The following is a 72,089-nucleotide window of genomic DNA, read 5'->3' as shown; positions in this document are numbered from 1 at the left end:
AAAAAATGAAGAAACAAGAATTCAAAAAATGAGGAGAGGCTTAGGAACCTCAGGACATCTTTAAACATTGCAACATCCAGATCACAGGGGTACCAGAAGGAGAAGAGGAAGAGTAACAAGTGGAAAAGTTATTTGAACAAATACTAAAGGAGAACTTCCCCAATCTGGCAAAGGAAACAGACTTCTAGAAAGTCCAGGAAGCTCAGAGAGTCCCAAAGAAGTTGGACCCAAGGAGGAACCCACCAAGGCACATCATAATTAAATTACCCAAGATAAAAATTAAGTAGAGAATCCTAGAATCAGCAAGAGAAAAGAAGGCAGTTACTTACAAAGGAGTTCCCATCAGACTGTCGGCTGATTTCTCAAAAGAAACCTTAAAGGCAAGAAGGGTCTGGACAGAAGTATTTCAAGTCATGAAAAGCAAGGACCTACATCGAGATTGCTCTATCCAGCAAAGCTATCATTTAGAATGGGAGGGTAGATAAAGTGCTTCTCAGATAAGGTCAAATTAAAGGAGCTCATTATCACTAAGCCCTTATTATAGGAAATGTTAAAGGCAGTTATCTAAAAGAAGATAGAAAATATGAACAGTAAAAGGACAGCAAATTCACAGTTATTAACAGCCACACCTAAAACAAAAGCAAAAACAAACTAAGCAAACAACTAGAACAGGAACAGAACTACAGGAATGGAGATAACATGGAGGGATATCAACAGGGAAGTGGGAGGGGAAGAGAGGGGGGAAAGGTACAGAGAATAAGTAGCATAGATGGTAGGTATAAAATAGACAGGAAGAGGGTAAGAATAGTATGGGAAATATAAAAGTCAAAGAATTTATATGTATGACAAAAAGACATAAACTAAAGTGGGGGAATGTGGGTGGGAGAGGATGTACAGGGTAGAGGGGAATGAAGGGGGGGAAATGGGACAACTGTAATATCATAATCAATAAAATATATTTAAAAAACAAAGGCAGTTATTAACTGTCCATCAGCCAGCATGCTTAACTCTGAAACCAGGCAGCCCATACCTTCCCAGCCAGCAGGAGCTGCAGGAGGAGACTTTGATCCTTGCTCAGGCAGAGGTGGGGCAAAGCCAAATGTGGCCAGCAATAGCCCTCATTGGTTGGAAAGCTGGATACTCCCACTGGTTTCTAGAGTACATGGAATTCTGGGAGAGATGACATTTAAACAGGAGACAAGCAGAAGCTTGCTCTCTAGCTTTGCCACTTGGTACAGGCTCTCAGCTCTTGGCTCTCCCTCATGGCTCTTAGCTTGTGGTGCTCTAGCTTGGAACTTTGGGCCCAGGCACACTTGGATGCTTTGTGTATTTTGCTCTTGCTCCCTACATGGATAGCAGTGCTCACAGGACCGGCACATGCCAGGCCTATCAGGGCCTTAGGTCCTGCATGGTTGAAAGCCTGCTCCTGGAGTCAGGGTACCACACTGGGACAAGTGCCTCACTTGGCTTCAGCCTCTGGGACACTAAGATCCAGTGCAGCAGGGCACATGGGTCCTAGATGACTACACAGAGACTGAGAGCTGTGCACCCCAGATCCTGAAAGAGCTACTGCAAGAGGGTAATGACTGCAGCATGTGAGTGCATATTCCAGAGAGGATGCAAATCTGGTTGCATGGCTGGCTTAAGCTCTAAAAGGGCAAATAAGGAAATGGGGGACTTATAGGTGTGGTTTGGGCTTTTAAACGTTTGGGCAGCAAGAGAGGCTCCGGGACTTGTGGCAGAGAAGGGCTCAAAACAGGAGTATTTTCACCCCAACTTGGAACACTGTTAATAAAAACCTGTTTCTGTCAACACAGAACTTAGGGTCATGTACCAAGAAAGATGTCAAATGGCTAAAACCCCATACAGCATGGTTACATATATAGGCCTCAAATAAAGCAATGAAGTGGTGAAAATTAATTTAAGCACCATAAAAAGCATTGGGTGGGGTGTATTTAATGCCTGGACTCCAGTGGTTGGTGATCATCTTCCACTATAACCTTGGGTGAGTTTTGAAACTTGCCCATGCTTCAGTTTCCTCACCAATGTCGAGGACATTATAATGTCATTCCTCAACTGGCTATTAAATCATACAAAAAGAACTGATTACTGGTTCATTTTAAAAAAACTTTTAGACTTTGCGCTTTCTAGAATATAGTGGGGATGAGACCATGTGTGTCCTGTTCATTGCTCTATACCAGGTACCTGGTGGTCATAGACACTCAAATATTTGCTGAATGAATAAACAGATGAATAAAATGTCAGCAGCCGTGGTTAGAAAAATACAAGAATGAGTGAGGAAGACACAGTCACTGAGTCCATGGAAATTACAGCTCAGAATGTGTTAATAAAATGAGACAATAAATTTAAGAAACCGAGAGACAAACTGGAAATAACATAATGCACCTGCCCTTATGGAGCTCCTAGCACAGTATGTAATTTCTGATAAATTGTTTTCCTCTAAAATAAAACATACTTCTATCAGCTATCTCAGCAGCAGTTGAAACAAGACTTTCTAACTCTGTGTGAACAAAACCATGCTGCTAGTGTTCCGTGAAATTCAAAAGCGGAAATGTTATTAACAAAAGGCTGGATGTAGATGATGCAAAAACAGTGTGAAGATTTATATGATTCAATCTGAAAATCAGCCAAATTAGGGGTTTCACATACATATGTTATGTGTGTATAACTATATAACTATATAACTATATATATATATATGATTATGTGAAAATTGGAGTTCATTCTTACACTATTATTTATTAATTAATTTGTAGTTTTCTGTATGAAAAACTGTATACTTATTTTTGTGTACTCTTGGGTGTGTGTATATATTTCTTTTGCTTTTAAAAGTAGAAAAAGATTATGTATATATAATCTGAATTAACTTTTTAAACTACACTCTTTTACAATGGTCTTTTTAAACTACACTTTTACAACCTTTTACAAAGGGTATGACCAACAAAATTAAAAGTAATGTTTTTTTTCTGTGAATTATGTGTGTATGTGTATCTGTAAAGAATTATTTTGAGTTTTCTATTTTATTTTCTGATGTTATGAAAGAAAATATGTCTTCTACACTCCTTTGTTGAATTATATTACCTATATCTAAATATTATTAATTCATGATATTAAAGGCAAACAATAATACTTAGTGAGTATGAGAAAATAAAGTATGTCCTCTACATAAAAATGTATTTTTAAAGCAAAAAAATTAAAACATAAAATCCCCATTAACTAATGGAAATGTTACTTTTATTTCGTGGAAATCTAGAATATAATTAATGCTGATCTTTTTTATTGTCAAAGCTGATTATCTAAACAATTATAGCTTTTCTGATTTAAATACTTTTTCATCAGAAAATACTTTATACACTGTCATTTGCAGAATATTATGATTTGACATCCTAAAATATCCATGTTCCCAGTGCAAAGATTTATTATAGTGACAATAAAAGGTCTGTAATGGATCACACTCACACTGGATGGTAAAAACTAATGCTTTGTGCTAGGAAGCACTGCACATGAGTAGGAATTCTGCTCCTTTCTCTGGGAAAGTCTGGGCAAATTTGCCTTCTATATTGTTTCTGTTTGTGTTTGACTGTTCTTCCAATAGTGGGCAAGAAATATTATAATTGCCTATTTCAGACTTCAGTGAATCCAATACAGGAGTAAAAAAAGAGATCACATATTCAGACTTTATTTTGTTCTGTTTAGTTATTCAAATATACAATAATATATGCAAATATAAATTGTCCCATTTTATCATCAATTTGAATGAACCGAGAAATGGCAGCTGGAAAATATGTTTAGGATCTTAACAATTCCACTTTCTATTTAAACTTATGTCACAGAATTATACAGAGTACTCACTATACTTTTGTTTTTTAAACAATTCTTCTCCCCCATCCTCTTTTGGGCAGAATATCTAATTTAAAAATGTTTACATAGTAAAATTTTATAAATAGAATGTAAAATAAAATGGAATTTCATATTCTCATATAAGGACAAAATGGATTAGGGTCCACTATTACCTTGCAAGCTTTCAATAAGGTGAATAAACAACTTCCAGAAACAGCAAACTTGACTTCCCGTGGGATACAGCTTTACTGCGATCCAACCTTGCACTGGCATTTTGAGTAGGCTTTGCTACATAGTAACTTGATAGCTTTTCTTTAGGGGAAATTGGTTTTGTAACAATTTATTTCTTGTTGTTTTTTCTCAAAAAGGTTATTGAGCTCCAGACTGACTTCAGTGTAAAATGTCTAAACCCTAAATGCTAGTAGTATTGGCCTATTGTTTCAGAATCCAAAGCTGGGAAAATAACAGATATTACAGTACTGGAAATAAGGAGTACAATACAATGCTGTGACTCACAGTTTATCTTATATTCAATAATTCAACACGTATTTAATAAGGCAGAACACTGTGAATTTTTCCCTTCACATGTATGTGTAATTAAGGACAATTTACTAGAATCCACTAAAATATATGGTATCCACTCTACTAAACTGGAAACTTCTTGAATTATGACTATCTAAGTAATTTTATATATCTATATTTAGCTAATTATATTATAATTACTTTCTATTCAACAAAAGACAATACTTTCATTTACAGCATTTATCCAGAGAATACAAGATTCTTTGAATAATGACTATCTTTGAGGTTACCTGGTTCAATTTTCTTAGCCATGGTGGTAATTTCCTCTATTCTACAAATCTCTACTCTCTTCTTACAGTGTGACACTGAACTGATTACCTCACAGAGTTACAGTTCAGCTACAATAATATTTAACACTTCTATGTGTTATAAATATTTTTATAATTTTAATAAGCAATCTCATTTATCCAAATGCTAACTCTCTGATTGTCATTGCCAATTTTATACACAGGAAGGTATGAAAAAACTTGCTTGTTCTACAGCTAAACAATCAAGAAGAAGAAGCCTGGATTCACACATAAACAATTCTGTGATCATCTTATCTTTATTCTATCACAAAGTATGGGTTCAGTAAACACATAGCAACTTTGTCAGAACATTAGAACATAGAAAAAGAGAAAAGAAGACAGTAGAAAGGTTGGCAGAGATTGACTCATACAAAATATTTCTTTACACTTATAAAACAGGTTTTTTTAAAGAAGTGGATTTTCCTGGCTAGTGTGGCTCAGAGGATTGAGTGCCAGACTGCAAACCAAAGGGTTGCCAGTTCAATTCCCAGTCTAGGGCACATGCCTGGGCTGCAGGCCAGGTCTCCAGTAGGGGATGTGTGAGAGGCAACCACACATTGATGTTTCTCTGTCTCCCTTCCTGTCCTCTCTAAAAAGAAATAAATAAAATCTTTAAAAAACAGAAGTGTATTCTGGGGAGAAAAAGCATGGAGCTGAGAGGTGTGGAATAGAAAATACGTAATGTAAGCTGTTTTGCTCATTGCTTTATAACCACAACAAATTAGTACAGAGAATGCCCCAATGCAAAACAACACAATAAAGGTTCCAAGACTGAGGTGTCCCTTAGTCGAGACAGTTGATTTTGGTCTCTGGTGTTTGGAATTTAGGCTAAAGTCCTTGTTTGAGCCTGGACCACAGGGTATGTGGCCCAGCCCACACATTAACCATATCTCAGGAGAACAATAGTTGCTTGGCCCAGGTGTTTAGTTTCCTGTGTTCTGTAACCTTCCACAGTGCAGTGGTCCTGAGTAAATTAAAAGACCAGAAACACAGTAAGTATTTAGTTCATAAACCTAAAATGGATTTTGAAAAGTTCTTTTGATTTTGGTCAGAAGAGGCAGTAATGTGTGCAGAGAGAACAGCAATTCAATGATCCTGTCAAGTGCTGACAGAAACTGACACGAACGAGTCTACTTGACCCTTGCACACAAAACACAGGTTTGAACTGCACAGGTCCACTTACAGGCAGATTTTTTTTCAATAAATACCTGTACTGTTTATATTTTTTACATTTATTTAGTATTTCTGTTTTATTTTTAATTTTTAATTGTTATTCTATTACAGTAGTCCCAATCTTTCCCCCTTGGCCCTCCTCTGTCTGGCCCATCTCTCACAGTCAATCTCCACACCATTGTCCATGCACAGGGGTTATTCATACATGTTCTTTGGCTACTTCCTTCACCTCCATTCTACCATTACCTTCCTCCATTGCTCCTCTGGTCATTGTCAGTCTGTTCCTTGTTTCCATGCCTCTGGTTCCATTTTGCTTGTTAGTTAATTTTGTACATTAGATTCCCCTTATAGGTAAGATCATATGGTATTTATCTTTCACTGACTGGCAGATTTCATTTGGCATAATATTCTTCAGTTCCACCCATGCTGTCCCAAAAGGTAGAACTTCCTTCTTTCTTTCTGCTCTGTAGTATTCCATCATGTAAATGTACTATAGCTTTTTTATCCACTCATTTACTGATGGGCACTTAGGCTGTTTCCAGCACTTGGCTATTGTAAATTGTGCTGCTATGAGCTAGGGGTGCATAAGTTCTTCTGAATCAGTTATTTGAGATTCTTAGGGTATATTTCCAGCCATAGAATGGCTATATAAAAAGGCAGTTCCATTTTTAATTTTTTAAGGAAATTCCATATCGTTTTCCACAGTGGCTACACCAGTCTGCATTTCAATCAACAATGTACTAGGGTTCACTTTTCTCCACATCCTTGCCAGAAATTGTTGTTTGTTGATTTATTAATGATAGCCATTCTGACAGATGTGAGGTGGTATCTCATTGTGGTTTCAATTTCCATCTTCTGATGGCTAATGATGTAGACCATCTTTCCATATGTCTATGGGCATCTACATGTCCTCCTTGGAGAATTGTCTATCAGGACATTTGCCCACTTTTTAAAATTGGACTGTTTATCTTCCTGGTGTTGAATTGTAGGAGTTCTTTATATATTTTGGATATTAAATCCTTCTCCAATGTATCATTGGCAAATTTGTTCTCCTATACAGTCAGTTCCCTTTGCATTTTGATGATGATTTTTTAGCCATACAGAAGCTTTTTCATTTGATGTAGTTCTATTTGTTTGTTTTTTCCTTTATTTTCCTTGCTCTAGGAGATATATCAGCAAAAATACTACAACATGGTATGTCTGAAATTTTACTCCCTATGTTTTCCACTAGGACTTTTATGGTATCATGATTTATGTTTAATCCTTTATTCATTTTGAGTTTATTCTGGTATATAGTGGAAGTTGGTGGTCTAGTTTCATTTTTCTCTCATATCAGTCCTGTTCTCCCAACACTATTTATTGAGGAGACTTCTTACTCCATTATACGCTTGTACTCATTTGTCAAAAATTAATTGAGCATAGAGAAATCAGTTTATTTCTGAGCTCTCTATTCTGTTCCATTGATCTATGTGTCTGTTCCTATGCCCGTACCAAACTATTTTGATTACAGTGGCCTTGTAGTATATTTTAATATCCGGTATTGTGATCTCTCCTTTGTTTTTCTCTCTCCAGATTGCTGAGGTTATTCGGGGTCTTTTTTGTTCTCTATAAATTTTTGAAATATTTGTTCTAGGTCTATGAATTATGCCATTGGTATTTTAGTATATATTGTGTTGAATATACAGATTGCTTTGAGTAGTATGGACATTTTAACGACATTAATTCTTCCAATACGTGAACCCTGTATATGCTTCCATTTATTTGTATCCTCCTCAAATTTTTTATTCAGTGTTTCATAATTTTCTGAGTACAAGTCTTTTTTCTCATTGGTTAAGTTTATTCCTAGGTACTTTAGCAATAATTTTTTATTGTTGCTGTAGTAAATGGATTTTCTCTACTTTTTTTGATAGTTCATTGTTGGTGTATAAAAATGCCATCAATTTCTGGATATTGACTTTGTATTGCATTGTTTTGCCAAATTCACTTATTAGGTTGAGTAAGTTTTTGGTGGAGACTATAGGGTTTTCTATGTACATTAGCATGTGATCTGCAGATAATGACAGTTTTACTTTCTCCTTTCCAATTTGGATGCTTTTTATTTCTTTTTCTTTTCTAATCTCTGTGGCTAGAACTTCCAATACTATGTTGAATAAAAGTAGTGAGAGCAGACACCCTTGTCTCATTCCTGATCTTGTTTTTTAATCTGTATTTGAGAGTCCCTGGTTGTTTAGAGATGCCTGCATGCATTGAACTACAACTTGAGCACTGGCAGATTTTGCTATGGAAGAAAGTCCTAAACCAATCCTGGAAGACACCAAGGGACAACTGAAGTTTTCCATGGAGTTGGTGGCTCTAACTCCCAAATTGTTTAAGACTCAGTTGAATTTTGCTGAAGTGTGTGACCATGCCTTCCATTTTGTAAATTTTTCTATACCATTAATAGGGACTCAATAATATTCATTGATTTAACATTGATTTAAGTTGGAGAATCACTTATCAAGGTTCTATTTTTCTCAGTGAATTGAACAATCCTATCTAATGATTTCTTGTATGAATTATGTTGAGATGTGGCAAAATCCAATGATTTATTTCAAGAATAAACACAGGCAGACAAGATAGCTGTGATAGCAGGAGATAGGAAATCTCTGTCTTGGTTAAGTCTATAAGATCACCACCAGCAAGGGTTTTTGTGACTAAGATTTACTTCAACTTCTGCTGTTTGTGTTGAATTACACAGGGTATTTTAGGCACAGAGTCTATTTCCAGCTCCCAGTATTGATCGATAAGAGGGATATTATACTTGGGTCCAATGCATTGTCACAGCACTTTTCATCTATGAGATGATACACCTTTCCAGAATGAGATATATTTTTTTCTTTCACAGAAATAGTGTTTAATAGCATAATTTTCTGATAATTCCACATATTTTTCCTGTATAACTGGTAGCAAACAGAGATTGATATGCTTTCACTTTTTTGATGTTAATCAAATCATATGAAGATTTGGTCTGAATTTATATTGGAGAAACTATTTCACTATCTGTGCATAATTCACTTTATAAAATAAGTACATGGATATGTTATTTCTTTTTCCTCTGCCTTCCCTTAGGATTTTTTAAATCTTCATGTCTCATTGTGGTTTTTTTTTTTATTGTCAACCTTGGGTTTTCACGCATGTCATGGACCTGTCATTCACTGTTTTTCATTAGGTTTATTACATTTTTAGCTATTGCCCCTTTACAGGTTTGGGAGGCCTTATTCTTTCTCTTTACTGCTACTGACAGGCACTCCAATCAAACACATGTTGTACTTTTCATATTGTCCTATGGCTCTCAAATAAACTTTTTAAAAAATATGTCTACTGTTTCCTAATTCATTTCTCTCTCTAATTTTTATCATGTTTATATTTCAGTTTAAGACTAGTACCATGAAATAAAAGGAGAGTTTTATTTGTCTTCCTGTTTTTCAGAAATAATAATGTCACAACTATGGTTTTCTTTCTTTAAAAAATACCCAACATATTATTTTTCATTATTTTATTTTTCAAACACTTTCAGTTTGATTACTTTTATCACTTTCTATAAAGTCACGTTGAGATGTACTTTTGAATCCAATTGCAATAAGTTTCATGTGAATTTATCCCATTTATGTTCATGACTATAATATACATTCTTAATATAGTATATCTAGGGAGTTCAAAGAATAAGCATCAAGACTCAAAAGTTACAGTTGAGTAACATTCATATACCTGGTTAACAAGTGGTCCAAAATTACCAGTTTATGCATTATGATAATAATAATGCTTTCAAAATATATTGCTAGAAAATAAAACATTGATTTCTATGAGCTAAGTTTTCTCTTACTGGCCAAGATTAACACTGGGTTCAGTACAGTGGGTGTTCTGCTGAAAAGTGGAAATGGGTAAGAAATTTAATATGAAGACTGAGAGATAAAACCATGTGGCAAAGCCCCATTGATTCCACCATGTTCTTTTTTTCTGATTTATTCTACTTAGGAGCTGTATCATCTAATTTTATTGACTTCTAAGACACTTCACGCTAGGAACTCATCACAAATCAAAGGAACAAACAAAAGGCATGGGAAATACATACATAAAGAAAAAGAGGATAGCAAGAGACAAACAAAACAAATCAGAATAGATTACTTTAGCTCCTAAAATAGAAATTTTTTTTAATTTGAGGGAGATTAATTTATTTTTTAAAGATTTTATTTATTTATTTATCTTTAGAGGGGAAGGGAAGGAGAGAGGGAGAGAAATATCAATGTATGGTTGCATCTCATGCATCCCCTGCTGGGAACTGGCCTGCAACCCAGGCATGTGCCGACTGGGAATTGAACCACGATCATCTGATTCGCAGGCCTGCACTCAATCCACTGAGCTACACCAGCCAGGGCTAGAAAAGAAATATTATGGGGATGATACACTTGTACTTAAGGCGTTGATGCAGTAAGTCCTATGGAACTGAATAATTTTTAAAATTATTTTTGTACAGTGTATTGATTTTTATAGTGAGATTGATTTTCTGAATAACAGAAAACAGCAACAAATATAAATATACAAAATAAAAAAAAGAAAGAAAGAAAAGAAAAAAAACCACCAGCTTTTGTAATCTTTAGGATGAATTCAAATAGGAGCAGAGCAAATTAAGACTAGGATCAAATTGCAGAAGTTTGGAAAAACCTATGGGATCTGCCTCTTTTTCAAAGAATTGCTATGAATTCTGCTTTCAATGTGTTTGGTCTTTATCAAAAGCAGTATTTTATATACTGGAAAATCCATATTTTTTCTATTTTTTCATTTTCCTCATGTCTCCATCTTCTGTGAAGCTCATGAGATGAAACAACACAGGGTACCTAATGGGGCATAACACCAGTGAGCTGTGAAATGGAACAAATCAGAGGAATACTTCTGGAGGTCAGCATCTAATGTGTTCATTATTCCTAGATATGCATGGCAAACTGACAGGTAGAATCATTTGCCTCATGAAACACTGACTGGACTTTCTCAGATGCAGAAGTCAAAGAATATTTACAATATAAACCTTAATAATGTTTCATCTGCCATGTATCATTTATATTAACATGGGAAATACATTGTAGTAATAGTATATAGCTTTGAGATAAATATGTAACAGTTTGTGGCATTTGTTAAAATAAGGATGAAGAAGAAAGCTCTTTTGATTAGTAATACAGTACACAGAATTTTCACCTCAGAGTCCCTAGTTTGAATAAGACTATATGTTTAATAATAAAAATTTCAATTGCTGTGTAATAATTTTTGTTTGTTTTATCTTAACTATTTGGTTCAGTTCTTTTTGGAATTAAAATCCCCTCATTAAAAAATAGACAATGCAGTTAACAGTCAGTCTTTCTTGGTGATATTTGTTAAATGCTAGATGTGTACTTAGACAATTCTTGTATTCCCCAAATAAGATAGTATTCCATAATAACAGAATAACTTAAGTCTCATTCTGCATATAAATGTAAATATTTCTCTATTGTGCCTATTTTCTTCAGAAAGCAATTTGGAAAAATTAGTCTCACTTTGGACATAATGAGTAACTATGTGGAAAACTCTAAAGCAGATTTGTTCATTGGTCAAATGCCTTCATGGAAGAGAGGATTTTATGTGCCTAGTAACTTGATAGAGAGGATTTTTATGCATAGTAACTTGTGAAAGTGGGACTAGGAACTTTTCTGAGACATGGAGGTGCCCAAGCCCATAGACCAGTCCCTCTGTTTGATCTTTCATAAAAAACTGTAATGACTTTGTAGAATTGAGTTTGTACAATGTGGGCTACTATCTCCACTTCTGTGTCCAGAATGGTTTGTCTTGATTTAAAAAATGATGCAGGTCCCCAACCTGTAATATGAAGAGAGGAGACTTAAACAAAATAATGGATCTGAGAGCAGATACACACTGCAACCCCTAATGCAAGAAAGCAAACTGTTTCCTATTGTCTATGCTGATGGGAGTCAAAAACATTTTTCTTTTTTTTTAACATTAACAATTTATAAACTTTTTTCTGAAGTAAGATTATTAAAAACATTTTTTCTAGGTCAGTAGAGGAATAGCAGTTCTCTGATTTGCCCCAGTAAAGAAAAAAAAAAGTCTAGAATGACAGTTAAAATTAGCACCAAAGGGCTCTCTTGTGTTTGATCCTACAAATAATCAAGTTCAATGAGTATGCATGTCTTATCAGTGGGTGAGTATATGACTTTCCCCAGGGGCTTTATTGTCTCTTCCCACCATGGTAGCCAACTTGCTCTGTAGACTAAGTTACCAATGAGTGAATCATTCCAAAGAGTCTGTGTCATTGTAACACCTATGTGCACGAGCTACCTTGTCTCCCATCACTGCCCACCTACATATGTTTTCATTGCATGAGGTAGATGGTTTATGGTTCTCCATTTGCCTCAAGTAAGGGGTGGTGCATCCAACTCTTTATATACCTAAAAATTCTATTTTCAAGGTCTGGTTCCTGGGTCACTGATGACAAAGTAATATAGTAGTCAGTGTTCCAAAAGCAGACAAGTACCCTTTCGAGAGAGGTGACAGAAAGAGTTGAATGAAGGAATCATTTTTAGAGCTCTTCTCAGGGTTAAGGGAAACAATAAAGGGCACTGAAGCAGCCCAAGGGAGGTGGGGGGGTGACATCTGTTACCACTGTACACCTGCAGACAAGGTGAGGGAGCAGTTTGCAAAACTGGATGTAATTCCATAGAGAGAACCAGCCACTGTGAGACTCTTCCAAGCAGTGAATGACCCTAGGAATGAGTGAATGAGCTCTTCCTCTGATCTGCCGTGTAACCCATTGACTGACAGAAAGTCAGAGGGCAAAGCATTGTCTGAAAGCACGTAGCATGGCTAAGTGCAAGGTGAATGGCTGTGGAGGGTGGATCTAGAGAGGGTAAAGAAGGAATACCTAAAGTAAACTATACCTCCTCTGGTTTGTCACCATATATTGAATTTTAAAGTTTAATTTTAAATTCATAATTTTCAGACCTAACATTTCTACCCAGTTCTTTTTGAAAAATTCTTGTTCTTGTTATATATTAATATCCTGCCTTACATACATCAGATACACTTATTTTAAATTATTGCATCTCTTCAATTAATTCTACCAGTCACTAAATGTAAGTCAGCATGATGTGTCTCTTACACCTTGATTGCATTCCAGAGATGTCCAGGGTTTTGATGTGGGAGCTCACATTTCTTTAGTGCATCAGTTACCTTGTATGATACATGTCACACAAAGGCTGAAAAATAGACTACATTTTTGTTTTTTCTAGTGAATTAAGATGAAATAAAGGCATGGATACATGGAACAGACTGACAGCTGTCAGAAGAGAGAGTATCGAGGGATTGGATGAAATAAGGTGAAGGAATTAAACAATGTAATATTTATATTTATATGTATTTATCTTTAATCAGGGTCCTGCAGAAGTGAGGCCTGCTTGAGTGTGGTTGGTAGGGTAATGATATAGATGAAGTAATTTATAGTTTTAATTTGAACATTTTATCTAATATGTCATATGGTGTGCTTAAGTATGATATTGCTATGCTACAGAATTACATACTGGAGGTTTCGTAATAAAACATTTTGCGTTTGTTCACATTTTTATTGTTGTTCAAGTGTATTGTCTACATTTCCCCTTATACTCCCCCCACCCTCAGCCATTCCCACTTCACAACCTTGATCTTAACTCCCTTTGGTTTTGTTCATGTGTCCTTCATACATGTTCCTGAAAACCCTTCCCCCTTTTCCCCTCATTATCCCCTCGCACCTCCCCTCTGGTTACTGTCAGTTTGCTTCTAATTTCAATGTCTCTAGGTATATTTTTCTTGCTTGTTTGTCTTGTTGACTAGGTTCCACTTGTAGGTAAGATCATATGGTATTTGTCTTTCACCTCCTGGCTTACTTCACTTAGCTTAATGCTCTCCAGTTCCATCCACACTGTCACAAAGGATAGAAGCTGCTTCTTTGTTTCTGCTGTGCAGTATTCCATTGTATAAATGTAGCATAGTTTTTTGATCTACTCATTTAATGATGGGCACTTAGGTTGCTTTTATCACTTGACTATTGTAAATCGTGCTGCTATGAACACTGGGGTGCATAGTTATTTTGAACTGGTGTTTTAGAGTTCTTAGGGAATAATCCCAGCAGTGGAATTGCTTGGTCACTGATGATTTTGTAATAAAACATTTTGTAATAAAAGGTGTGCTATTTGTGCCACACTATCATCTATCTATCTATCTATCCATCTGTCTACACACACACACACACACACACACACACACACATATGTATATCAATATCACATGAACATAAACGCCAGTGTGGTGACAGAGCAAAAGGAGGGTGGGGTCAAGTTAGGAAAAAGAGGGGAAAATGGGGCAGAAAGGGACGTTTTTGGGGGGCAATGGGCACATGATACTGTAGGAAGATAATGTTTTGTTGAGTTGTGCACTTGAAATCTGTATGATTTTGTGAACCAATGTCACCCCAATAAATTTAATTTAAAAATGAAGTATTTAAACATTGTCTGTTAGGCAAGGGGTTTCAGGTATGGAGAATCATTGCTAGTGCCTCCATCACTTGAGATTTAGGATAAGGTTTTGCCAGTAGACCACAAGGAAGAAGCAGCAGACAGAGCAGATAGACCACTACATTTTGATACATGAGTCTTGGGGTTCAGGGAAGCACATGGGAAATGAATACTGAAGGGCAGTACCTATTTAACCTACTCCTGTCCCAACACTGGTGTGTGCTCTGCTGTTATCAGTCAGACACCAACTTCACTGGCTGCATATCTTCAAAAAAGCAGATGTGAACTCTGTGGGGAACGCAGGAAGAGGAGAGCAGAGTGCTAAGATTTCCCACTGGCCTACCTTCTCAGCTCCCAGCTAGAAACAATCTTGTTCCATACTTCCCACACAGGCAGACTTTTCTCCCCAGGCATCCATTCCAATTCACAATACACATTATCTAAAATTTATTCTAATGAGGTTTAATTAATGCAATGAAAGCAATGAATGGAAAGGTTCATAGGTCCACAGATGAGGGGACTCCTGACCAGGAAGATCAAGAGATAATTATGTTAGGAGAGAATCTATGAACTGAGACCTGAGAGTAGGTGCTCCTCTCCCTGCTACCCTGCAGTGTTCACCATCCCTGTCCCAACCTGGTGCACAATTCAGATTTGATTTTTTCCCACACAAGGTAAAACTTTTTATTTGTTTATTTTAAACATTTTTTATTTTTAGTTAAATTTGGCATATAATATTAGTTTTCGATGTACATTCTCATGATTAGACATTATATAACTTATTGTTATCATCCCAATAAATCTCACACCCATCTGATACCATACATAGTTATTATAATATTATAATTATTTTTAGCCTCACCCAAGAACATTTTTTTCATTACTTGTAAAGAGAGAATAAGGGAGAGAGAGAAACATTGATTTAAAGCAAAACATTGGTTTGTTGCCTCCCATACATGCCTGGACCTGGGATTGTATGTTCCTGAATGGAAGACTGGCCCTGCAATTTAGGTACGTGCCCTGATTTGGAATTGAACCCACAACACTTTAATTATGGAATGGCTCTCCAACTGACTGAGCCACATTGAGCAGGGCTAGAATATGCTGTACTTTTCATCCTCATGACTATTATGTAACAAGCAATCTGTACTCCTCATTCCCTTCACCTCCTTCACCCAACCCTTCAACATCCCTCCCCTCTGGCAACGTTCAAAATGTTCTGTGCATCTACAAGTCTGTTTCTGTTCTGTTTGTTAATTTTGTTTTTTAGATTTAATTATTGGTAGATACATATTTATTGCCATTTTATTGTGCACATTTTTTCTCCTTCTTAAAGAAAACTCTCTAACATTTCATGTAATGCTGGTTTAGTTGTAATGAGTGTCTTTAAGTTTTTCTTCTCTTGGAAGCTTTTCATGTTCTTTGATTCTAAATGATACTTTACCAGATAGACTAATCTTGGTTGTAGGTCCTTGCTTTTCATCACTTTGAATATTTCTTGCCAATTCTTTCTGGCCTGCAATATTTCTGTTGATAAATCAGCTGACAGTTTATGGGAACTCCCTTACAGGTAGCTGTTTTTCTGCTGTTGCTTTTAAGTTTCTCTCTTTGTCTTTAACCTCTTGCATTTAATTTTGGTGTGGACCTTTTTAAGTTCCTCTTTTCTTGGTACTTTCTACATTCTCTGGACTTGTATGTCTATTTCTTCCACAAGGTTAGAAAAGTTTTGTCATTATTTTTAATGTGTTTTAATTTCTTGTTCTCCCTTCTTCCAGTATTCCTATGATGCGAATGTTGGTATACTTGAAGTTGTCCCATGGGCTCCTTATACTAGCCTAATTTTTTAATTTTTTTTTTTGCTGTTTTGACTAAGTGTTTTTTTCTTTCTTATATTCCAATTCACTGGTTTTATCCTTAGCTTCACCAACATTGCTGTTGACTTCTTGTAAATTATTCTGCATTTCCATTAGTTTTCCTTAATTTCTGATGGTTTTTATGGTTTACATGTCTTTTTTTATCCTGTTGAACTTCTCACTAAGTTCATTGAGCATCCTTATCACCAGTGTTTTGAACTCTGCTTCTAGTAATTGCCTGCTTTCATTTTATTTAGTTATTTTCTGGAGTTTTGTTCTGTTCTTTCATTTGAGACATTTTATTGGTCTCTTCACCTTGGCAGCCTTTCTGTGTTTATTTGTATGCATTAAGTAAATCTGCTAAAACTTTAAATTTCTAACCTCTGCTACTAATGCAACTGCCAAAAAAGTTTACAGCTTGGAAACCAAATTGACTCCTTCTTGGCAGAAACCTCTTTACCTTGACCACATTATTCACATCTTTATAAACATACAAGTGTATCTTGAACAGATAATACAAATTTCTCCAAGGGGTATGGTTGTTTCAGTTTAAATTTTTTCCATATGTACTGTTAGTGAAAACCAAGAGCCAAAATAAAATAATTAGGTTATAGGATATACTTTCCTTTTTCTCAACTGTTGGTTTTTCTTAAACCAACCTCACCTCTAGCTAAACCTGTTTCTTATATGAAACCTTACCATTGCCATTTTGTGTCTGTTTAAACAAAAACTCAATGCCCACACTTCTTCTGGCAATATGATTGTGTACAATGGACTTTGTAGTGTTAACAAAGTTATCAAATGGTCCTACCTCATAACCTGTTTTCCATGGCACTCATAACAGGGTAGAGTCTGAAATCTGGGCAAAAATACTAAAAACTCTACAAAGACTTATTTTTAGGCTGTAAATTTTACTCAATATTTATCTGTCAACCTTGCACCCTTTAAGAATGTAAAACTTTTCATATTATATTTAATTATCAAAGAAACTATTTTTGAATGCTATGCACCCCACCCACAACCTGTTGGGAAGAGACATAAAAGAATCTCCATAATTAACAAATGAAAGGGCAGATAACTTTTACTGTGCCCCTTCTATTTAAATATGTACATTTCAGTTATGAATCAAAAACTACAATCTATCAAACACTTCATGTATCACAGATGAAACACTAAGTGGTTGGATCACAACTAAGTGGTTTGTTTGACTGGGCTTGTACTATGTTTCCAAAGCTAATTGTTAGATTTTCAGATATTTTTGCAAACTGGGAGATGTTATGTTGATAACTTGAAATAAGTCATGCCAAGTACTTATACCATGTAAATTAGTAACACTATATATTAGGGCTTTTTCCTGGAAAGTCAGTTGCTAAACATTTATCTATATAGTGTGTGAATGTGAACAAATACTTACACACAGAGATTGTACTCACATTCATATACACATGTAAGTATAAGATCATTTATCCCAAATAAACATCTACAGGAAAGATATTCTATTTTTCATTTTTAATGAAAAATATAAAAGTATAATTATCTTTATAACTAGCAACTATACATGAACTGCAGTATTTATGCTCTAAATAATTTGAAAATCAGGACAACTCTTAAAAAGTCTGCTTCATGAAAGCTCATAATGTTTATAAAAAAGGTTAGAGAGATGACTGAAGAAGGTCATTTCCTGCATTTCAGTGATGTGACACACAATCTAAAAGTTACACAATATTTTAAAATGCTGGTAGCCAGTGTGTTGTACCTTCTGTTGAGGGCAGAACCTGGGGTAGTTTCCTATGTCCCAATGTCATTACCCAGTACCTTATGCAAAAATCAGTATTCAGTAAATATTTGTTAAATCAATTCATGGTTTATACTTTAAATGTAAACTTTTAAATCCATCTGGAAAACTGAAAAAACTACTCTTCAGAATGCAGTGTTTGAAGAGAACCTAGAGAAAATAGAAGGTCTTGCACCTGAAGATGTTTTCTTAAGTAATGAAGTGTTGAAAGACTATAATCATCACTATTTCAACCCCTTTAGCAGTTACTAATAACAAGTTAGAGAAATGTGATACTGATGGATATTAAGAAATGGTACAGTGTCCTTGATTGCAACCAGGAAATAAAAAATGATTATTCTGAATACAAACATTAATGAACTCAGAGAGACTACCCTCACTATGAGTACAATGTAGGCAAAGCGGATGATGCAAAAAATTCAAGACACCTTCATAAATAAGAGGACAGATTTAAAAAAAACACAACGTGTCAAATTTAAAGAAAAATTGAAAATTTGGAAAGTCCTCTATATTCCCATTTGTCTGAATAAATCTATAAGAAAACAGTGAAGAAAGTGGTTTTGAGACTTTAAAGAAGGTTAGCAATTTTTTTCTAGTCAGTTTCTATGGTAATGTTTTGAATTTTCCTTCCTTGCACATTAAAAGGTATTTCCTGGACTCCAGAGAAGTAAGCCTCCTTTTGTATTTCTCAGTGTGTTTCTCACAGTGGTATCCAAGGGAAATCCAGCCACTGTAAAGAAGCCCCCCGCAATACAGGAAATGTCCATCACGTTCTTCTGATTCTTAGAGGAGGAGCTCCACTGTCTTTGGGGAGTGAAATTTAATATAATTTACGATTAGTAACTATTCCACCAAAGAAAGTACATGCTAGGCTGATTCATAAAAGTTCTGAAGAGATAGATAGTAATGTAATGGCCCTTCATTAATATTTGTAATGACCATTTCCTTATTAGGTTATTCACTGGAAAATAAAAGGCATTAGCTGACTCCGCTAGCTCTGCCATAACAAAAAAACCACAGGCTGGGTGGCTCAAACAATAGAAATGTATTCCTTTACCTTTGTAGAGGCCAAAATTCCTCATCAAGAGTTGGCTTCCTTGTAAGGTCTCTTAAGATGCTTGGCTTGCAGATGGCCACCTTCTTCTGTGTCCTCACGTGATCTTTCCTCCATGTTTCTGTGCATTAAACTTTTCTGTTCTTATAAATAGGACACCAGTCACTTTGCATTAGAGCTCACTCCTGTGACCTCATTTTGCTTTTAAGAGCCTTCTTTCTTCATTCAGTCACATTCTGAGGCTGGGGGTTAGGACATCAGTTTATATATTCAAGCCATGGCAGCTCTCTGCACTCAAATTATTTTATTAATTTCGTATTCATTGAACTTAAATTATTTATTTACTAGGCTAATTTATGCAGCTGCAGCCTACATTAATAAATAAAACCTATAACTTATGTTTTAGTTGAATTAAGATTGGAGGTAGTATTGACTGCTGACAAGAGGAGAGTTTGGAGATGAAAATGTCCATTTTTGATTATTCACACTGACTTCCTTAGTTTCCTAACATGAAAGATAACTTCCAAACCTCACACTTCCATTGTGTTCTACAGTCTTGTGGCATTACTGTTTTGGAAGAGAAACATCAATTCAAAAACAGCCTTATTCTGATAACATTTCTAAGATATTTCATCAGGAGTTTACAGTAGATTACAATTAGAAAATTTATAAAATCCTTCCAAACATACACATTTAAATGTACATATGTTCATATGTTCAGGCACACATTTTTTTCCCTAACGAGAGTTTCAATAGCTTTCTTCAGCTTCTCAAAATAGATATTTATCTAAAAAAGCAAAAGATGTGAGCAAAATCAGGGCTCTCAGGAGTGACAATCTTTTCACTAGAACATTTCTGGATCTGGTCTTGACTTCACAGATTCAAAACAATATCGACTCCTTGCAAGAAGATGTTTGGTATCTTACAATCTGCTTTACATGAACTAAATTCAGAAGTGCTTGAGGGATAAAATACTTCCATATCAATACTTGAATAGATAAATTTGATCAGCAGATTATATGGTTTTCACATTCTATTTTCTATTTGAAGGAATTCCGACAGGAAAATATACTTGAATAATGTCTGTCTGAGTGGTGTCAGATTCAGAGTAAAGGCAGTTGGGTATGTGGTTGATTCTTACACCTAGTGGAATCACAGTATTTGTGGAGCATAACTGATCAGTCTTAGTTGCATGTTTATTTAGTGCTTACACCATGTTAGTTCCTGTATTGCAAAGTGGAGATGCAGCGTGGCCTTGCCAAGGAGAGAGTCCCTGTCCAAGCATACCAATATAATGATATGTTTACAATATAATGATGTGTTTATAAAGTATAACAGGAAGACATGGAAGTGCAAGTAACATGGGAGAAGGATACTTTGAACTGATCAGGGGAGATTTCACACCTAGAAAATTCCCATCAGTAATCTAAGTACCCATCATTAAATGAGTGGATCAAAAAAACTGTGGTACATTTATATAATGGAATAATATGCAACAGAAAGAAAGAAGGTACTTTTACCCTTCACGACAACATAGATTGAATTAGAGAGTATTATGCTGAGTGAAATAAGCCAGGAGGTAAGGGACAAGTACCATATGATCTCACTTATAAGTGGAATCTAACCAACAAAACAAACAAGCAAGGAAAATACAACCAGACACTGAATAAAGAACAAACTGACAGTAACCAGAGAAGAGGGGGAAGAAAGATATTAGGGTATAATAGGGGGAGGGCCATCAAGGAACATGTATGATAGACACATGGATGAGGCCAAAAGGGGGAGGCAGGAATGGGTGGGCCAGGGAAGCATGGTGGGGTGAAAATGGGGAGAATTGTACTTAAACAACAATAAAAAAACAACTTGTGTTCATATCTAATCTTCCATTTCATTTTCTGCACTCTTCAGATAAGTCTGAACAAGCTACAGTCAAATTCTGCTTTTCATATTTGCTTCTTAATAATCCCACATATATTTCCTTAAAAATTTAATCACATTTTGTTCAATTCAGAGAATTCTTACTCTATCATTTTGCCTACAGTAGAAGTGTATGTGAATTACTTTGAAGAGTCTATTGTGTCCTTTATTTCTTGTATTTGTATATTAAGCTATAACATAGCAACTAATATTTGTATGTTATATTTTATTGTAGTTATATCTTTTAATATTGTATATATTTTGCCATAATCCTTCTTCCATGTTATGAACAAGTTGAGGACTAAGAGATTTGTTTTATTAACCATTGGGCCGCAGAAGTTGGTAAAGTACTGATGAAAATATGCTAGATACAGTAATGAATGAAGAAATAATAGCATCACTGATTGCTGTACAAAAGTTTCTTCTTTCTGTTGCTACTATTGCGCAGTAAAAAAGAAACATAGACTATTGAGATCTTCTATTATAGAAGAGCCTTTCTTAAAGTAAGTCAATTTATTTTTTTTAAGATTTTAAAAAAATTTATCTTTAGAGGAGAAGGGAAGGAGAAAGAGAGAGAAACACCAATGTATGGTTGCCTCTAGTGCATCCCCTGCTGGGAACTGGCCTGCAACCCAGGCATGTGCCCTGACTGGGAATTGAACCATGATCCTCTGGTTCCCAGGCCAGCACTCAATCCACTGAGCTACACCAGCCAGGACTGCAATTTCTTAACTTTATGAATCTTTTTGAAAGCATCTCTGATATAATCATAAATCACTATTGAAAGTAGAATGATTTTAATAATATTATTTTCTTTACAAAAGCAAGAATTGATCAAACTAGCAACTGAAAAATAAAAAAAATTAAAAATTATAAAGAACACACCAATTATCTACCTTCTCCAGTCTAGAGATTATGAACTAGGTGTTTCTTTATGACTTTATGCTATAATGTTTTACTTTTTCTGAAACCCATATTTCCAGATAGTTCACTACCCGCTTTGTCTTGATATGTGTTAGGCAGCGATTTCTCATAACATTGTTTTTATGTCTACCTACTCATTATTCCAAAAGCACTAGCTAATTGTCATTCTTAATATATAATAAATTGATCGTAATAACTTTTCTGATTAAATATATTAGGATCAATGACCTCTTTGAATAAATGAAAATTTTTTCTGTGAACCTAATAAAAATCACTCAAAAATACATAATAATATAATGAAATTCGAGTATATATTAAAATACCGGTGATATTCATGAAATAAAGACATTTATTATTATGAAGCAAAAAAGGAGAGAAGTAAAACTAAGCAGTTAAACAACGGAAACTAGATTTGTTATTATTGGTAGCTATGTTGAAGTAATAACTACTAGTTTTATGGAAAGCAAATATGTATTTTTATTCAAAGCAGCAATCTTACAATTCATTATGCAGAACAATTTTCACTGCAGAACCCAAAATTCAATTTATAACTACGTCTTTGAATAAATTGCTAGCACAATAGCACCCTTGCAGATAAATGAAGACTGGCTTCTTATTTAATGGTTATATTAGAATTATAAATAAAGTAGCTACTTAGATCCAACAATGAATCCCTTTTCTAACTTCAACCATTATTATTTCATGCTTAAGGTGGCAACTTCCATCTATTGTCTGCAATATTGTCCCTCAAGTAGGCACACAAAGCAATCTTTGAACCTAGTGAACATGAAGTTACTAACATCACCAAGTAATTCTCCATATCATATGTGATTATTTTATTCTTACTCTAATAAAATGATGCAATTCAAATCCGTATTATTAAACATGTTGCTTCATAAGTTCTTTCTAATTTGCAATAGATAAATGACAAAGTGTGTGAAAGTACAAATCTCATCATAACCCAATCTTCATTTATAAAGCAAGAAGAATACAGTTGTGCTTATTCAGTTGTGACCTAAGAAACATTGACATTTATAAAATAGGGGTCAGAGATTATTAGAACTCATGTAATTTGGGGTTTCAGATGAAACCGAAAAGTAATTATTTAATTTTAAGTAACATTTCAGGGTAACCTTTAAAAGCTAAGTTTTAAGCCCTGGCTGGTAGCTCAGTGGATTGAGTGTGGGCCTGCAAACCAAAGAGTCTCCTATTTGATTCCCAGTCAAGGTGTGTGCCTGGGTTGCTGGCCAGATCGCCAGTAGGGGATGTGCAGAGACAACCACACATTGATGTTTCCCTCTCTTTCTCCTTCCTTTCCCCTCTCTCTAAAAACAAGTAACATCTTAAAAAACAAAAACAAAAAGAAGCTAAGTTTTAAAATCCTTAGTTATTTTGCTTTTATACAGTTGAAGGAAGTGTGAAATAAAAAATAAAATCCAGTTAATTTAAACATTTATTTATGATTTATTTAAGGAGCTATAATGTAAAGAAAATAGAGAAACTAATTTCTGCTGTATTTGAAATCAACTTACCTAAAATTAACCCAAGTAGTATATTACACAAGAAAAGATAGAGAACCAATGTCATAATTCTGAATCACCAAGAAAGTCACTATTACTACTGCAAGTCAGAACCAGTCGTTGATTTTATTCAGCACAATAGGACTATGCAGTATGCTTCACTTGGTCACTTTTGTTTGTAGTTCATCCATGTCTACTGAATTTCAAGCCATATAAAAGACATATTGCCAATTAAACTCTCCATAGTACATTTTAAAAGCTTTGCTCAATTTATCAAGCTGCCATCATGAATATTTTCTCAGGCCACTGCTGCCACAACCACACACACTTCCATCACCCTGACACCTTTATTCTGCATTTCAGTATGTGCTGTCAAATTTTAAACTTTGCATGAGCTGGGAATCTCTGTAATAAGCTAGAAGGTGATAGTTAAGTGTGTGAAAAGAAAACTTAAGTTCCCATTAGGAATTGAACATTTACTGAGAACTTATATGTCAGAAAGTAACATTCTATAAAAATTTGGTTTGCAAATGGAGAAAACAAGTCCCAGTGTAGTTATCTACTTGTCCAAAACTGTACATGATGCCAGCCATTACCAGAACTTGAACTCTAGGTCTATTCGATCTGAATCCCATTCTCTCAAATGCTCCCTCTACTTCCTCAAAATACTTAAAAAAGTCTAAGTGGAATGTGATTGGATCATGGAACAAACAAAAGATATTACTGGATATCTGCATAAAGTCTGTAGTATAGTTAATAATAATGTCAATGTTAATTTCTTAGTTTTTACAATGTGCCATTAGAGGAAATGTAAGATGTTAATATTAGAGGAAATTCAATGAAAGGTATACAAAAGTGTCCTGTAGTATCTCTGCAGCTTATCAGTAAATACACCAAAATAAATTCAACGTGGATAAAAGACTTAAATATAGGCTGGGAAACCATTAAAGCCCTAGAGGAGAGCATTGGCAGGAAAATCTCAGATATTCTGTGCAGCAAGATTTTTACTGATATGTCCCCTAGAGCAAGGGACATAAAGGAAAGAATAAACAAATGGGATCTCATCAAAATTAAAAGCTTCTGCATGGCTGAGGAAAACAGTATCAAGATAAAAAGAGAAGCAACTGTTTGGGAAAACGTATTTGCCAATGACACCTCAGACAAAGGTTTAATCTCCAAAATATACAAAGAACTCATTCGGCTCCACTCAAAGAAGATGAGCAACCCAATTAAAAAATGGGCAAAGGACTTGAACAGACACTTCACCAAGAAGGACATACATAGGATCCAGAGACACATGAAAAGATGCTCGATATCGCTAGCTATCAGAGAGATGCAAATTAAATCCACAATGAGATACCACTTAACATCAGTCAGAATGGCCACCATAAACAAAGAAACAAACAACAAGTGTTGGAGAGGTTGTGGGGAAAAGGGAACTCTAGTTCACTGTTGGTGGGATTGAAGACTGGTACAACCATTATGGAAAACAGTATGGAATTTTCTGAGAAAACTAAAAATGAACGTGCCTTTTGATCCAGCAATTCCACTATTAGGAGTCTATCCTAAGAACACTGAAGCACCAATCCAAAAGAACCTATGCACCCCGATGTTCATAGCAGCACAATTCATGATAGCCAAGAGTTGGAAGCAACCTAGATGCCCATCGGTCAATGACTGGATCAAAAAACTATGGTACATTTACACAATGGGATTCTATGCTGCAGAACGGAAGAAGGAGCTCCTACCCTTTGCAACATCATGGATGGAAATGGAAAGCTTTATGCTGAGCGAAATAAGCCAGGCAGTGAAAGACAAATACCATATGATATCAACATTAACAGGAATCTAAACAACAAAACAAACAAGGAAGTAAAATGTGACCAAAGACACTGAAGTACAGAATGTGCTGACAGGGTTCAGAGGGGAGAGGGGATAGAATCAAGGGGAAAAGGGGAAGGACTCACATGAACAAGTATAAAGGACACATGGACATTAACTAAGGTGGAGGGTGGAAATGGGAGGGAGGTGGGGAGCACTGGGGATGGGGGGCAGGGCTGGGAATATAAAACAGAAAGCTATACTTGAACAAGAATTAAATAAATAAAAATAAATAAAATTATAATGAAAATTATTTTAAAATTAACAGGAAAAATGATGCAAATATACCTAATATAATGGAGTGATAATCTGAGTGATTAGTCATTAAGTTGAAAAAATACCAGCAAGTAGAATATTTTAGCCCTTATTTTCTCTGAGAATATTTTATATTGAAAAACAATGCTCTCGATGTATCAATTATATTTCATACAAATAGATCTTTCATCAAAATGTGATATATTATGGTTACATTCTTTTTTTCCTAATTTAGGATGTATTTTTTTTCATTTTTTAAATTTTAATTGTTGATCAAGTACAGTTTTCTGCCCTTTACCCCCATCCCAGCCCATCCTCCCAGCCCTCCCTCCCTCCCTCCCATCTCTACCCACCCTTGTTATTGTCCATGTGTCCTTTATAGTTGTTCCTACAAACCCTTTCCCTTTTCCCCTGAAATTCCCTCCCCTCTCCCCTCTGGTCACTGTCAGTATGTTCCCAATTTCAGTGTATTTGGTTATATTTTGCTTGTTTGTTTGTTTTATTGATTAGATTCGTGTTAAAGGTGAGATCATATGGTGTTTGTCTTTCACTGCCTGGCTTATTTCACTTAGCATAATGCTTTCCAGTACTATCCATGCTGTCACAAAGGGTAGGAGCTCCTTTTTTCTTTCTACTGCCTGAACAATACCCTGTATGAAATGGACTTAACTCATATATACAGAGCCCTTCATCCCACAGAAGCTAAATAACACATTCTTTTCAAATGCACATGGAACATTTTCAAAGAAGACCACATGATAGGACACAAAACATGCCTCAACAAATTCAAGACAATTAAAATCATACTAAGCATTTTCTCTGACCACAAGTGACTGAAACTAGAAACCAAACCCAAGGGGAAAAACCCAAAACACTCAAAATCATGAAGTTTGAACAGCATGCTATTAAACAATGAATGGGTCAAGAATGAGAGTAGGGAAGAAATCAAAAGGTTTTGGGAAACAAACAAAAATGAACTCACAACAACCCAAAACTTATGGGACACAGCCAAGGCAGTCCTGAGAGGGAAGTTCATAGTGATACAGGCCTACCTAAAAAAGATAGAAACATTTCAAACAAACAACCTAATCCTACACCTCTAAGAACATGAAGAACAACAACAAATACCACCCAGAGCAAGTAGAAGGAAGGAAATAACCAAGATCAGAGCAGAATTAAATGACATAAAGACTAAAAAAAAAATTCTACAGATCAATGAATACAGGAGGTGTTTTGTTTTTTGTTTTTTGTTTTGAAAGATGAACAAAATTGACAAGCCTCGAAGGAGGCTCATCAAGGAAAAAAAGAGAGAAGACCTAAATAAACACAGTGGTTACATTCTTAAATGCAGCATTATACCAACACTTGTGTTAAGAGCAATTCAATATTATTTATAAATAATGTTGTTATGAGCATTGGGGTGACTAGGTTCTTTTCAGGATTCTTAGGATACTGTCCTAGGATTCTTATTGTGTTTCAGGATTCTTAGGATACTATCCCAGCAGTGGAATTGCCAGGTTTGGAAACAGCCTAAGTGCCCAGCAGTAAAAGAGTGGATCAAAAAACTATGATACATTTACAGAATGGAATACCATGTAGCACAAAAAAGAAGGAGCTCCTACACTTTGAAACAGCATGGATGGAACTGGAGAGTATTATGCTAAGTGAAATAAGCCAGGCAGTAAAAGACAAATACCATGTGATCCCACTTACATGGAGAGCCTAATCAACAAAACAAGTGAGCAAAATAGAATCAAGACTTGGAAATAAAGAAGAAATTGACAGTGACCAGAGGAGAGGGTAGAGGGGGTTAACAGGGATAGAAGAGGAGGGTCAAGTCAAGGAACATGTATAAAGGACCCATGGACAAAGCCGATAGGAGTAGGTTTGAATATGGAAGGTGGGTGAAGGTAGGGCAGTGGAGATTAATAGGTGAAAAATGGGAACAACTGTAATTGAACAATATTTTTTAAATGAATGATTCAATAAGAAAACCAGAAAAATGTAAAGCTAGAGACTTCCATACTCATGATAATAATCTTTTTCACTTTTAGTAATTCCTCTAACAAAGGTGTTTACTTAATGTGGACATAATTTTACATGAACAAACCTCTGTTTTAAACAACAAACTTTGCCCTGGCTGGTGTAGCTCAGATTTAGGGTGGGCCTGTGAAGTAAAGGGTCGCCGGTTCGATTTCAGAGCACATGTCTAGGTTGCAGGCCAGGTCCCCAGTAGGGGATAGGTGAGAGGCAACCACACATTGATGTTTCTCTCCTACTTTCTCCTTCCCTTCCCCTCTCTCTAAAGATAAATAAATAAAGTATTTTAAAAAAACAACATATTTTTACACAAAGTAACTTCTTTGTTTTCTAGCGTTTTAGTTTTTCTGGAACAATAAACATAGTCATATATATTTACTTTTATCAAGTTGGACAATTCTTGTTATAGAATAAAAATAAAGCCAACTATACACAAAAAGTTGGTCTCACAAAGTTTATTTTATTTCTTCTAATACTATCTCTAAATTTCTGTCACCTTTTAACAATTTTTGTCTTTCTTATTCACTGACAGTTCCCCAGCATTGTGAATATTGCCTGAAATATAATAAGTATGTACTCAAAATTTTTCTGTTTGAATTATAAAAACCTATGCCTGCACTAAAATGCTTAAGCATTTTAAATTTCTTTATGAAACCTTGCCTTTTTCCAGGAAAAATTAAGGTCATATACACACACAGACACAGAGAGATGAAATAAAAACTGAAACCATGAGAAATGAAAGGAATGAAAGATGAAGGCCAAATAAGAATCAGAAATAGAAAAATAAATCCAGGAATCAAGTCTCAAGACAAAAACAATCCCACAAAGTTCTCCTAGTATTTCTGTTAGCATTAGAAAATAATTATCTCTAAAATTTCTAACAGGAAAAAAATTTAAAAGGAGGCTTTATCAGTATTCACAGGATTTCTGTGATCAACTTAATTGCTCAGGATAAGCCCAGTGACTCCTGGCAACAAGATGAGAGAGACATTTCACCTTGAGTTTGTTTGGAGGCTACATATTTCATGAATGTGTGAACAATATCCTCATGTACTTTCTTCCAATAAATATAGCACTGAGTCATCCAGGACTATTCTCGGAAATGCCTGTTCCTTAATGCAGAGGACATCAGGGTCCAGGTACAGTCACTGAAATCAATTCTTCTGTTGTCCAAATAAAGGAACTCAGGTAGGTAGTTCTGTTTCTTCTAATAATATTTAATTTAAGGTTATATGTTGGACAATTTGGACATTATGATGACATATATCAGACATGGTTTTTGATCTAGGCAGACAATACTACATGGTTTAAGCTTCCATATGAGATGAAAGGAGGAAAGAACAACCGCAAATTATATAGGATAAAAAATATAATAACTTTGTGCAATGGTGACCTTTTGGACCTGATTTTTACCTACTGAAATTGTAAGACATTTCCCCCAATAACATAGGTATTCGAATATGGATTGGGATTAGGTAACCAATACATACTGTTAATTTTATTAATAATTATAGTGTATAATATAATACCCATAGGTTTCAGGGGTAACTATATAACTATCCAGGATGAAGATGACGTGAAGCCTGAGTCTGCTTTCAAATGTTCTAGTGAATATGAAAGGTGATGAGGTGAATAAAGCAAGTGTCCCAAAACTATGATTACTCACTTTTTTTGGTATGAGAATATGTTTTTTTTTAATTCAAGTCTCATATGTCTGTTTAAAAAAAATCAACTGACAGTAACCAGAGGGGAGGTGGGAGGGGATAATGGGGGGAGAAAGGGGAAGGGTTTTCAGGAACATGTATAAAAGACACATGGACAAAACTCAGGGGTAAGGATCAAGGTGGGAAGTGGAGATGGCTGATGTAAGGGTAGTGGGGGGAGTGGTAAATGGAGACACTGAATTGAATAACGATAAAGGAATGTGAAAAAAGAAAACTACTATATATATGCATCACATTTCAAAAATGGTAATTATCCTTTCTTCATACTTAGGCAACCTAGTTTTATTTAAATTCCTATGTATCGAAATGTATATAATTTCCAGTCACTTTGTCAGTATCATTTACCAAATGTGTACCAAGAACAGTGGAAGATAAATAAATTGTAAATGCAACCTCTGATTCCTAAGGTATTTTAAAATCTATGAATGTTAAAAGCAAATTATAAAAAAACTAATCGAGGAACAAAGCAAACCTACTGTACTGACCAAGTTTTCTCATATGGTCATGAGAAAGTTTTAGTTCTTCTTAAAATATTTTGTTACCATTTTGTATCATCAGCTCATAAACATGTAGTAGTAGTATTGCAACACTTTATATGAAAAGGCATTATCAGAGTGAATCTGAGTCATGTCATCTTTGCTTTTACTTCACATCACAGCAGTTGCTAAGCCAAATCCCTAATTTATACATTTTGTAGATGCTTTATGTCCTTCCTGCCTTAGATAATATAGTTAATACTATCACTCACTATAGTCATTATAACATCTATTGAAAAGTTTCACACAGCAGGCATAATTTAACCTGTTCTCAGGGGAATTTTTAAAAAATAAATACTGAAGGATGCTATTGTTAGTTGAATGAAAGACAAACCAGTTGAACTACAAAAAAGTTTGCTTTCAAGGAGCCATCATATTTCCTAATCTGGAGAAGACACATTTTATGTCAGAGGTATACTCATTTTTTATCAAGGATATACCTGTGGCAGATCCTTGTGTTAGCCCCTATGGTGACACTCTGCTCTAAGTATATTGAAACTAGTTTGCACTGTTAGAAATAATTCTGTAGCTCTAATTAATGACCAGTGAAAAATATATACATTTATAAATTAAAGCAGGTATATGGTTTAAACAAATTATGGATTTAAAAAAATGGTACACATTTTAATGATACTGACTGACTGAAAATATTATTGGTGATTAGGTGGAGTTTGAATGTGTTTAGTTTGAAAATAAATTTTCAGAAAATGGCGGCGGAGTAGGACGGAGCGACTGCAGTTCTCCTACACTTGGGGGAAAATCCTGGCAGATTTACAGAAGAACAGCGCAATCAATTCCCCAACCAACAATTCCCCAGCATTTATGAAAATAAGAGACCAGAGATAGTGACGAACCAGACAGCTAGAGGTCGTTGGGGTCTCAGGGATGCAAGTAAGGACGGAGGCGGCCAGACCGGCGGCAGCCATTAGCCGGCGCGTAAAGACCTCGGAGCCTCGGCTGCCGCAGCGGTTGGAGCCCAGAGGCTTCCTTCTGTCTGTGCCCGGCGACAAGGGCGTCTGCCACTGAGAACTCATCGGGAGCCTGGCAACCCTGAGAAAAGTCAAGGGCAGCGGCAGCGGTGGCGGCGGTGGCGGGAGGTCAGCCATTGGCCGGCTCATAAAGACCTTGGAGCCTTGGCTGCCTCAGCGGTCTGGGCCCAGAGGCTTCCCCCTGCGCCCATCGACAGGGGCGTCTGACACAGAGGACTCATCGGGACCCCAGCACCTGTGAGTAAAGACAAAAGCGGCAGCAGCAGGGCCGGCTGCCCTCGGGAGCCAGGCACCCCAGAGTAAAGTCAAAAGCAGCAGCGGCGGGACCAGCAGCCATTGGCCGGCGCATAAAGACCTCGGAGCTGCTGCTTCCACAGCTTCCAGGGCCCAGAGGCTTCTGTCTACCCCCAGTGTTGGGGCGTCTGCCACAGAGGACTCAGCGGGAGCCCAGCAACTGTGAGTAAAGACAAAAGCGGCAGTGGCAGGACCGGCTGCCCTGGGCCAGCCCAAAACGCCTCAGAGCTGCCACTGCCCCTATGTTAGGGGTATAGAGGCTTCCGTCTGTGGCCAGTGTCACAGAGGACTCATAGGGAGCCCAGCACCCAGTGGAGGATTGGGCCGGCTGCGGGGTCCCTGGAAGAGATGGCTCCCTCCCTCGCCATCTAGGAGGGGCTGGGTGGCAGAGACCTGTCTGCCTAGGTGTGCAGGGAGGGTGGCAAGGACAGGGGGCTGTGTTCAGTTGCGATCTCTGTGGTCGCCAGCCCACCAGCCTGCCAGCCCAGGAAATTTGAGAGGAGCATTGTCCTAACCAGTCAGGTTGGGGATTGGGCTGGGCTGAGAGGCACGCTTTCTGGAGAAGTTTTTACTGGAAAGTGGACTGAGGTGTTCTGTGAAGGCAGCTTGACTTGCTTCTCACCCAACCGCAGGACAGTACCAGATCCCGTGGGACCAAGGCAGCCTGTCAGGTGGGCCGGCGCCTGTACCCCAGTCTGGTAGCCTGGCTGGTGGGCGGGTGTGCGCCTGGGCGTACAACCCAGCCCACAGAGGGGTCTCACAGAAACCAGAAAAACCGGATTGGAAACTTTGAAACCAACAAGGAAGGAGTTTTTGTTGTTGGGGTTTTTTTTTATTTTTCTTTTTACTTTTATTTTTAAACTTTTTTCAGTAATCTTATATATTTTTTAATTTTATTGTTGCTGTATCTTTCAGTACTCTGTTCTTCTCCTTTCTTTTTTCCTGTTTTAATCCCTCTTCATTTCACCCCAAACTTATTGCTTTTTCCTCACTTCTCTTGCCCTTTTTTTGTGTGTTTGTTTGTTTGTTTGTTTGTTGCTTTCTATAGCACTGTAAATACTTCACAACACATCTCTCCAGTCCTAGCCCACTTTACAGGTTCCTGAATTCTATTACTGTAGTGATTAACTCTACTTGCTCACACGCTACGTCTATTTACTATTCTTTACTCTCACCTTAACTCAAAATCCAACCACCCGCAACCTCACTGCTTTCTAGATACAACTCACAAGCCTTCCCTCCCCAACAAGAGGCTTATCTTTGGTCTATCCTTTCCTAGAGGTGGCAAATTGGGTTGAAGATTACAGTTAACACTATATAGAGCCTAAAGATCTTCTATCTCTTCTCTACTGGCTTTGACTGTAAATATCATAAAGTACTCTCCTGCTGTCATAAACCATTTTGCCTCCCCCTCCAGCTGATCACACACACACAAAGAAAGGAGTAGGTGGAAGCAGAGAACATCAAGATACCTGCAGGAGACTGTACCACTGAATTTCACAGGAATTCTACCACAGAAGTTCACACCATAAACCTAGGGAGTCAGAACAGATCAATTTAAGAAGCTGAAGCTAACAAGAAGAGTCTCATAAGCAATGGGAAGACAAAGAAACAATGCCCAAATGAAAGAAAAGGTGGAAGTCTCAGAAATAATGTTAGATGAAAGAGAGGCAAGTCAGCTATCAGATATTGAATTCAAAGCACTAGTTATCAGGAAATTCAAAGAGCTCACAATGAGCTACCAGAAACTAGAGGGGAGCTACCATGAGCTCTCCGCAAACTATATCAACATGAAAAAGGAAATAGAAACTATCACCAAAGGACAAGAGGAAATGAAGAATACAATTTCGGAACTGAAGAACACAGTAGAAGGAATGAAAAGCAGGATCGATGAGGCAGAAGATCGGATCAGTGAGTTGGAGGACACAGTAGAAAGAATCTCCCAGAAAGAGCAAGAAAGGGAAAAGAGGCTCAAAAAGAATGAAGATGGGCTAAGAGAAATGCAAGATAATATGAAACGTAATAATATCCGAATAATAGGAATACCAGAAGGAGAAGAAGAAGAACAAGGGATAGAAAACCTATTTGAAAGAGTAATGATGGAAAATTTTCCTAATTTGATGAGAGAAAAAGTTACACGAATCCAGGAATCACAGAGAGTCCCATTCAAGAGGAACCCAAAGAGGCCCACTTCAAGACACATCATCATTAAAATGGAAAAATTTCAAGACAAAGAGAGAATCCTAAAGGCAGCAAGGGAGAAAAAGGAAGTAACATACAAGGGAGCCCCAATAAGGTTAGCTACTGACTTCTCAATGGAAACACTCCAAGCAAGAAGAGAATGGCAAGAAATATTTCAAGTAATGAGAACCAGAGGCCTACAACCAAGGCTACTTTACCCAGCAAGGCTCTCAATCAAGATAGAAGGCCAAATAAAGAGCTTCCAAGACAAAAGAAGTCTAAAAGAATATGCCTCCACCAAACCAGCTCTACAAGAAATACTAAAAGGGCTGCTTTAAGGAAAGGAAGGAAAAGAGAGAGACAGAGAGGAACTGTGGTACAAAAATGGCAATGAATAAGTCCCTATCAATAATAACCTTGAATGTAAATGGATTAAATGCTCCAATCAAAAGACATAGAATAGCTGAATGGATAAGAAAGCATGACCCACACATATGCTGCCTACAGGAGACCCACCTCAGGACAAAAGACCATCACAGACTAAAAGTGAAAGGCTGGAAACAAATTTTCCAAGCAAATGGACAAGAAAAAAAAGCCGGGGTAGCAATTCTAATATCAGACAAAATAGACTTCAAAAAAAGGGCCATAAAGAGAGACCCAGAAGGTCACTTCATATTGCTCAAGGGAAGAATCCAGCACGAAGACATTAACATCATAAATATATATGCACCCAACATAGGAGCACCCAAATATATAAGAAAAATCCTAGAAGACTTCAAGAAAGATATTGACAGCAACACAATTATAGTAGGGGATTTTAACACCCCACTGTCAAAAATGGACAGATCTTCCAAACAAAATATCAACAAAGATATAGCAGCATTAAACGACACTCTAGAAGAAATGGACTTGACTGATATATATAGAGCGCTTCATCCCAAAGAAGCTAAATACACATTCTTTTCAAATGCACATGGAACATTTTCAAAGATAGACCACATGATAGGACACAAAATGAGCCTCAACAAATTCAAGAAAATTGAAATCATACCAAGCATTTTCTCTGACCACAAGGGACTGAAATTAGAAACCAACCCCAAAGGAAAAAACCCAAAACACCCAAAATCATGGAGACTGAATGGTATGCTATTAAACAACGAATGGGTCAAGATTGAAATTAGGGAAGAAATCAAAAAGTTTCTGGAAACAAATGAAAATGAACTCACAACAACCCAAAACTTATGGGACACGGCCAAGGCAGTCCTGAGAGGGAAGTTCATAGCAATACAGGCTTACCTAAAGAAAATAGAAACATTTCAAACAAACAACCTAACCCGACGCCTGCAAGAACTCGAAGAACAACAACAAAGACAGCCCAGAGCAAGTACAAGGAAGGAAATAACCAAGATCAGAGCAGAATTAAATGACATAGAGACCAAAAGCACAATTATAAGGATCAATGAATCCAAGAGTTGGTTTTTTGAAAAGATAAACAAAATAGACAAGCCTTTAAGTAGGCTCATTAAGAAAAGAAGAGAGAGGACACAAATAAACACAATCAGAAATGAAAGAGGAGAGATTACAACTGATACCACAGAAATAGAAGGGATTGTAAGGAATTACTATGAAGAACTGTATGCCAAGAAATTTGAAAACCTAGGTGAAATGGACAAATTTCTAGAAAAATATAATCTTCCAAAACTCAATGAAGAAGAAGTAGAAAGCCTGAACAGACCAATAACAGCAAATGAAATTGAAGCAGTAATCAAAAAACTCCCATCACACAAAAGCCCCGGACCAGATGGTTTCACAGGAGAATTCTACAAAGCGTTTAAGGAAGAGCTAACCCCTATTCTTCACAGACTATTCCAAAAAATCCAAAATGATGGGAAACTCCCAAACTCTTTTTATGAAGCGAGCATTATCCTAATTCCAAAACCAGAGAGAGACACAACAAAGAAAGAAAATTACAGGCCAATATCACTGATGAACATAGATGCTAAAATCCTCAACAAAATATTGGCAAATCGCATCCAACAATACATCAAAAAGATCATACACCATGACCAAGTGGGATTCATCCCAGGGATGCAAGGATGGTTCAATATCCGCAAATCAGTAAATGTAATACACCACATAAACAAAAGCAAGGACAAAAACCACATGGTCATATCAATAGACGCGGAAAAAGCTTTTGATAAGGTACAACACCCATTTATGATAAAGGTACTCAGCAAAGTGGGAATAGAGGGAGCATTCCTCAATATAATAAAGGCCATATATGAAAGACCTACAGCCAACATCATACTGAATGGGCAAAAACTGAAAGCTTTTCCACTAAGATCAGGAACAAGACAAGGTTGTCCACTTTCACCACTTCTATTTAATATAGTATTGGAAGTTCTAGCCACAGCAATCAGACAAGAAAAGGAAATAAAAGGCATCCAAATCGGAAAGGAGGAAACAAAACTGTCACTGTTTGCAGATGACATGATAGTGTACATGGAAAATCCTATAGACTCTACCAAAAAACTGCTGGAACTAATAAATGAATTTGGCAAAACAGCGGGATACAAAGTCAATATCCAGAAATCAAAGGCATTTCTGTATACTAACAATGAATCAGCAGAAGCAGAAATCAAGAAAAAAATCCCATTCGATATAGCAAAAAGAAAAATAAAATATCTGGGAATAAATCTAACCAAGGAGGTTAAAGACCTGTATGCAGAAAATTACACAACACTGAAGACAGAAATCAAGGAAGACACAAACAAATGGAGACGTATACCGTGTTCATGGATTGGAAGAATTAACATCATCAAAATGTCCATACTACCCAAAGCAATTTACAGATTCAATGCAATACCTATTAAAGTACCAATGGCATATTTCACAGACATAGAACAAACACTTCAAAAATTTATATGGAACCATAAAAGACCCCGAATAGCAGCTGCAATGTTAAGAAAGAAGAACAAAGTAGGAGGGATCACAATACCTGATATCAAACTGTATTACAAGGCCACTGTAATCAAAACAGCCTGGTACTGGCATAAAAACAGGCACATAGACCAATGGAACAGAATAGAGAACCCAGAAATAAACCCAAATCTCTACAGTCAATTAATATTCGACAAAGGGGGCAGTATCATAAAATGGGGTAAAGATAGCCTCTTCAACAAATGGTGTTGGGAGAACTGGACAGCTACATGCAAAAAAATGAAACTCGAGCACCAACTTACATCATACACCAAAATAAATTCAAGGTGGATAAAAGACTTAAATATAAGCCATGACACCATTAAAGTCCTAGAGGAGAACATTGGCAGGAAAATCTCAGATATTTCACGCAGCAACATTTTTACTGATATGTCCCCTAGAGCAAGGACTATAAAGGAAAGAATAAACAAATGGGATCTCATCAAAATAAAAAGCTTCTGCGCAGCTAAAGAAAACAGCATTAAAATAAAAAGACAACCAACTGTATGGGAAAACATATTTGCCAATGATACCTCAGACAAAGGTTTAATCTCCAAAATATACAAAGAACTCACACGACTTCACTCTAAGAAGACAACTAACCCAATTAAAAAATGGGGAAAGGACTTGAACAGACACTTCTGCAAGGAGGACATACAGAGGATCCAGAGACACATGAAAAGATGCTCAATATCACTAGCTATCAGAGAGATGCAAATTAAAACTACAATGAGATACCACTTTACACCGGTGAGAATGGCTATCATAAACAAAGCAATAAACAACAAATGTTGGAGAGGGTGTGGGGAAAAGGGGACTCTGGTCCACTGTTGGTGGGATTGCAGACTGGTACAACCATTATGGAAAACAGTATGGAATTTTCTCAGAAAACTAAAATTGGACTTGCCTTTTGACCCAGCAATTCCACTGCTGGGATTGTATCCTAAGAACCCTAAAACACTAATCCCAAAGAAGATATGCACCCCAATGTTCATAGCAGCACAATTTACAATAGCCAAGAGTTGGAAGCAACCTAGGTGCCTGTCAGTAAATGAATGGATTAAAAAACTATGGTATATATACACAATGGAATTTTATGCTGCAGAAAGAAAGAAGGAGCTCCTACCTTTTGCGACAACATGGATGGAAATGGAAAGCATTATGCTGAGTGAAATAAGCCAGGTGTTGAAGGACAAATACCATATGATCTCACCTCTAACAGGAAGCTAAACAACAAAGCAAACAAGCAAGCAAAATATAACCAAAGACACTGAAATAGAGAACAGGCTCACAGTGACCAGAGGGGAGAGGGGAGGGAATTTCAGGGGAAATAAGGGAGGGATTTAGAGGAACCTATATAAAGGATACATGGACAACAACTGAGAAGGGTGGAAATGGGAGGGAGGGGGGAGGATGGGGAGTGGGATGGGATGGGAGTAATAGACAGAAAACAGTACTTGAAAAATAATTAAATAAAAAAATTAAAAAAAAAAGAAAAGAAAATAAATTCTCATTGATAAGTGTCCATTCATTCTTCACAGACTGCCTACCTAAAAGTTTGCATTTATAAATGTAAAAGTATTGTAATAAAACTCTCAAAGATAGAAAAATGATTAGTAAATAATAAAAGCTGTAAATGTAAATACAATGAAGTTATAGAAGTTATAGATCTATTCACAGAGGAGTGTTATTTTTTCACTCTGTATCCTATTAAAAATCTGGACATATTAGACATGCATTTAAAATAATTAATTCTGCTTTTCCATGTGTGAATAAGGCTAGTTGAAGACAGATAATCATATTAGGGTTTTATTAGGTACGTGTTCCCTGTGAAAACAGCTATGTTCTCCAATTAGGAAACCAAAACAAGCAATCTTTTTATTTCTATGAATGTCATTAAAATATCCAATAAATTATTAAGATTTGTTAAAGAAAATAAAAGCAGCTGCAACTCTGTCAACAGAAGAGATGGCCAATAGTAAGTTTTCAAATAATTTCCTAAATTCCTAAGAAGAGCCAGTTGGACACTTGGCAAGCAAAACCATATGTCCCTTGTGTAAACAGATCTATGCAAGTCGGCAGACTGAAAACCTACATGCATCTCTTTGTTAAGAAAGTCAAGATAACCTACTGTTTACATTCTAATATACATTTTAAACATTGTTCATGTTCATAACATTTTTCCATTAATAAGAATTCTAGTAAATAATAATACCTTATATCTTAAACTGGTTTGTGAACCCATTTATGCTTATAGTATTGTCCTTATACTATTTCACATGTATAAAAATTATGAAATAAAACATATTAATGTTTTAATGATAATCAATCCTTATTCTTCCCAAATTAAAAAAAAACAGATATTTTTTTAAAGATTTTATTTATTTATCGTAGAGGGGAAGGGAAGGAGAGAGAGAAATATCAATGTATGGTTGCCTCTCATTTGTCCCCTGCCGGGAGCCGGGACCCAGGAACTGGCCTGCAACCCAGGCATGTGCCCTGACTGGGAATCGAACCGCGATCAATCGTGTGGTTCGCAGTGATAGAGATAGGCCGCTTTTCCCCTAGCTAAGAACGCCCCGAAGGAGAACCTAACTTCCGCATTCTGCTTCTGTAACCTGCTTCCGCTATCTAGGCAGGAAGGTCCTACAGGTTATAAAAACCCCAAAGGCCCTTTGTTCGGGCCTCAGAATTTGGAGATCACTCTCCTCTGGGCCCGTGCAGGTAAATAAAGATCGTGCTCCTGAACCCTCAGTGTCTGGTCGCTTCATTTTTCTGTAACAGCAGGCTCGTGCTCAATCCACTGAGCTATACCAGCCAGAGCAAAAAACAGATATTTTTACAGAGTTATAGTGACATTGAATTCAAGACAATCTTTTTCACATACTGCATGAAAAATAAAATACTTGGACCTGAAATGAAGTTTAATTTTTCTTTGAAAAGTAAGTGGTTTCAGAGTGAGGTTAAAAACCAAAGAAATAAAGAGAAAAATTGGTTTACTTGCTTAATTATGAGAAAGTATCTTATTGGCTATGCTCTCACCAATTATTATTACTTAATTGAAAACCCTAAAATCATCTTTCTGTTTTATTATTTAAAAGACATTTTTAGAGTAGTTTTAAGTTGTAGCAAAATTGAGAGAAAGCACAAATATTTCGTATAACCTACTGTCATCACACGTTCACAGCATTCTCAATTACCATCACCCTTGCCAGAGAGTACATTTGTTAATGCACATTTGATGAACCTACATTCATAATCACCCAAAGTCCACAGATTACATGACCACTTACTCTTTGTGTTGTACATTCTGTGGGTTTGGGCAAATGTATAAGAAATGTATCCACCGATATAAGATCAAACACAGTATTTTTTTTCTGCACTAAAAATCTTCTCCACCTATTTATCTCTGCCACCTCAGTTCCCAGCAACCACTGCTCCTTTTAGTGTTTCCACAGTTTCGCCTTTTTCCAGAATGTTATTAAGGTGGAACCATACAGTATGTAGCATTTTCACTTTAGCTTCTTCCACATAATAATACACATTTAAGTTTCCTCCATGTCTCTGTAGCTACAACAAAATACAGCACAACTTTTCCTCATTATCCACATAAGTCTTCTCACTAAATGCCTATTTATCTGAGTTCCTGTTATCCAATCAAACATGTTGAGATTTCAAAATAAAAAAGAAATTACAAGGCACCCAGGCAGAGTAGCACAGTTGGTTGGAGCTTTGTCCTGTAAACTGAAAGGTTGTAGGTTTGATTCCTAGTCAAGACACATACCTAGGTTGAAAATTTGATCCCCCATTGGGGAACATCTAGGAGGCAACCACTGATATTTCTCACACTGATGTTTTTTCTCTCTCTCTCTCCCTTCATTTCTCTCTCAAATCAATAAACATATCCTTGGGTGAGGACAAACAAAAAATTACAAGGCATAACAAGGGACAAACCAATAGAACTAGACTAGGATTTAATACTCATGTTGGGATTACAGGCAAGGATTTTTATATGAACTGTAAAATATGTGAGAGGCCCTAAAAAAATTAGACAAAATGCAGAAACAGAGAGCTCAAAACATAAGAAGAATCAAATGAATTGCTAAGAATCAAAACCAGAATAACATAAATGATGAATGTCTTCAACAAACTCATCAGCAGTTTGCACACTGCTGAGGAGAGGATTGATGAACTTAGAGATAGTCAATAGAAACCTCTCAAACTGTGATGCAGAGATCAAGCAAAAAAAAAAGAACTCATTAACATGGAAAATAGTGTGGTGATTGTTGGGGGAGGAGATGGGTGAAGGTAGACGAGATTATAAGGTTGATAAACAGTAACAGAAAAATACAATAAAAATAAACTACTAAAAAATAAAAGCATCAAAAACTCTGGGACATTATCTAAAAGTGTAGCTGACATGTACTTTGAATGTCAGAAGTAAGAGTAAGAGAAAACCACAGAGAAGAAATGTTTGAATTAATCATGTCTGGGAACTCGCATTATTCATAGACATTAAACAACAGACCTAGGAAGCTCCAGTAAACCAAGCAAGCATTATACATTCAAAATAAAATACACCTAGAAAATATGAACAAAGATAAAATCTTAAAGAAATATAGATTATAAGGAGGAGAGAATACTTTTCTAAGAACAAGGATAAAAATTACCATACTTGTTTTCTTTTCAGAAGCCTCACAAGGAAAAAAAGAATGAGTAAACTCTTAAGGCTTTAAATTTTAAAGAAAAGGACCTACCTAGGATTGTAAATTCAGTATATTTATCCTTCATAAATTGAGAAATAATAAAACATTTTCAGACAAAATTGAGGGAATATATTTCCCTCAGACCTACCCTGCAATAAATGTTAAAATAATTAACATTTTTAACATTTAGAAACTTGTGACTACATAAACAAAACACGTTACAGAAGAAATAATGGTAAAATATTTTTATTTTCATTAGTATTAATTAATCTGAAAGATACTTTTAAAATTCATAATAGTGGCTAATTACTGAGTGATAGTATAAAGATAAGTGAAGTAAATAGATAGCAATGTCACAAGGCGCAAAAGAGGAATGGGACTATTTTGTTTTAAAATACCTATACTACATGGGAAATTATATCATATTATTTGGAGGTATATGTACATAATTTACCAAATATATTTTAACCACTAGAATAATTAAACACTATTTTTTAAACTGTATGTTGAGCCCTGGCTGGTGTGGCTCAGTGGATTGAGTGCTAGCCTGTAAACAAAAGGGTCACTGTTTCAATTCTCTGTTAGGGCACAGGCCTGCGTTGCAGGCCAGGTACCCAGTTGTGGGTGTGTGAGAGGCAACCATACATTGATGTTTTTCTCACTCTCTTTCTCTCTCCCTTCCCCTTTCTCTAAAAATAAATAAATAAAATATTAAAAAAAAAATAAACCATAGGTTGATAACTCAAGAGATGGGAGGACACGGAAACATGAAATGTTCAGTTAAAAGTAGAGATGAGCTCTCCCCAATGAAAAGACAAAAAATAAAACTAACAAGTGCATCAACTGGAAATGGGCATGATCAAAATATACCAGATAACAATAGAGATTGTCATAGTGTATTACAAAAAGTCAATTTTACATTGTATATAAGAAAACTCTAAATCTAAGGGCTCATATAGCTTACAAATACAGAGACAGATAATGGTATGCCTTGCCAACACTATACAAAAGAAAGATGAAGTAGCTATAATAATATCAGAAACACAGACTTTAGAACAAGAAGATTATCAGAGTTATAGAGGAGTGATACTACTCTTTAACAGTCCTCCTGTTCCTTCCATTTCTTAGTATTTGTTGTTCTTGGGACTCGCATGAGGAGAACGCAGAAGCCACCCATGGTTGCCTTTTTAAAAATTTATTTTATTATTTATTATTATTTTTCTTATTTTATGCTATTACAATTGTCCCAATTTTTCCCCTTTTACTCCACTTAATGTCACCCACTCCCTACTTCCATAGCCAATTCTTACCCTGTTGTCCCTGTCCATGGGTCCTTCACATGTTATTTGAACAATCCAGGATGTTTGCTAGGGATGCAGGCTCCTTGGGGCTGAGATTATTTTTCTTGTTCCCAACATCTATCACTAACTGGCTTATTTCACTTAGCATAATAGTCCCCAGGTCCACACATGCAGTTGCAAAGGATAGAACTTCCTTATTTCTCTCTGCTGCTTAGTATTCCATTGTGTAGATATACCAAGATTTTTTAATCTACTTATCTACTGAAGGGCACTTAGGCTGTTTCCAGATCTTGGCTATTGTAAAGAGCACTGCTATGAACATAGGAGTGTATAAATTCTTTAGAATTGGTGTTTTGGGACCCTTAGGGATTGCTGGGTCAAAAGGCAGCTCAATTTTTAATTTTTTGAAGAAATTCCATACTGTTTCCCACAGTGGCTGCACAAATCTGCATTCCCACCAACAGTACACTAGGGTTCCCTTTCCTCCACATCCTCAGAAGTGCTTATTGTTTGTTGATTTATCAATAATAGCCATTCTGACAGGTAGGAGATGATATCTCATTGTGATTTTAATTTGCATCTCTTTGATGGCTAGTGATTGAACTTTTTTTTCTCGTATGTCTATGGGCCATCTTTATGTCCTCCTTGGAGAAGTGTCTATTCAGGTCCTTTGCCCATTTTTAATTGGATTATTTACCCTTATGGTGTTGAGTCTTATGAGTTCTTTATATATTTTGAAAATTAAACCCTTGCACAATGTATCATTGTCAAATATGGTGTCCCATACAGTTTGTCCCCATTTCATTTTTATGATGGTTTCTTTAGCCATACAGAAGCGACAGCTAAAGAAACCGTCATCAAAATGTGGAGAAACAGAGGAAGCATTTTCAGGAACATGTATAAAGGACACATGGACAAAACTAAAGAGGGGTAGGATCAAATGTGGGAAGTGGGGAATGGCTGGGGTAGAGGGAGTGGTGAGGGAAAAATGGAGAGAACTGTAATTGAACAAAAATTTTTTTAAATGTGGTTGCCTTTTATCCTCACCTTCCACTGGATTAGAGGTAAGCAGTTTGACTTTCATGTCTGTTACTAAACCAGCTTCGGTCTCTCTTCCAGCTGACGATGAGAGTCAATACAAACCCCTGAGGATCATAAGAACACATATATGAACAGAAAGTAAAGTGACATTTAAAATGAAATTCATTCCAAAGTAAGCAAGCATAGTTATAAAAAGATTTTATATTTAACTGAACCACCTAGGTATTCTCTTCCACCAGCCCAGTAAGCAGCTGCACCATGGAATTTCACTATTGCCCTTTGTCACAGCAGTATCCTCCCTGTGCCTAAACCACAACCTTGCCTTAAATTTGGCATTTTGGAAAATGTTTTCATCCACTCTGTTCTCCAGGTTCCTCTTTAGCACACTGATATCATCACACTATCTTCAAAAATAATTCTTTACCCACACTCTAATACAGATTATTACTTCCATAGTATTAAAGAAGCTGATGATTATTAAGATTCAGAACAGCTGCCAATGCTCCCTGATTTACAGCAGGGTCCTGTTAATGCTCTGTGAGAATGTGTTTCTGTGCCTGGCATTGTAAGGCCATATGTCTAATGATAGACACATCTCCATATGTGTCAGGTACACTAATACATCATATGTCCACTAACAACACAGACATGCAAAAATGTCGTTGTTAAATCTAAGAACCCTTTGAGTCTCTGACAGAAATACTTTTCATGTCTATTACACAGTTTCACCTTCTGGATAATTTAATATTCAAGCTGTATAAATCTAAATAGTTCAGCACAGCTGGTGTGGTATCTTGTTATTTCTCACTCTTCCTCTTATCTGTGCAAGTTTTATAATTGGAAGCTGAAAATGATATGGCAAATGAATAAAATTATTAAAGAAATTCACATATTCTGCACAGAGTCTGTGAGAAGCTTAAATCAATTTTCTTAAACTGTCAGCCATGATGTCTGCCTAAATGGAGAAATGTTTAGTCAGTCCTTGTTTATTGTTTGCCTCTGAAATAATGAAGCAGAAGAGTTGGCAAGGATTTATTTTAGTGTCTAGTTTTCCAATTTTGAATGGCTCTTGCAAGTTATGAACATTTTTCTACTTAATTATACAAAATATTAACCCCTTGTTCCTTTAAAGGAATGCACACTTTAAAAGATGTTTTTACTGATTTTGGTGGGGAAAAGAGCAACAAGTCAAGTGAAACTGTTAAAGAACAGACCCGGGGGGGTGGTGGCAGTGAACAATATATTATTACTGAATGGATCCCTCACTTTCTCCTCCCAGGGTACCCCTCACCCCACTCCGTAATAGGTTTGTCTTGTCCACTGCCAGGGAAAGACATCTCTCAGTGCCAGAGATTAGTGAAAAGGAAAGGAATTATTTATTCAAAGAATTATACAAACTTAGAGTAATGACTTAATGTCATCATTAAAATACTAAAGTCCTTTAGAATACCCACAAACACACACAGTACTTCCTTCTCCATCTGTGCAGTCTGGGGTATCTCAGGAAAAGAAGTAGAAGTCCGTGATTCAGGCAGCCCCTCAGTTCCCAGCACCATCAGCTGTGTCGCTCCCATGATCTCTAATTAATCCAAAACCATGTGGCACCTTCTCATAGCCCTCCAGCAAGAGTCATTTCACCCCTTTTCTTCCTAGTAAGGTCTCTCCTGCTATCTAAGCCACATGGCAAAAGGGAGTACCTTAAAGCTACGTGATCCCCCCTGGAAAAAACCCACATGGCTGCCATGCCTGGGTTTAAATCCCAAGGCCAATCTTCCTCTACAGCCCCATTTCTGACTCTTCCCACAGTTATACCTGCCAGCATTCCCATATTCTTCCAGCTTTACTGGGCTATCAACAGTAGGTCCAGACAGGTATAACCCCATGGTGTGGGGCCAATCATCTTCAAGCTCTCATGTAGGTCCTGTAACCAGAGGGAGTTGCCTCTGGGTTGAGGTCACTCCCTTCTCCCTGGCTCAAAGTATGGCCACAACTCTTTAACATATAACCAATTAAAGGTTATAAATGTGTTAAATGGCCATTCTAGAGGTTATCTGCAAAACTGTTGCTATGCAAAACAACTCAATGGCCCTGCTCCACGTATCCTATACCCCCAGCTCAGACTTGTGGGAGTGAGGACATCCTATATATATATTTTTTTCTAATATTTCCTGGACACCCTGAGTTCTGGACCCCATTACAAATCTCTATTTGGGTCCCCCTTTGGCTGCATCCTGTTATGAAACTGTTCCTTTCTACCTTGACCTTTGAGCCTTGAGAATATACTTTTTCATGTTTGATATAATTAAATACAGTATTTATGCTGCTTTACAACCAGAACATGGGTTTTCCTTGTATTTATGTTGTACAGTGGTTGTTTAGATTAATATTTTTAATCCAAATGTTTTTATATGATGATAAAAGTGAAAAACTTCATTTTTATATGCATAAATTTGTCTACCAAATAATTGAATTTATTTTGAAAAATGAAAATTAATGCAAAAGTGTTATTCAAGATTAATATTTCATATTTCTATTCCCTAACTGCCAATTCTAAAATGAAGATGTTTATTTAGAAAATTATTTCCAAATAATATCTTCTTATATTAAATTGCACAAATTTGGAATTTTTTTCTCCTTAAGCTGCATACAAAAACCAGAATGTAGTATTTTTTTGTCAACAGCATATTGTTTAGATAATTGTCATTTGTGGTCATTTTCACTTAAATTTTAGTAAGTAAATGAGTTTAACTTTCAAGATGTAGCAAGTCACCTAATCTTATCCTCACAATGAAAATGACTCTACCAGGTTCAGTCCATTTGGGTATAAATTCAAGTTGTTGAAAGAAAGCAACTTTCAATGATCTGATTTCATGGGCAAGCATCCAAATGGGCACTTGGACAGCAGGACCTGTGATGTAACTATCTCCTTCAAGTCTGCACCACAAAGGCAAGGCCCACACCCCTGGAACAAACACCCCTTCAGTTTGTGTTAATGATCCATTTAAGGATTTCCTTTCTAACTTCTAAATTATTTACAGACATGAGTCAGCTTTTGTCATTTTAAAACTGTCCTATAGCCAACTCTTCTTTCTGTTTGTTTTCTTGGAGATGTTTGTAAAAGTGCAAAATTGACTTTCCTGAGTAAGGCTTCTAACAAATTCTATCTATGAGATCAGATCATCTTTCCTGACCCACACTCCAGCTATTTACATCTTATAGATCTTGTTCCTCATTCTCTGGAAATATTTTCTAAGGTATGGATTCCCCAAGCTTCTCCACCCTCCCGCTTGAGTAATTGAGACAATTTTGGGTTTATTCTTCCTAGGATTGAGGCAAATGGGACTAACTCCTCTCTAGGACTATGTTTACTGTCATTTTCCCATCCATGTGCATCTCTGACTAAGAGTTCTCCCTAAGCATTCTCCCCAAGTTCTGCTCTCCTTTCTAGATAATCATGATTCTACCTTAAATAAGGATAAAAATAAAAAAATAAAAACCATACTGTTACCGAATAGGGGTCCAAGGGGGGGGGGCAATACTTGGCCCACCGAGGGATGCCAAAAAACTGCTACAGAACAACAGGGGCCCCTCCCAAGGACAGTATACTAATACCTGCTGGGCTCTTCTGTCTGCCACCAATTGGAAAGACATCTCTCAATGCCAGAGATTTGTGAAAACGAACCAAAATGTTTATTTAATGCTATTCAGGCCTAATGCCTCCATTAAAATATCAAAGTCCTTTAGGGTCTACACCTACACACACACACACACACACACACACACGTTAGATCCACCAACCGCGAGAACAAATGTTGGAGACTTTCAGGGATTCAAAGATGTTAATTTATTGGCCAAGTTTAACCTGTGCAGGGGCGATCCCTCCGGAGACACTGTGCCCACTGGGGGCTCGTCCGGGATTCGCGCCTAGTGCTTACAGCTAAGTCCTTATATACAGGTCATCAAGCAGGCGTTTTGCACAGAAGCAGATTATTGGCTTACAGGGCCCACACTCGAGAAAAAAAGGGTGGGGTCTGACTCAACTGAAAGGGAAATTTTGAAACTAAACAGATGGCAATCAACTTACAGGGTGTCTGCTAAGGTTTCAGGCTCCTTGGGGCTGAGGCCATTGTTCTTGTTCCCAACATTCCCCCGTTTTCTTTTGGGGGGTATGTCAAACCTTTGATTCTTCATCACTCGGGAGGATGGTGTAGGGTTGGGAGTGTACCATTAGCTTAACTATTTCTATTCTCTCCTTGATGAAAGCAAGTACTTTATTTAAGATAATAGGTCCTATTGTGACCACTAATAAGAGCACTAGGAGTGGTCCAGCAATGGCCGATATAAGGGTGGTTAGCCAAGGGGACGTTTTGAACATAGATTTATACCAATTAGAACTTTCTTCTTCTCTATTTATATCTTTTAACCTTTTGGTGAGTGTTTTGATATTTTCTTTAATTATTCCAGAGTGATTAGCATAAAAACAACACTCTTCTCCTAATGCAGCACATAACCCACCTTGCTGGAGGAGGAGGAGGTCTAGTCCTCTTCTATTCTGTAAGGCTACTTCAGCAAGGGAGTCTACTTGGTGCTCTAGATATATTATTTGATCTTGTAGGAGGGATATGTCCTTTGAGAAAATTTGGGATAATTGCCCGAGGTTGAGCTCCCCTTGTATGAAAGCCCCCGCCCCTACAGCAGCGGAACCTACAATCCCTATAGTGGCTACAACTGGGATAAGCAGTGGGGCTCGTTTGGTGCACTTAGGGGAGGCAACTAGAAACTCAGGATTTCCTCCATATAAATATACTTGAGGAATAATATAAGCACTAACACGAAGCTCGGGGTGAGTGGGGACAATGCATTTAAAAATGCCTTGGGTACAGACAAACCATAACCCCTCAGAAGCTTTGGTTATGAAGGGGTTCCCTGAGGTTGTTTGCAGGGCCTCTTGGTTAAGACAGCAGTCACTAGAGTTTGGATTTTTGTCTAGAGTGGAATTTGCTTGGAGGTAACAGGTTCCCCTCCCATGGAACTCCGCAAGGGTGAGGGACCCTTCAGTAACACAGTCCTTCATCTGGTCTTGATCTCGGTCTATGTCATTTGTAAGAGTGACTGTCTTAGGGGCTAATTCTCCTCCTCTGGAGGTGTTGGCTCCTAATCCTATATAAAAAGGCGGCCGGGGACTTAAACATAGCCAGCAGGACTCTGTAATTTCTGGCTGAGTGTTGTTGAAGAATGGGAAAACTTTATCCAATAAATCTAAGGCATAGATTTCTTGGTGATGCGGTCTTTCTAACGGTGGATTAGGAGTGTAGAATGGTGGCTTAGGGCTCTGGTCTTCTAATTCTTCTGACTTTTCAACGGGGGTTACAGGCAACCTGCTCTGACTGGGAGAACTTGTGGTGGATCGTGGTGGCCCCCTTGTAGTGGGCTGTGGTGGCTTTGGTGGGAGACCACCTCCTGCCCCCTTTAGGAGTGACTCAGTTTTCGTAGGGAGCTTCTTTATAGTAAACAGGGTTCCTGGATCCTGTCCAGTAACATATAATCTTAAACCCCAAGTTCTCCCTTTAATCCATTCAGGGTCTTTTGGGTTCTTAATAGTAATGACTGTTGGGTTACACTTATTTTTTCCACAGTCTTGAGGTTTCCCCCATTTACTTTCCCTATCTAAGTTAATATGGGGATCTTTTCCTCCTCCTGGGACCCATCCTCCCTTGCTGACTAAAGTCTCACAACCCCAACTTTTGCAGTAAAAATCTCCTTCCCATCCACAGCCACGGGCTCTTTTCCTCTCCGGTTGTGGACACCCGTAGGCTCCCGTTCTACTTAATTGTTTATTTAAAAACTCTTCTTCATCCACTGGTATGGGTTTGGGGGGAGCCCCTCCTCCAACTATCCCAGTGGATACATAAAGGTTTGAAGTCCCTAACCTATCTGACACTGAGGAATCTTTAAGAGTGTCTCCAAAAAATTTAGAAAAATCAGCTTGTAGGGTTATTGGGCCCACATCCCAAGTAAAATTTTTAGCAATAGCACTTCCATCGGCTGTTCGAATTAGTACCCATTCTCCTCCTTTTAACCCCATATTTTGACCAAACAGGGAACAAAGAATCAGTAGTCTTAGTTGGCAGAAAAAGTCAACTTCAAGGGTTCCCCTGGTTTTCTTTTGACTTGCCATCTCCGGGGATCCTCGTCAGGGGGGTTGGCTGGTTTCACATGGGAGAGATGGATCCAGTAGGGTTTCTCTGCCACTTTAATAGCCGTTGGCGTGCTTAAGAGTACCTGGAATGGTCCATTCCATCTCGGTTCCAGGTTACCCCGCCTGTGATTGAGGATCCACACCCACTGTCCAGGTTCTGGTGGTTCAGGTATTCGGGTGCCACGATCAGCGTCTGATAGAGCTGTCTTCTGAAGGGCTCGCACCTCGCTCCGGATGTGCTGTAGTGCCTGTAAGGACTTGAGGAAGTTGTGGTTAGAAACTTCTATCTCTTCTCTAGTTAACCGAGGCACAAGAGGTATTGGTTGTCCAAATAAAATTTCATAAGGGGCCCATTTCTTAAGGTAAGGAGTACACCTTGTTCTAAAAAGGGCGAAAGGGAGTAGCTCAACCCAGTTTTCGCCGGTCTCTTCCCTTAATTTCATTATGGTTTCTTTCAAAGTCCTGTTCATCCTTTCTACTTGTCCTGAACTCTGGGGCCTATAGATGCAATGCAATTTCCAATTGATATTTAACTTTGTAGCTAATTCTTGAGATATCTTTGAGACAAATGCAGGTCCATTGTCTGATCCTAGGGCTATGGGAATGCCATATCTGGGTATGATTTCCCTCAATAAAACTTTGCAAACGGTGGAGGCAGTCTCTCCTCGTGTGGGGAATGCTTCTACCCATCCCGAGAAGGTGTCTACTAATACTAATAGATACTTATAACCTGATTTCCCAGGAGTCATCTCTGTGAAATCTATTTCCCATAACTCTCCAGGAGCTTTTCCCCGATACCTTACAAGGGGAGGCAATTTCTTATTCTGCGCATTTACCCTAGCACAAATGCTACATCTAGAGACAATGGAGTGAATAATGTCCCTAATGTTGGGCCCTAAATAGTATTTCTTGACAAGCTGTTCCAACTTATTTTGCCCTAGGTGGGTACTTGTATGAATATCCTTTACTATCTCTCTTATTACTCCTTGTGGCAGGTAGAGTCTGGAGTCGGGAAGTTCTATCCACCCCTGCTGATTTTTCTGCCCCTTTAGTTGTATCCCTTCCTGCTCTTCCTCGGGGGAATACTTAGGATCCGGAGGTAGCGTTGGCTGAGGCAGTAGGGGGAGGAGGTTTTCTTGTTGTCCCGTAGCTGCTTCTTTCGCAGCCGAGTCCGCCAGGCAATTACCTTTTATAACAGGGGAATTCCCCTTTTGATGTCCTTTGCAATGAATGATGGCAACTTTGGTGGGTAACCAAATGGCGTCTAGGAGGGCAAGAATTTCACTGCGGTTCTTAATGTCCTTTCCCCCTGCTGTTAGGAGGCCTCTCTCCTTATATATGGCCCCATGAATGTGGGCTGTGGCAAATGCATAACGGCTGTCAGTGTAGATGTTGGCCACTTTTCCTTCAGCTATCCGTAAGGCCTCGGTCAGCCCTATCAGCTCTGCCCTCTGTGCAGAGGTCCCTGCAGGCAATGCCCTTCGCCACAAGACCTTATCTCCTGTGGTCACTGCTGCCCCCGCGTACCGCTGTCCATCCTTGATAAAACTGCTCCCATCAGTAAAGAGGGTCGGGTCTGCCTTTTTATATGCCTGATCTCTTAAGTCCGGGCGGGAGCCAGTCACTGTGTCAAGGATTTGCTTGCAATCGTGGACTAAAGTGGAATCCGGTACTGGCAGCAGGGTCGCCGGGTTCAGGGCAGCTGTTTTAAGGAACTGAACAGACGGAGGGTTTAATAGTTGGGCCTGATACTGCGTTAGCCGTGCGTTAGTTAGCCACCTATCTGGGGGCGCTCGTAGCACTTGCTCTATGTAATGTTCCCCAATCACCTGTATGTCCTGTCCCAGGGTCAACTTACTGGCCTCCTTGACCAGGGTTGAGGTGGCAGCAAGTGCCCTCAGACATGTTGGCCATCCTGAGGCCACGGGGTCAAGCTTTTTAGACAAATAGGCGACGGGCCTCTTCCATGGCCCAAGCTCCTGGCTCAGCACCCCTAGGGCTACCCCTCCCTTTTCTGCTACAAACAGCTGAAAGGGCTTAGCCAGGTCCGGCAGGGCTAAGGCTGGGGCAGTCACTAGGGCCTCCTTAAGTGCTTGGAATGCTTGCCTCTCCTTATCTGTCCATGTGAACTGCTCTTCTTTTCCTCTGGTTAGTTCATGCAGGGGTCTAGCTAGTTCTGCAAAGCCTAGTATCCACAACCGGCAGTATCCTACTGCGCCCAAGAATTCTCGTACTTGCCTTTTGGTGGAGGGCTCAGGAATCTGCAGAACTGCCTGGATCCGCTGGCTGGACAGAGTTCTTTGTCCCCCCTGCAAGTTATACCCCAAGTAACTTACAGTCTGAGTCACAATCTGGGCCTTCTTAGCTGAGACTCGATACCCCATCCGCTCGAGATCCTGTAACAGATCTATGGTGGCCTCTTCACATTCTCTTTTATCCTTGGCTGCTATGAGAATATCATCTACATACTGGAGCAGTACGATCGACGGGTGGGAGGAGCGAAAACCCTGCAGATCCTTGCCGAGGGCCTCATTGAAAATGGTGGGGGAGTTCTTAAACCCTTGTGGTAGCCTAGTCCAAGTGAACTGCCCCACCAGTCCATTTTCTGGGTCGTTCCATTCAAAGGCAAAGATCTCTTGGCTCTGGGGCGCCAGGGGAATACAAAAGAAGGCATCCTTCAAGTCTAGGACTGAATAATAGGTATGGGTCGGGGGCAATGAGCTCAGCAGGGTGTACGGGTTGGGCACCGTGGGATGAATAGTCTCTACCCGCGCATTCACCTCCCGCAAGTCCTGCACCGGGCGGTAGTCCTGAGTCCCTGGTTTCTGGACAGGGAGTAGTGGGGTATTCCATGCGGATTGACACTCTCGGAGTATGCCTGCCTCCAGCAGGCGTTGCAAGTGTCGTGCAATGCCCTGTTTGGCTCGGGCTGGGACTGGGTATTGCCTAATTCTAACTGGGCTGGCGGTGCTCAGCAGCTGCACCAGGGCAGGCGGCTGGTGGATGGCCAACCCTGGTGGATTGGTCTCTGCCCATACTCCAGGTATCTTGGTGAGTAGGGCATCAGGGACCCCTGCTCCTTCCTCCTTACCTCCTTTTTAACAGCAAGTAGGTATTCTTCAGAGAGTGGGACAGTTATCTCCAAGCTGACCTCTGCCTCCTTGTCCTTGTTCCTCGAAGGGCTCTCCTCACATCTGAAGGTAATGGTGGCCTGAAGCTTCTGCAACAAATCTCTCCCAAGCAGTGGGTAAGGGCAGTCTGGGATAACTAGGAAGGAGCGGGTGATGGTGCCTTGGCCCAAGTTAGTAATTCTAGTGGTAGTCCATGGATAGGCTTCTGCTTTGCCAGTCGCCCCAACTATTTTGGTGGTTGCCTTCTGAATTTGCCCCTGAGGTTGTTTCAGGACTGAAAAAGGGGCTCCCGTGTTGACCAGGAAGTCTATTGGCTTACCTTCGACTGTTAAGGTGACCATGGGCTCGTGGGAGCCAACGGGAATGGAGCCCTGGCCCCGTCACTCACTCTAACGTTTGGAGCAAGACTTCAGGGCCTTCTTTTTGTCCCTGACTGTCTGCCTTCATAGCCTTCAGCTTCGGGCAGTCTCGCTTCCAGTGTCCCTTCTCCTTGCAAAAGGCACATTGGTCCTTGTCTATGTCTGTTTGCCGTCCCTGGCCCTTTCGTTGTCCCCCTTTTCCTTTGGGAGGAGGCTTCTGATCAGCAATCAAAATCTTGGCAACTTCCTTTGCTCTGCCAACCTCCGGATCATCCCCATTAACATATACTTTCTGTGCTATTTCCAGTAACTTGCTCCTATTCTCTCCCTCAAACCCTTCTATTTTCTGAAGCTTTTTTCTGATGTCTGACGCTGCCTGAGTCACAAAAGCTATATTCACTAGCCTTCTATTCTCCTCCGCCTCAGGATCTAGAGGGGTATATATCCTGTAGGCCTCCATGAGTCTTTCTAGGAAGGCTGCTTGGGATTCCTCCTGCCCCTGGATGACCTCACCGACTTTACTAAAATTAGTCGGCTTTCTAGCTGCTGCCTTCAGCCCTCTGAGTAGAGCCCGGCGATATTGGATGAGCGAATCTCTTCCCCGAGTGGTGTTGGGGTCCCAATTAGGAGGCTTGGAAGGGAGGATACCCTCTATTTCTCTTCTTCCCTCCATGGTGTCCCCTTCCTCCCTTAGGACTGCCTTTGCAGCCTCCCTAATAATCCTCTCTCTCTCCTCCGAAGTGAAAAGGGTCTGCAGAATCTGCTGGCAATCATCCCAGGTGGGTTGATGGGTTCTAAATATAGTTTCGAGGAGGGAGATTAGCCCTTGGGGTTTCTCAGAGAACGGAGGATTCTGATGTTTCCAATTATATAAATCACTGGTGGAAAAGGGCATGTAGACAAATCGAGGAGGTGCTCGCAGCGGAGCGTCTGGTGGGGGCGGTGCCTCTCGGAGGGGCAAGATAGTGGAGGTTCCCGCCAAAGGCAAGGGGGCCGGTCTCCCTGACCGGGACAAGATGGTGGAAGTTGCCGCCAAAGGCAATATCCCCTCCCCGTAGAGTGCCCCTCCCCGGGTGTGTGATGGGCTCATGGACTCGCCAGCATCCCAATGCAAGGAATCAGGTTCCTGTTTGTGTGGGTAAGGTGGAGGAGCATTCACTGGATCGGGATCAAGATTGTCCTCCAGCGGTTCTTGCAAAACAGGATAAAGCCTACACTGATTCTGGGGCTGTCTTGGGGAAGCACTAGCAGTTCCGCCCCACCCCTCCTTCCCCTTTTCTTTGTTCCCTCCAGCAACGAGACAAACCGCTCATCTGCCCCGCTGATTTCCTTTTAAAAATTTCCTAATATATCCAGGCCGCTCAGTAGCAATATCCATCCAGATATCTATGTACAGGTATTGGTCGGGGTGGGGAACTCTATAAACGGTAGCCGGGACAGAAAATAGGGTTGGGAGGTCAAAAGTGCCCTCCGTGGGCCATCCTACATTGAAGGTGGGCCATTCTCGTTGACTCAGGGTTCAGAGGAATTCAGGGTCTGGCCGCGAGCCACCATATCCTTGGGCTTGCCTCCGAAAATCAGAAAAATTTTTCAACAGGCAATCAAGTGGAGAACCAGGCACAGATTCTCGCTGACCCATCTGAAAGAACTTAGAGACCTCAGAGGCCAAACCAATACACTAAACAAGACAAACAAAGACCTGACAACCAACAGGAGGGTACAAACACACAAATTATCCGAGTCCCTAGACATACACACTTGCAAACACACCAAGCACACTCGCAGCGCAGTGCAGGGCAAGGAAATAGAAACCTAACAGGACCAGTCCCAATCTAAATCGTCAATACCAAATTTCAGAGAGCGGCGTCCCACCTCTGACAATCCCTGGATAGTCTTAGACAGCATCCTAGCTCTAACCCACAACAGGGTCTTTAACTCCGGAGTACAAACACTAAGAGGATCCTAACCAATTACTTACTCAGCTGAAGTCACCCATCCCGTCTCCGAGGAGAGAAATCTCGGTGGGACCTCCAAATGTTAGATACACCAACCGCGAGAACAAATGTTGGAGACTTTCAGGGATCCAAAATGTTAATTTATTGGCCAAGTTTAACCTGTGCAGGGGCGATCCCTCCGGAGACACTGTGCCCACTGGGGGCTCGTCTGGGATTCGCGCCTAGTGCTTACAGCTAAGTCCTTATATACAGGTCATCAAGCAGGCGTTTTGCACAGAAGCAGATTATTGGCTTACAGGGCCCACACTCGAGAAAAAAAGGGTGGGGTCTGACTCAACTGAAAGGGAAATTTTGAAACTAAACAGATGGCAATCAACTTACAGGGTGTCTGCTAAAGTTTCAGGCTCCTTGGGGCTGAGGCCACTGTTCTTGTTCCCAACAACACGCACACACAGCACTCCCTTCTCCCACTGTCCCAACTCCCAGGCCACTAGGCCAAAGGAAGCTCCCCAAAGCCACATGGGCCTCTTCTACCAAAGCTGCAGGGGTCCGCACTCCACCAAAAGCGCCTGTCTTTCTTCTTCACCTGGCCACGGGGATCTCCATTCTGGCAAAGCTGCGTGGTTTTCCCTTTTCGCCTGGGCAAGAGGAGGTCTTAACTCTGTTGAAACCACGTGGCTCTCTCTCCTAATGTCTACAGGGTCTACATCTTTCCAAAACAGCGTGGCTCTCCCCCTCACCTGGCCAAGAGGGCTCCTCACTCTGCTAAAGCCACATGGCTCTCCCGCAGGCACTGTTTCAGAGGATCAGCCCCAAGTTACATCCTGGTAGAAGCCACTCACTTCTCCCTGGCCCAAAACTTGGCCACAGCTATTTAACATATCTATGAAACCAGTTAAAGGTTATAGATATGTTAAATGACCATTCCAGAGGTTAGCTGCAAAACTGTTGCTACGCAAAACAGCTCTCAATGGCCCTGCTCCATTCGTCCCTTCCCCCAACTGACACCTGGGGGGGGAAGGTGAGGACAACTTAATAATATTTCCTCCAATATTCCTGTACACTTTGAGTTCTGGAAACCATTCCAAATCTTTTTTTGCCCCCACTCCTTGGGCTGCACCCTGTATCAATACTTGTCTGAGAACTCAATGGTTTCTAACTCTTTGTTATTTTCTCATCTTCTCACCCTAAAAAATGTTAGCTTTTATTTTTTTCTGTTCCAAACTTGAGTTCTGCTACCATACTGAGTGACTTCAGACATGGATTTGGCCCATCTACCTAATCCCATAGTTTATAATTTATATTTGTATTTTGGTTATCTTTCATCACACCTCACTAGGTAATTTTATGAAAACATGTTGGATCTTGTTACTATCTGTAATAACTGCCCCTGCAAGATTTTAAGCTAAAATATCCTTCATGGCAAAAAGGAAAAATAAATCTCAACAATTTTGACACCTAGGTCTTTATTTACCTGTTTTGTTGTTTTATCCTCTCCTATTAGCTCCATTTTGCCCCACCTAAATTCAACCCCAAATGGATTGTCTTCACTGGCCTTTCAGTAGCACTTTCCACAGACACACCATGCTTCTGCCACATACAGGCAACAGCTCCACACTCTGTACACTCCAGCAAGATCACTGCATTCTGCCTTCTCTCTTTCTCCACACAAGAAGGTACACAATTAGGCAAACTGGTACAGCATGAATGTCCTGGTTTGTAACCTGAGATGGATTCTAAGTCACGTTCTCTCCTTCCTGCTTGAAACAATGTCCCAAACTTGTACCATGATATAGAGGATTTGAGATGTGAAAGAGTTAAGGGATATTGGAAAATGAAAAAACCTCTCTCCTTATAAAGAAAACATCAGAATGTTCTCTATATTTTCTTCTATGTGACTCTTACCAAGTTTCAGTTATCCAAAGAGAAAGCCAGATAGTGATAGAATTTTCTTTCCACTCTAAGCTACTGCTCAAACATGAATGCATTTTTCTTTAACAATCTACATCAAATATATATGTACATGTACATATATATAATATATAATATATATTATATATTATATATAGTATATATAATATATTATTAATAATGTTATTATACATAATATACAATATCATATATATTAATAATNTGAATGCATTTTTCTTTAACAATCTACATCAAATATATATGTACATGTACATATATATATATAATATATATTATATATATTATATATATTATATATTATATATGTATTATATATATATTATATATATGATACAGGGTGCAGCCAAGGGGAGGCCCAGAAAAGATTTGGAGTGGTGTCCAGAACTCAAAGTGTACAGGAATATTGGAGAGACGTATAAGATGTCCTCACAACCCCCCCCCACCCCCGTGTCAGTTGGGGGAGGGGACGAATGGAGCAGGGCCATTGAGAGCTGTTTTGCATAGCAACAGTTTTGCAGCTAACCTCTGGAATAGTCATTTAACATATCTATAACCTTTAACTGGTTTCATAGATATGTTAAATAGCTGTGGCCAAGTTTTGGGCCAGGGAGAAGTGAGTGGCTGCTACCCAGGCTGAAACTGGGGCTGCTTCTCTGAGAGAGTGCCTGTGGAAGAGGCATGTGGCTTTAGCAGAGTGAGGACTCCCTCTTGGCCAGGTGAGGGGGAGAGCCACGCTGTTTTGGAAAGATGTAGACCCCTGTAGCCATTAGGAGGGAGAGCCACGTGGTTTCAGCAGAGTGCAGACCCCCTCTTGGCCAGGTGAAAGGGAAAACCACGCAGCTTTGCCAGAATGGAGATCCCTGTGGCCAGGTGAAGAAGAAAGATGCGCACTTTTGGTGGAGTGCGGCTTTGGTAGAAGAGGCCCACGTGGCTTTGGGGTGCTCCCTTTGGCTGAGTGGCCTGGAAACCAGGAGAGACTTTGACTGGAACTTGGTACAAAGAACTCTTGCCAATGTAAGGTGCCGCATGACTTTGGATTACTTGGAGATCCTGCCTAGACAGACGACACAGTCCACAGTGCCGGCTACCTGAAAAACGGATGTGTGCTCTTTTCCTGATTTATGGTACTGGAGTTGGGACAGTGGGAGAAGGGATCACTGTGTGTGTGTGTGTGTGTGTGTAGGTGTATACCCTTAAAGACTTTAATATTTTAAGGAAGGCATTAGGCCTGAATAGCATTACATAAACATTTTGTTTCCTTTTCACAAATCTCTGGCATTGAGAGATGTCTTTCCAATTGGCGGCGGACAGAAGAGTCCAATAGATATTAGTATACCGTCCTTGGGAGAGGTCCCTGTTTTCTGAAGTAGTTTTTGGCATCCCTCGGTGGGCCAAGTATTGCCCCCTCCCCTTGAACCCTTGTTCAGCAACTTATATACACATATACATATACACATACATATACATACACACATATGATGTCACAGGTGGGCACAGATAACCAGATTCTTGGTGATCATGGACAAAGAATTAAACTAGAATTTTTAGCGGAAAGAGAGAAAGCAGATTCATTCAGCGATAGTACACTCTACAGATTATGGGAATGGGCCAACTATGAGCAGAGATTTACCTCAGGGACTAGAGGGATTCTATTATTATAAGACAGATATTTCCTGGCTAGTTTTAGTGAGCTTCTATTGAGCATTTACAAGTAGTTACATTACTTTAAAGCTACTATGCATGTGGTCTCCCATGATTTCCCTTGGCTGGCCACTGAGGAAGGGGGTTGCAGAATGTTAATTTATTATGATGCTATTATGATGAAGCAGGGGTCATGTAGCATCTTCTGCACAGGTGCATTCATGATTCGCCATGATTCGCCATGATTCAGCACTTTTCCAGAAAGCAAGAGCAGCTAGTCTTAGAACAGGGTCACTGTCCTGTACTGATGTCCTTTCTCTTAGCCCTGGGGCACCTCCAGAGATTCCTCCTTCCAGACTATCTCCTACCATATGTGTGTGTGTGTATAAATATAGATATAATGTTTCACCACCCTTATCCCCTTCTTTACTCACTTTAAGTTTTCTCTCCTTCTTAGTATGAGCAAAGTCTAAAAATTATTTGAGTCTGTACTCTGTACATTAGCATATATGGAAGGATTTTTATCAACTCCCCATAAGAAACTAGGGTTTGCTTCATATTTTATTACTAAAAATATATAACGAGGATGTTAATTAATTTCAATCCATTTTGAAAGATACCCAAGGGTAGGCAAATTGAATGTGGGTTTTTTTTCCTCTTTTTTTGTTTTCTAATTTCATAGACCTTCATTTGGTTCAAAACCTATCAAAAACAATCATTTTGCTTGTTAAGGTGTTTCTTTTATGATTTTTTCTGAATCCAGCTTTTGGCACACGCTTAAATAAGTTAATCAACTATAATGGAAGTGAAGCTGTGAGATTTATATTAGTGGTACTTCAACATTTAAGAACCATTTTATTTTCTAAAACCTCATTCATAAATGATCAGATATCTATTTCTCAGTTCTTAGTCATCACCTCTCCAATGTTTAGAACACTGTGTGGCCTGTTAACTGCCCCCTGAGACTTCTGGGTGAAACTGACAACCTACCTATAGGACCCATCATCCTTCAGGCAAGACCTCTTCTAACGGCAAAAAGTCGATAGTTTGAGGTTTTGATTTTTAAAGTACTGAGTAATAAGGTTTCCAACTTCTCTTGTAGTTTTACATACATGTGCATATGGAATATTACTCAATATTCAACCAGGAGAAAGAAGGAAATCTTTCCATTTGCAACATTAATGGGCCTTAAAGGCATTATACTAAGTGAGGTAAGTCAGACAGAGAGAGACATATACTGTATGCTTTCACTTACCACTTACATGTGGAATCTAAAAAAGCCAAACTTTTAAAAACAGAGAGTAGAAAGATGGTATGAGGGGGTAGGAGGATGGGAGGATTGTGGGGAGATGTTGTTTGAGGTACAAACATGCAACTCAGACTTATAAGCTCTAGAGATCTATTGCACAGCAGAGAGGTAATAGAAATACTTTATTAAAAGCTCCAAAGTTACTAACAGGGTAAATCTTAATTGTTCTTATCACAAAGAAGAAATGATAATTATGTGATATGGAAGAAATATTAGGTAATACTATAGTAGTAACCATACTATGATGTATAAATGTATCAAATCAACACGCACACCTTAAACTTACACAATGTTACATGCCAATTATATCTGTTAAAAAAATCTCATTTAACTCCTAAAAATGTTTGTTTAATATAGTAGAAAAATTCTAAATCCAGAATTATAACTTCTATATCCTTATCTTGAATCCCTCAATTATAAAATTTATACTAGTTATATTTATACTCTCTGAGTCTCATTTTTCTCATCTATGTATTAATGATGTTCAAACTAAAACCTAACAGAGGGTGCTCAGGAATGCAGTAAGGTTGTATTTTTCAATGTTTGGCATATCATTTATCTCACTAGATAAGTTTCTTTCTAGATTCAGTGCTGAATCATGCTTTATATATGTCTTACACATGGTAAGGACCTAAATAATGTTTTGTGAACAAAATAATAAAGGCAAATTTGAAATATAGACTAAAATTTTGGCTTTTAATCTCCAGTTGCAAGCACTAAATTAAACTATCTTATAGAGAAAGAAAAATAAGTGTATTAGTTTAATATTATAATTTTAAGTATATGTAATTATGTTATTCTGTTTGGGACTCTCAGGAACTGCGTTGGACTCCACTGCTTTATTTATAAGAGTCACACAATCAATCAAAATTTTATAAAATACAAGGTAATTATTGGTTAAGAAAATTTAAAACATTCATATTAATTATCATAAGAAGAGATTATTAGCAGAAGCTTGATACAGTGGGTCAAAGTCAACAACTTGCCATCTCACCGTTCTACTGCTTTGGGTTTGTTCTCAGGTTTATGTATGCTTTCCCACACTTTCCCTGCTTCTCCAGGCTGTTCCTTTGTAATTACAAACATCTCCATTTTTATGTCATACCTGAGGAAAAAATACAGACAATCATCTATGGTATCTTTACACTAATGTTTGTACTCACTTTTTCCTGTTATCCAAAATCATGTCACTTGGCCATTGTTAAACTATTCACAGTGGACAGAAAACATGCACTCCCACTGGTCTGAGTCAGTGAAGACCTATCCTGTGCTTAACAGTAGGGTCATTCCCACCCAAATCACAGGAAAAGAATGAAAAGGGATATGTTGTTGAAATAAAACTAGGAGTAAATATCTTTGGTGGGGTTCCTTGAGAGGTGTACTTTAAGACAATAATGTGAGTACAAGTGGGTATGCATTTGTTTATCTCAGCTGGGAAATGAAGAAATAATTCTATAAAGGGTGAAGCTTCAAGAAGTGTTTTGTGTAAGCGACTGATGCTCAGACTCTGGGAAATTTTGAAAGACCAACCAATAAATGAGAAGACCTTGAACTGCTGCTCAATAGCTGCTTCAGAAGAGAAGTAACTATTAAACCTCCCACTTGGTGATGGTAGGGCAGAGTAGGGTAAAAACACCAGAAAAGGGTCTCAGTCAAAGACACAGATACTTACAGGTAGTAGTTAGGTCTAGGTCCATAGGAATGTATCAGTCCACATCTCCTCCTATGTTAACTGTGTGTATTCAACCTTTAATAGAGTAACAATCCATGAATCTTTTACATAAAAGACAAAGGAGATGCTTGACAGCAGTCCAGAAACAACACTGATTACCCTGGCTCTAAAAAAATAATCTTCTCCAGTTTATAAGTTTAAACTGTATTCATTTCACTGCTTTTAAATAATTATCTTGTGTTTTTGCACTTATATAAAGGGTGCCAATTTTAATTATGTACTTCCTAAATTTTAATTGCTGAAAGCAATTACCTGCTTATACTACATTCTTTCTGTTTTTTCCTGTTGATTTTTCATTGAAGAAACAATTCATGAGATGTATCAATTATCTGTATGTCAATTTAAAGGCACCCTTTTTGTACAGAGTTAAGTAATACTTTGGGCTTAGCATTGCTTCAGAATATCAACCATATTTTACAACAATACCAGAATCTGTAATGTTTTAATACAATGTATTTATAAATCTAGCTATTTAGGAAAAATTATAGTATTTTTCATTCCAAAATTATTAAAATGTAGTATCTTCAAAATAGCTTCTTTTCTAATATTTTAGTAAATTATCCTTCTACTTGTTTTGTCTTTTTATAAACTGACAACAATTCTTTTGGCCACATTCAGATGAAATCAGTAATTTCCACACAAAGCTCTTAAATAAGATTTTTCAATTGAAAATATTTTGTTTCTGGAAAAATACGTAGTTCAGTATAATATGTATCTGTTGATTTAAAATCTATTAGATTGTTCACAAAAAGTCCAGCCATTGTTAACATGGTGAGAGTGGTTTGCACGACATCGATGTAACCTAACTGCCAAGAAGAATGGACATGTGTGAACAATGACGACTCACTGTACTAGTCAGTGGGGGTGGCAGATGCCATTGAGTGAGCATGTATGTGTCCATTTTCTTATTGTTCAAAGCAATAGCTATTTGTATTTTCTTTGAGTACTTCAAAGCTACTACTGCAAAGCTGCTACTCTTAGTTTTGACATTTTAATTTATAACAGGAGAATAAGAAAGTGATCTGTGATTATTTTCAGTTTTGTATGATAGGATTGTATATGATTTATCTCTTTCATAAATGAGTCAATCCCTTAGACTAGTGAGCTACTTTTATGCAGCATTTTAAGAAAGCAATAGAGTATGTATAGGGAAGTATATTTTCCTGCAATTCTTATAGTAGGGATAATATTTCTCACAGAATACAACACTGTCATCTATGCATTTGATATCAGACTCCTTTGTGAACAGAGTTAATACATGAGCAATGCTATGTCCATCTAGGAGTCCACTTGAAATTTAGTAATGGGTTTGGCTTGAAATACCATAAAGACTTCAAAAATCGTCCATTCTTAATAATTTATTTCCTTTTTTGGTGTTTATGAGCAGTAGCTGACCAAAATTCCAAGAAACAGCTCTGGAATATAATGATCAAGGAGGTATATAACCTGAAGATCCAGTCATGTAGTGATACTTTTTTCTAAGGAATTCATCAGTATTTGTTTAATGCAAACATAATAATAACAACAAAATCGTAGTGATTTTGCATAATTATGGATAATTAGCCTGGACCAAACTTTTTCTTCATACAGCCCTGATCCAATTATATCCTATAGATTGTGAATCTAATCTATTCAGATATAGGCCTAGTTCTTCCCAGAGTTTCAGAGTTTGAGAAAGCAAAGGGGAAGATCTGATAAACTCCAAGTGAGTCTAAACATTGGCATATTAACAATAAAAGGAAATTGAAAGAGTGATGACTGTCAATCTTTCTGTGGAGTAAGATATACATGATCTGGCACCAATCACATCCCCTTTTATACAAAATTTTCTATTACTAAATCACAAGCATGTAATTCTATAACATAACAATATTATACCCAAGTACACCATATGACATTTTAGGTTAAATGTTCAAATAGAAACAATAAATTGTTATAACCATATTTTACCCTGCCAGCCACACCCAAGCAGGCCTTACTTCTGCCAGACCCTGTATACAAATACACAAATTATATATATAATATATAATATATAATATATAATATATAATATATAATATTATAATATATAATATAATCATATATTATATTATTATACACATATTATATAGTATATATAATATATTATATATATTATTATATTATATATATTATTATATATTATATATAATATATATTATATATATTATATATATTATATATATACATATATGTGTGTGTGTGTGTGTACTTACATATGTATGTATTTATATATTTCCATATAAAGGTTATATCTTACACCCTGTCCTTTAATACAAGTTAAACTCACACCTTACCCTGTCCTCAATGATCTGGTCAATGTCATGCCAAAGCAATGACACACAGAAAAACTGATGTACTCACTGAGCCATCCTCTACCTACTGGGATCATTTCTGGAATTAGGAGTACTAAAGAAGTACTGGCACTCAGCTATCCTCTTTTTTTAAATCTTTTTTTCAAAGGGAGGGAGAGAAACATCAGTGAGTGGTTACCTCTCACACACCTTCCCCTGGGGGCATGGCCTGCAACCCAGGCATGTGCCCTGACTGAGAATGAAACCAACAACCTATTGATTCATAGGCCAGCACTCAGTCCACTGAACCACACCAGCCAGGGCCTCAGCTATCCTCTTAAGAGAGACTTTTATCAGGAAGAAATTACTTTTGAGACTTGGATTTTATAGGATGGACATGTGACTTTGAGGATGATGCTAGGTCCCATATGAGTGCTTTGTAACTATACTTACACTACCAATAAATGTTGTTTAATATTCTTACCTCTTTAGCAGTGTGCTTATATGGTGTATTTAAAATACAAATGCATGTTAACTAATGTTTTCACTATTGCACTCAACAGGTAAGCTGTCTGGATAACATTAATACTTCAAACAGGAAAAAGGAATAAAGCCACACCATAATTTTAAATTAAGTCAATAAAGGATAATTCAGGATCAATTTTCTTCATTAAATATAAATTTTATGTATGCAACATACTGTGAAAAAGTCACTAATGAGTCTATATATGAAGTTTCTTCTTTCTGAACTGAATATGTCATGAATAGATAATTTGTATTGAAAATGGTTAATCATAAGACAATACTATAAATAAATTCCATAGAGGCTATTATCTTTATTTATTAAAATAAAAGATTTTTAAGGTATACTTATTTCTTTGCTTAGCTCAAAACACTTTATCTTTTATTTCTTCAAAAGTTTGGTAAAATAACATAAATAAAATGAAAATACTTACTACAGATTATAGTATATTCAATATGTTAGAAGACTGTCATGTACTTGAAGAATTTATTCTTACTCCTCAATCTTTAAAATAAGATTGGCCATTGTATATTATTATAAAAGTTATACCTCACTAAACTAATAACTGCATTGCAACAAAGTGACAAATTTGCCTAAAAATACATTTTAATCTCCTGGTTGGTGGGGCTCAGTGGACTGAGCACAGGCCTGCAAACCTGGGTTGATTCTCAGTCAAGGCAAATGCCTGGGCTGTGGGCCCAGTTCCACATTGTGGGGCACATGAAAGACAACCACACATTAATGTTTCTGTCCCTCTTTTTCTTCTTCCTTTCCCCTCTGTCTAAAAACAAATAAATAAAATCTTTAAAAATTTTTATTTTTTTAAGATTTTATTTATTTATTTTTAGAGGGGAAGATAAATTATTTTAGCTAATTTGTTTTTTAATTTAATTTATTTATCTTTAGAGAGGAAGGGAAGGAGAGAAGGAGAGAAATATCAATGTATGGTTGCCTCCCATGAGTCCCCTGCTGGGAACTGGCCTGCAACCCAGGCATGTGCCCTGACTGGGAATCAAACTGCGATTGTGTGGTTCGCAGGCCCGTGCTCCATCCACCGAGCTACACCAGGCAAGGCTAAACAAAATTTTTAAATACCCTTTAAACAAAGTCATGATTATGTACTACTTGAATGGAAAAATAAGCAGGATAAAAAGTTCTGATTGTTCAGACTATACATAATACCTAGTAATCCATAACAGTAAGAAACGCTTACAATCAGTATCTTATTTTCCCTAATTTTTGTTTAGATGACTGAGATTAAGATAAAATAATATAGTTTAAATTATATGGGTTTTAAAAGAGATAACCAGGTTTGGAATCAAGAAAAGATTTGAAGTGTCTGTAGTATTAAGGATCAGCAAGGTTATCTTATTTTTCCACTGAAACTCTAAATGAAGTGCATCCAAACCATCTTTTTCTTTACTCTTCCTTTCTGAAGCATAGCCCTAAGTTTTCACTGGCTCTGGATTAAAGTAGTGGTTTGATTATCATTCATTTACTAACAAGCTTGGTGCCTGATAAATATTCACAGAGAGCCTTAGGATCTGAGGATTATAGGTCTGTATTATTAATCATTGCATGGATAATTTCCTTTGTTCTATTCTGCTTCCCATTGTCAAAACTTGAGTTGAAATATGCCTGTGAGGAAGAGCATAGCAACTTGAGCTCCATGCAATTCACACAATGTAAGTTTGAATTTTTGTTCTCAGGTTGTCCTCCATGTCTTTGTACTGTGAAGAGGCTTTAAATCTTCCTCTTTTTCTTTTTTGTCATTGTCACCATCTTTTGCAGTTTCCTTTGGAGCTTCTGTACCATTTTGTTCAGGTTGTAAAAAAAAAAAAGGCTTCCTACTGCAGTCAGCTTTTAAACACATCCCCTTTCTGTTCTGCTTTTCTCAGTGTTCTCACCTTGCTTTGATCCCTTTCCTCCCCTTTCTTCTAATTTCTCTTCCTTTTTTTTTTCTTTTGGTTTTCATTCTAAATGTCTCCTTACAGTGACTCCAGATTCTCAGTAGGCAGTTCACAATGACCTGGCTACTGTTTGGAAAGCAGGTTTCATTTCAAGTAGGGGGATAGGAAAATCTGAAGAAGGGTATGCTTTGTAGAACAAAGCAGCAATCCGAAGTTTCCAATAGCTTCTTCCTTTTTGAAATAGTGGGGGGATGTCTAACTCTTCAGATCTGGGCAGTTAGAATTTTTTTAATGACCCATAAAAATCTATTAATAAAACTTGAATCATTCTACATTTATTTTGCAAGTATTATAAAGTAAATAATAAATATATTTCCTAGTATGTTAGTATTTCTATAAGGTAGAAAATACAAAGAACAGAAGGGGCCACAACAGACACTGTTATCAAATGCAAAGGGTGAGAATTCATTCCTTTGGAAGCATGACCTCACTCTCTTTGAGTCTGGAGTTGTTTCTAAGTTGTTCCCTGATGTTCTTTGATAGCTTTCATTCTAATTGTTTTCTTTCTCCTCTATTCTCATTTGTAGTGTCAGCTTACATTTAGGGCAGTGAGAGTTAACTTGCTTATTCTGACATTGCAATCAATTAATCACCTTGAGCTTTCCTTTCTGTTTTCCCATTGGCTGGTCTGTAATTGCGCCATGGACATAAGTCATTTCCAGCCACAGTATGTCAGCTGGTTCACAGTCCATTTATTAGTTTGATAAGATAACCTATTCACAGCAACAGCTAATCAAAGCACCCAATTAAACATACAGTGGGATTATTCAGAAACTCATGTCTAGAGTATAACTGGGTGAAAGCAGAGTGATCAGAGACATATCTCTGGAAATTGGGAAGACAAAAACGCATGTAGCTCTCCAAACATCAGGCTTTGGGGCAAATTGTTGACAAAGATGAGAGACTGTAAGACAGTTGATGGCTAGTTACCTAGAATACAGAAAAATAATTTTATGTACTTTCAATTTTATTATGTAAACCTAAACTTACTAAGCCATAGACATAAATCTAAACTTACTAAGCCAAGGATCTGTATTTTGTGAATATCTTTCTTCTTTTCTGTTATTCTTTCACTGTTTAACATCAAGTGAAACATTTTGGTTTCTTTCTCTTTATGTAATCCAAATATCACATCTGCGAAATACTTCATTTTCTTTAGATAGAAAGAGATAGTGTAAATTTCTACCTCAATATTAAATTTGACTTATTGGGTGGACTTCACTTATGCAAAGGGTACATCTCTAATACCAACATATCACACCGATCGATAGCTCCCACTAGGTTAAATCCATTCCAGAGAATAGAAGAGGAACCACATCACGTGTTCTCTGAAATTGAAGTTACCTCTTTCCTAAGAAAGGACTATGGTCCCTTTTTCTTATATAAATTATGCTTGTCTTGACACATTTATGATTTATTTGGAAAAATTATTTGTTATTATTTACATTTCTTAGTCCTCATGGAAATGATGATAAATGTAATTTAATTTTTATGTGTCCCCAGAGACCTACCCTGATTTTGCATGCTTTTCTACCTGACAAAACTTTAATGCATAAGGAAGCGATATTGTGGGGCTGACTTGAACACCAGCTATTCAACTTACAACCTTGGCATATTGGGAGGACACTCTAACCAACTTAGCTACCCAGCCAGGGCTGCACTTTGATTTTACTGTTTGTAGTGACTGTCCATGGATTTGAAAAAGTTAAAGGATGGAGGGGTCATAGTGATGGAGTTCTTTCTTTGTCATTTGTCTTTGTTTTTTTTAACTTTACACAATTCTGTATTGTAACAAATGACTTTTGAACAAGCATATTAATTTTATAATTAAGGAAAAAGATGGGATGAATGAGGAGAAGTAGGAAAAAGCTAACACAAGAACAACTAAGCCATTTTACCCTTGACTAAATCCAAAGTCAGTTCTGTTATAACATAATATATGCATTTTTAAAAATTGCCTTGCTATGCAAAATGGTACAATAAAAACCACAGGGATTATGTAAATAATGGGAAGCAACAATGAAAACTTGCCTCAGTGACACACTTGCACAAAAGACAGAAACCTAAAAAAATTGGTAGCGCTGTTTCACATATGTTACATGGTTAAGAAATACATAAATACCTCCCACCCTTGACACTAACCCTATTCGTCTTTGCCCACGTGTCCTTTATGAGATTGGGGGTGGGAGGTGGGGATGGGTGGGGTGGGCGGAAGTGGAGGAAGAAAAATAAAGAAAGCTGAACTTGAACAACAATAAAAAATATATTTAAAAAGGAACTTCTCCTGAAAAAATAAAATACACACACACAAGAAATCCAGAAATGCTATAATAAATATGTCACTTTATCTTGAAAAAGAGCTGCCACTTCTAAAATGGAATGTGGGTGGTGGGGCTCACTGCGTTCTCTCCATGTGAGCACAAAAACTCACAATTATAAATCTACCTCATTCTTAATTCTTAGACATGTTTCTCTTTTTCATATATACATTTTTTGAATGTTGCATTTTATTTTTTAAATATATTTTATTGATTCTGCTACTACAGTTGTCCCATGGCGTGGACACCGGCCCATGGTGTCCTTGGCCCTATGGATGAAATGAGACATTCACATGGACTACCGAGTCCTGTGGAGGAAAAGGGACAGCACAGCTACTCTCTCAAGGGGAGAGTACCCCGAGGCTTGCCTTGACAAGCTTTTATTGGGTTCAATTTGCACAAGAATACAGCTCATCAATTATTTTCAGGCAGAAATGATTAAACAATAAATAACATTCAAAGAACTCTGAAGGCCTATTTTGAGTCAGGATCAGTTAGCTAAAAGGCCATAAAACATTGGGGCAACAAACTCACTTCCTGCTTAGTCCCTTATTATTTAAATTGAGGGTATTAGCAAAGTAGGTTTCATAGGATTTTATGCATTCTTTCTTAGGCCTGATCACCCTAGGGAACCCACCCTTTCCAACACAGTGTGGCACCCACCACCAGCATTGTTGCAAGCTAAAGGCGTTGTTTCAGGCTTAAGTCAGGAAAGGGAAGTAAGGCAGCCAAGAAATTAGGAGACTTCTTGCAGACAGAATGAGGACTCAGGCTATGTCAAAGCTGAGGAGCAAGAGCCTATCATCCCCTTTTTTATAACCCCCAAGTCCTTCTCTGGGGTAACCTGTGATCGTGCCTGTCTTAGGTCATCCCTCTCTGGAGGAATCTTAACCATCATTGGTTAACTGATCAAGCACTGGGGGCTAGGCAGGATGAAGTAAAAGCAGCAGAGGTGGCACCCCTTCCAGGGAGATAAGCTTTGTTTCCTCAGTGGCTTATGGTCCCAAAATCACTCACTCAGCTTTAACCATGGGAGGGTTATAGCTTCTGAAACCAGGCAGGGCTGTTCCCAACAGTCCCATTTCCCTTTCTTTATTCCTCTCTGCTCCATGCACTCCCTCCCACCAATATTCCTCCCCTTTAGTTAATGTCCATGGATCATACATATAAGTTCTTTGGCTTCTACATTTTCTATACTATTCTTAACCTCCCCCTGTCTATTTTCTAACTACCATTTATGGTACTTGTTCTCTGTAATTTTTCCCTCTCTCTCCTTCTCTCACTATCTGCTGGTAACCCTCCATATGATCTTCATTTCTTTGATTCTGTTCTTGTTCCAGTTGTTTTCTTACTTTGTTTTTATTTTAGGTGTGGTTGTTAATAACTATGAGTTGTTTTGTCATTTTACTGTTCATATTTTTTATCTTCTTCTTTTTCTTTGATAAGTCCCTTTAGCATTTCATATGATAAGGGCTTGGTAATGATGAACTCCTTTAACTTGACCTTATCTGGGAAGCACTTTATTTGCCCTTCCATTCTAAATGATATCTTTGACCTACAAAGTAGGTCCTTGCCTTTCATGACTGTGAATACTTCTTTCCAGACCCTTCTTGCCTTCAAGGTCCAATTTCTTTGGGACTCTCTGAGCTTCCTGGACTTCTTTAAACTCTATTTTTTTTGCCAGTTTAGGGAAGTTCTCCTCCATTATTTTTTAAAGTAAGTTTTCAATTTCTTGCTCTTCCTCTTCTCTTTCTGATATCTTCATGATCTGGATGTTGCAGTGTTTAAAGATGTCCTGGAGGTTCCTAAGCCTCTCATTTTTTAAAATTGTTTCTTGATTCTGTTCTGTTTGAATGTTTTTTTCTACTTTCTGGTCTACACTGTTGATTTGAGTCCTGGTTTCCTTCCCATCACTGTTGGTTCCCTGTACATTTTCCTTTATTTCACTTAGTATAACCTTTATTTTTTCATCTAATTTGTGGCCACATTCAGCCACTTCTGTGAACATCCTGATTACTAGTGTTTCAAACTGTTTTTTTTTAAGTGAAATAACATTTATTTACTTTTACCAGTGTTTTAAATTGTGCATCAGATACGTTGGCTGTCTCTTTGTCACTTGGTTGAATATTTCCTGGGGCGTTGATAGTTCCTTTCTTCTGGCCTTTTTTTTTTTTTGGTCTTCTCAGGCCTGTTATGTAGTAAGGAGCAGAGCCTTAGGTGTTGACCAGGGTGGGGCAGCCCACTGGGCTTTGTCGTGATGCTGTATGTGGGGAAGGAATCTGAGAGGGAACAATGGCACTTGATCCAATCTCTGCTAGTTTTCAATCATTTCCCCCACTATCCACAATCAAACTGGAACCTTCTGGTGCTGATTCCTAGGTGGGTGGGCTTGAGTACATTCTAGGACCTTGTTGGTCTCTCCAATGAACTCTCCTGTGAGGCTGGGAGTTTCTACTACTGCTGCCCCCACCTGCCCCCACCTTCACAGGTGTTTTCAATCAGAGGTTTGAGGCTTTATTTCCCCATGCTAGAACCATGGGTTGTACAGTCTGTTTCACTCCCCAGTTGTTCCTTCCAGTTTATCTGCACTTGAATATGGGACTGCCTAGTTCATAATTTGCCTCCTCGCCTGCTCTCTTCCTCCAGCTGCCACCTTGCAGGGAGGCACCCAGCTGCCTCTCTCTGCCCCTCCTACCAATATGGATGAATGTTTCCTCTTCAACTCCTTGGCTGTCAGACTTCCATACGGTTTGATTTTTCTGTCAGTTCTGGTTATTTTTTGTTTTTAAATTTGTTGTTGTCCTTTTTTTGATTGTGCGAGGAGGCACAATGTGTCTACCTACTGTGTCTACCTATGCCTCCATCTTTGCTGGAAGACCTGCATTTCTAACAGATGCTTCTTTAATCACAATTGAAAGATGACCTAATGTATAACTTTGTACCTCAACTAATTCTTGTATCATGGCCAGGAATTCCTCCTTATATGTGGCAGTTGCTGGGCTCAACAGGTGAAGACTTAGAAAATTAAAGTAATATTTGAAATCACTGAACTAGCCCATAAGGCACCAAGGTAAGCCATTTCTACATGGCGTGGCAAGAAGGTATTAATATATATACCTTCTTTCTTTTACTGCTTTCTTTTTGAATATGTGACAGGCTATTCCTGAATTTTGCTGTTTTTTCTTCAATCCACTTTTTCAACAAGTCTTCCCATTTGTTTCTATTTCTTGAGATCATACTTTTAT

The 72,089-nt window shown here is 37.9% G+C and overlaps 1 protein-coding gene across 1 annotated transcript; it reads right to left on the bottom strand.

The window, feature by feature from the left end:
- Positions 1-43,480: 43,480 nt before the first annotated feature.
- Positions 43,481-53,134, bottom strand: LOC118989894 (uncharacterized). The gene is made up of 5 exons (XM_037050239.1): positions 52,855-53,134; positions 50,461-52,753; positions 49,746-49,956; positions 48,172-48,990; positions 43,481-43,567 (listed from the first exon to the last, which is right to left on the bottom strand). Exons 1-5 carry the CDS (start codon positions 53,132-53,134, stop codon positions 43,481-43,483), a joined length of 3,690 nt encoding a protein of 1,229 aa, XP_036906134.1.
- Between the last annotated feature and the right edge of the window lie 18,955 nt (positions 53,135-72,089).

Source organism: Sturnira hondurensis, unplaced genomic scaffold (genome assembly GCF_014824575.4).
Source record: "Sturnira hondurensis isolate 20B ecotype Veracruz unplaced genomic scaffold, ASM1482457v3 Scaffold0006571, whole genome shotgun sequence".
Classification (NCBI taxonomy): Eukaryota; Metazoa; Chordata; class Mammalia; order Chiroptera; family Phyllostomidae; genus Sturnira; species Sturnira hondurensis.
This window is presented reverse-complemented; position numbering and strand designations above follow the sequence as displayed.

What these genes read in the sequence shown, in the direction of transcription:
- LOC118989894 (XM_037050239.1), bottom strand. Translation starts at nt 53,134, where the DNA reads ATGGTCACCTTAACAGTCGAAGGTAAGCCAATAGACTTCCTGGTCAAC. An exon ending in GGCCACCATTACCTTCAGAT is followed by an intron (nt 52,754 to 52,854) that starts GTGAGGAGAGCC and finishes GTTAAAAAGGAG; the next exon opens with GTAAGGAGGAAGGAGCAGGG. An exon ending in AAATTGCCTCCCCTTGTAAG is followed by an intron (nt 49,957 to 50,460) that starts GTATCGGGGAAA and finishes TCGGTTAACTAG; the next exon opens with AGAAGAGATAGAAGTTTCTA.